The 72,089-nt window shown below is 38.6% G+C and overlaps 1 protein-coding gene and 1 pseudogene across 4 annotated transcripts; one reads left to right on the top strand and one right to left on the bottom strand.

Annotated features, from left to right (window-relative positions):
• The first annotated feature begins 15,680 nt into the window (after positions 1–15,680).
• On the top strand, positions 15,681–71,483 carry Septin7 (septin 7). Of its 4 annotated transcripts, none has more exons than XM_042695007.1 (14): positions 15,681–15,969; positions 34,211–34,215; positions 35,147–35,249; positions 44,046–44,152; positions 50,130–50,230; positions 51,106–51,240; positions 56,642–56,759; positions 58,778–58,870; positions 59,856–59,952; positions 61,991–62,042; positions 63,746–63,871; positions 67,790–67,925; positions 69,234–69,373; positions 70,432–71,483. In XM_042695007.1, the coding sequence occupies exons 1-14, from the start codon at positions 15,909–15,911 to the stop codon at positions 70,469–70,471; spliced, it is 1,314 nt and encodes a 437-aa protein (XP_042550941.1). In that variant the 5' UTR covers positions 15,681–15,908; the 3' UTR covers positions 70,472–71,483. The 4 variants fall into 4 exon arrangements, with proteins under 4 accessions (XP_042550941.1, XP_042550942.1, XP_042550943.1 ...); XM_042695008.1 differs by lacking the exon at positions 34,211–34,215 and adding an exon at positions 17,572–17,573 and having other exon boundaries at positions 15,783–15,969; XM_042695009.1 differs by having other exon boundaries at positions 15,815–15,969; positions 35,153–35,249.
• Positions 19,804–25,531, bottom strand: LOC122120784 (annotated as a pseudogene).
• Positions 71,484–72,089: the final 606 nt, after the last annotated feature.

Genomic DNA, 72,089 nt, shown 5'->3' with positions numbered 1-72,089 from the left:
TTCACTGATAAATATTCTTGAATGAAAGCTAATATTAATAAATTATAAATTGTTGAACAAATCATTGACTAAATGAGAAGACACAACCTCTGATGCTGAAGAATTATTTGTCTATCCCTTACCCATAGGCTGTACATAGTGGTGTGCTTTCCAAATAAAACACCATGGAAAGTAGGTGAAAAGAAGCACAAATGTGGGGCTAGGAAGCACTCAATAGAGTGCTTGCCTTGCATGCATGAAGCCCTGGGTTCAGTTCTTTAGCACCATATAAGCAAAAAAAGCCAGAAGTGGCGCTGTGCCTTAAGTGGTAGAGCGCTAGCCTTGAGCTGAAGAGCCCAGAGAGAGTGCCCAGGCCCAGAGTTCAGGCCCCACAACCAACCAAAAAAAAAAAAAAAGCACAAATGTGCTACTTCAGCCAAGTGGACAAGGTCAAAAATCATGTAAGTGATATGGATGAAGCCAAGATGTGTGTGTGTGTGTGTGTGTGTGTGTGTGTGTGTGTGTGTGTAAAATCTGCTTTACCACTGTGGTCTTAGTCTTCAGATCCTAGTACCCAGATGGATGATATAGTTAAGACAGTACAAAACTTCAATTGCACAACATTACAGACTATTGTACCTAAGGAGTATTTGTCAGAACTCTCAAGGTTATCAACAGTGAGAAAAATCTGAGAAATTGACACTTCCAAAGTTATTTTAAGAAGGACCTAACAACTAGTCACTAATAACTACAGCTAACTAACTAACTATAGCCTACTGTGGTATCCTAGATGTGGTACTAGAACAGAAAAAGAATAGTAATTAGGTATAAACTAAGATAATTTGAATATAGTGTGGATATTAGTTAATTCCTTCAAAAATTGTTCTAAAGGGGTCAGACTATCATAGCTATGAAGCAGGTAGAGATCAGGAGGATTGTGGTTTGAAGATAGCCGACAGCATGAACTTAAAGACCAGGAATGGGAATTCACATCCAAGCTGGCCTCAGATGGATGCAGAGACAACTTGTCACAACTTGCACGTCTGTGAAGAACACTGTTTTTGAAAGTGGCATAGAGCCTGCTGGAACACCTGGTCTGTAACACTTGCTGGAGAAGCAGTAACATTTTTGAAGAGGGTAAAGGAATCTAATACCCTTGCACACACACCCTCTCTAGTAGAAAACAGTGTAGAAATTTAATAAACACACAGAAGATGAAATAGCAGGTATGATTATTTTAAGATGAATCAGAGAAAGGTGAAGATAGGAGTGGCCAGAATCATGTTCCCAACCAAAGTGGATGGACCACATCTTAGAGGATCTAATCAGCCTGGTTAGTCCAGAAATGTTCAGATACTTAGACAAGAAAAAAGATAAAAGATGGATGCCTTATCTAGCACTGGAAACTGGCAGAACATGAATAACAGAGCTGAGTCATTAGAAGGCAGGTGAGAGCACAGTAGATCAAAATTGACCTCACCCAGCAAAGACACTGGGTGAGGAAAGAGCAAAGGGTCACCAGGCACCGGTGGCTCAGGCCTGCAATCCTACCTACTCAGGAGGCTGAGATCTGAGGATCACAGTTCAAAGCCAGCCCGGGCAGGGAAATCTGTGAGACTCTTATCTCCAATAAATGACCAGAAAACCGGAAGTGGTGCTGTGGCTCAAGTGGTAGAGCGCTAGCCTTGAGCTGAAGAGCTGAGGGACAATGCCCAGGCCCAGAGTTCAGAACTCACAACTACAAAAAAAAGAAAGAAAGAAAGAAAAGAAAGAAAGAAAGAAAGAAAGAAAGAAAGAAAGAAAGAAAGAAAGAAAGAAAGAAAGAAAGAAAGAAAGAAAGAAAGAAAGAAAGAAAGGAAGAAAGAAAGAAAGGAAGAAAGAAAGAAAGGAAGAAAGAAAGAAAGCAAAGGATCTGGACCTAAAAACAGTCAGGTATATGGAAGAATAAACTTCAAATTTTAATCTCCAATGTGAAGAATCTCCAGTGTGGGTGATGGTGAAAACTGAGATGCTTCTGGCTTTACTAACTAGGAAATAGGATGACATGAAAGTAACAAAGACTAGGCTAAGGAGCTTATAGAGTTAGAAAAATGATGATGATGAATTTTAAAACCCCAAGAATACTCTGATCATGGCTATTTTCTTTCTTTTCTCTCTTCCTTCTCTTCCTTCTTTCCTTCCGTTCTTCCTTCTTTCCTTTTTCTCCATTCTTCCTTCTTTTTCTTCCTTCTCTTTCTTTTCTTTCCCTTCCTGCCTTCTCGCCTTTCTCTTTTTTCTCTTTCTCTTTCCTTATTTCTTTCCCTCCCTCCCCTCCTTCCTTTCTCCTCTTTCTTCCTTTTTTCTTTTCTTTTGTTTGCTTTGTGGTACTGAACATTGAACCGTACGCCTCACACACGTTTGGCAAGTGCTCTACCACTTGAGCCACAGCCGTTTTTCCTTTGCATTTTGTTTTAGAGCTAGGGTATTCCCTAACTTTGCCCCTTGAACTTGCAATCTTCCTACCTCTGCCTCCAGAGTAACTGGGATTCTGAGATTGTACAGCCACACCTACGCTATAGCTATATCTTTTCAATATGACAAAAGCCACATTAATGTAGTGTTAAAACATAGGAGTAGCTAGAAAAGTATTTGGAAAGATACTCAACTTTGCTCTCTTGGTAAATACATACTGAGTATTCTGATGTGCTTACTGTGTAACTTCATTCAAGAAGCCCAGTGTGATGGTTTCTTTATAAATGATGCCTTAATTAGGATAGAGTTCCTACTGCCAGAGTACAAGTTAGCACCTGATGGTTGACCTTGCACTAAAAGTAGAAATTACAAATTGGTTTCTTTGAAGAAGACAGGAAAGCTAAACACAGTAATTATGAGACATCACCCTATAATGAAATAAAATGGTTGAACTAAGTAAATAATAGTAATTTCCAAGAAATTACTTGTATTCATTGGGAAACTGCTAATCATCCCCTAATGTTTTCCCTTAGAATATAAACTTTCACACTGGGAGATGTTTTCCTCATCAGCGGATCCAGAAATGCAGCCTGTCTCCTGGAGACCTCCTCTGGGTTATCGTAAGGCTAGCTTGGCAGCCACACATAGGAACCACTGAAGGCCAGAACCACAACAAACTAGGCTCACTGGTCCTTTGTACCCAAAATGGGGACACAGCCACAGTTTTCTAAAGTTTAAAAAATAAATGAGTTGTTTTTTTTAGAGACAAGTACAGTGACTCTATTATACACACTCATCAGGAGACTGTGCAGGGTTTGGAATGTGGTAATCATTCAACTCAAAGAGGAATTGTTAGCCAGATGTTGAAAAATAGATGTAAATAGGCTCTGGGAGTACGTGTTATCTCCAAATCGCCCCAAAGAATGTTGACCTGGTCTTAGAGCATCTATTTGCATTCTTTTCAAACCATCTTTAAAGTAAACTGAAGCCTTGTTTTGTGTTATGTAGGCTAGCCCTATAGAGATAAAATGTTGACAATTGCAGAAGGTTTATTACACTCTTTCATGTGTTCAAATTTTTCTATAATAAAATGTAATAAATAAGGACTGGTGGTGTGGCTCAAATGGTAGAATGCTTAACACGAGGCCCTCAGTTCAAACCCCAGTTCCGGTAAAATTAAAAAAAAAAAAAGAAGTAAATTTCTATTGTGCGTGTGTGACTGGAAGGAAGCCCTAATTCATTCTCATGCACTGAGATTTGGATGGTATAACAGAATTATTCCTCCTATTCCTTCATGCCTCATAAACTCCTTGCATGCACCCTCATTTCATTTATTCTGATGAAATTTCTACAGTCCAGTGTTCTTCCAAATGGATGCCCTTGCCAAACCCATCCTGAACAAAATAGGTTTTAATCATTCATGAATCAATCTCTATTGAACACCGAGTATTGAACATTATGTTATAAATGCCATGAGTTAATGTCTTTGTAAGAAAAACGAATAGCAATCAACAAAAAGCCTCTAGTCACCTGATAGTAATCCCTACAAAGTAGATACCAAAGTCTTGGTTATATGGCCTGCCCTAGTTGTGTGCTAGCAACTTCTGTAGGGAAGCAAGAATGAATGAAGTGTAGTAAGGTGTCCCTTCTAAGAGAGGACCGTAAAGCTTAATTAAAAATGCAGATTCCCAGGTTCCCCTCACAGAGAGATTTAAGAGTAAGGTGATGTTGGTCTGACAGCAACTGACACTCTTCCACTTGGAGTGAAGTAGGTTAAGTGTAAGGCAGGATATGGGTTTGAAACTGCATCCTGGTGCCAGGAAGACTATGAAAACAGGGTCAAGGTCTAGAGAAAGGCGTCAGTGAGATTTAGGCAAAGGGTGAGCACTCAGGGCTGATGGGGCTGAGATTCAAGGCTAGACTTTGGTTCTGGTGGAGTTCTATGCAGGGACTGAAAAGATCAATTGTGTATTTTGCCTTTTTTGTGTAAGGCTCTGTGAAAAAGCTCTGTGAAAAGCACTTTACTCACACAATCTCATTTCATCTTCATGACAGTCATGAAGAACATGAGAACTGTTAATTTGCCCAAAGTCAGATAGCCAGTGAGTGGGTGATATAAGAATTGAGCTTAGGGCTGGGAAGGTGGCTCAGTGGTAGAGCGCTTGCCTTGCATGCATGAGGCCCTGGGTTCAATTCCTCAGCACCACATAAGCAAAAAGAAAAAAGCCAGAAGTGGCACTATGGCTCAAGTGGTAGAGCGCTAGCCTTGCATGCATGAGGCCCTGGGTTCAATTCCTCAGCACCACATAAGCAGAAAAAAAAAGCCGGAAGTGGCTCTGTGGCTCAAGTGGTAGAGCGCTAGCCTTGAGCTGAAGAGCTGAGGGACAGCACCTAGGCCCAGAGTTCAGGCCCATGACTGGACCCCCCCTTCCAAAAAAAAAGAATTGAGCTTAATTCAATTCTCTCTGCATATGCTGTCATCTTTCCACTCCTCTATGATGCCTACAAAATTGGGGAAAAGGCTGCTCAACCTCCACCAGGCCCATACCCAGGGAGACCATTTAAATATGAGAGGTCCATCACCAGCATTGCCAGGCAGGTGGGGATGTCCACACCCCATTTATTAGGGGATTAAATAAACTCCCAGTGACTTCTATCTGTCAGAGTTCTCATGATTTCCAGCACTGTAGCCCAGCAAACACAGGGAAATGAGCAAGTTCGGTTTTTTGACCATAGCCTTCCTGATTTTACCTGTTTCTATCCCAGTCCCTGAGCAGGGGCCTGCTGTTCTCACAATTTTAACTATAGCACCATCAAACAATACATACATGTCTGAGGACAGATGAAGCATTCTGCTTCAGGGACCTTCTGCTTTGAACCTAATCACGTGCTTGGAGGAATGAAGGCAAAATCAGGAGCAGAGGATTGGAATGTTCTGCAAGATATGCTGATATTCCCTAAGGCACACTCTTGGAGAAGCTGGAGCTTGTTCAGAACCCAATCTAATTGCTATCTGAAGAGAGATGATAGATTTCAGGAGATGGGAGATCAAGAGTTCTGTTGCTTCTGAGATGCTCATAAAGTACTTTTCCTACCACTGTACAGTTCTATTTGTACAAAGTCCTCAATTTGCAGTAGGAACAATAAGTATGTGTGTGCATTGCCCGAAGATGGTCATGAGTGGTTATAACCCATCAAAGCTTCTTTCTTTCAGAAACTGAAGTTACAGGCCAGACACTGCCTCATTAGTATTTCAAATACCAGTACTATCTAATCCTACAATAAACAGAGGTCAGCAAGAGTGGCACTCCGCATCTGACCCTACTACCACACAATCCAATGGCAGCTCCAGATCTTGGGATTTTCCTTTATCAGTATGATTTGGGAGTTCAACGTTGTTCTGGCAAGTTCTTGTGACAAATGGCTATCAAATATATTTACACATATTATATATATGTATATATATATATATATATTTAGACTTGGAGTAATTTTGCTAAAGCAATAATATATAAAGATGAAGGACATTCTAAGATGTTAAGCTGGTGATAGTTTTCTTTATCCTACAATTATAGCAGGAGGAAGTAATTTTTACACAATAGCATATAAAGCTAACCAGACCTGGCTTTACTACTGTTTATTAACTGTGCAACTTTTACAAATTACTTGATTTCTGTGAATCTTGCTTTTTGACACAATAAAAATATTAATATTTGCCTTGAGAATTTTTTTGTAAGAATTCAGTACAATACCTGTGAAGAGGCTCAAAAACATTTGTTAATGAATATAGAGTTGATATACAAGAAAAAGTGGCTTTGAATATTTCTTATAGTGTTTGTCACACTTCAGAGGCTTTAAACGGCCTATCTTTTCATTTTCAGCTGCCATAAAACACCCAAAAAACCACATGTGCTACAAAAATTTAAATTACATAAGTAGACACAAAAAGGAGGAGGATCCATTCTAATTCCCATATCTGTCTTTTTCTTTCCTTTTTGGTAGTACTGAGTTTTGAATTCAAAACCCTGAACTAAGTAGGCAAAAGCTCTACCACTATGCCACACATTCAACAGAAATAACTTCTTGAAGATTGATATATATTCTTTTAAACCTTTCTCTAGGCAGGTACAAATATATGACATAATTTTTTTTTTTTGGGGTCCGGTCCTGGGCCTGAACTCTGGGCCTGAACGCTGTCCCTCAGCTCTTCAGCTCAAGGCTAGCGCTCTACCATTGAGCCACAGCACCACTTCCGGCTTTTTTCTTGTTGCTTATGTGGTGCTGAGGAATCGAACCCAGGGCCTCATGCATGCAAGGCAAGCACTCTACCACTGAGCCACCTTCCCAGCCCCTATGACAGAATTTTTAAACTTTATAGTAGCAATAGTTTCTTTTTTATTTTAATATACTTTAGGAAACAATATACAAAGCTGAGCTTCCCCACAATTTCCAGATAACAACAGGAAGCTCCAATTCCACAAATTTAGCGTTTTGTGATGGCTACAATAGCAGTTAGCACCAGACTTGCTACAACACAAACATCCTTCAAAATGAAATGACACGACATAAGTTTTAAATATGACTTTGGACTATACACAGCATTCTGAAAGTTCAGGTTTCAAGTTAACAGTCATTTATTTCATACCTAGTATCCTGTTTGCACATTTGGACTCTGTAATTAATGATATGAATCTCCTATTAATGGACAAGATTATTTACTACTTTTTTGCTGTTTCAACCACTGCTACAGTGAACATTCTTATGTAAATACCTTTTGATGCATGTACTAGTTGTTTTTTTAGGACAGATTTCTAGAAGAGGAATTGGGAAGTCAAAGAGAACACATATTTCTAGTTTACTAACTTGTAGAAAAAATGTTATAGGGTGAAATGTGTCCCTGGAGAATTTATACATTGAAGCCTTCAAACCCACAGTGCCTCAGAATGGGACTGAGTTTAAAACAGTGATTAAGTTAAGGGGAGGTAGCTAGAGTGGGCACCAACCAACCCCATTAGATTGACTTGTATCCCATTAAATTGAATCTTACGTGAAGAACCATACATGCAAATGAGTTGCACAAAGGGGTTTTATTGTGATACTCACATACATGCTTATAATGTACTTTGGTCAGATTCAGCCCAGAGAAGAAAATGGATGTACAAAGAGACACCAAAGATGTGGATGAAAATTAGGACATAGCAAGAAGATAGCATCTGCTAGCCAAGGAGAGAGGCCTCAGGAGAAATCAGTTACTAAGCCCTTCATCTTAGACTCTAGAACTGTGAGAAAATAATTTCTATGGTTTAAGTCATGTAGTCTGTGGTATCTTCTTATATTTAGCCCTTGCAAAGTAACACTGATGTTATTAAAGACTTGATGATCCTCCTTTGAGCTGAGACTCTTGTGCCTTCTAGTCACTTGCTCCTTCTATTGCTGCTCTAATTTCCCTTCCTTCATTGTCCTACTGTCTTTGCCTGTTCTGGTTTAAGTAGGTGTCCGTTATGGCCTTTGGGAAACATAAATGATCTTTAGAGATGTGTAAATGTCCATTTTTTGTTGCACCTCACTCTGGCATTAGAGTACAGAAGAAAAAAGTCACTAAGGTATTTTCCCATTGAGTTATATCGTTTTCATTATGTTCTCATGAAAAATAATAGGAAGAAGACCAAGAAAATATTTGCCACAAAACTTCTCCCACATTTCTTCCTTTGATTGATAGGAGAGAACAACTCACCATTGGGAGATTATGTTAACTTTATTAATAAGTGTTTTTATTCACATAATGGAAACAGCCTCATGGCTAAAGTTAATGCACTCCTAATACATTCTTTCCCTGACCACCCTTCCTTTTCCTGGCCCCCATTAAATCTGATGTGTGTGCTTCCTCAAGGAAGTAGGAAGGAAAATTACTGAGGATCTACATTTTCTGCAGTCATTCTCTGTAACCTATATATATTTGACATTGCTCTGATTTCCTAAAGAAGCGACTCAGCCGCAGTAGTTAGGATAATTGGTCTCAAGGTCTAATATTTTTTTCTTCAGCCATTTGTTCTTCATAAAGTGAAAGATTGTTTTTCTGGAGATGGTTGTGTATTAGTGACTAAAGGAAAGGAAGAGGGAGAACATCTGCCAGTGTTCAAAGGATGTTACTTTTGTGAACTTTTCCTTGCTTTTTCTCTTTTCAGAGTTCACATGGGTGCCTTATGCACCACAAGTCTGGGAAGGCTTCTGTTTACTTTTCTTCACAGTGTTCCTTGGGAAGATGAGTCAGGCCCACTTCTTATCTAGAACTCATCAGGAGAGAAAAGGGTAAGAAGCAGCAGGGATAGACCAAGGGAAGTGAAGACAGATTTTTTTTTTTCTCACTGGGCCCTGGCCTTGCCAATGCAATAACCTGAATCTTTCATTTGATTGTCACAGAGATATGAAAAAACAAATAAATAGACAAATACACAAAACTCAGGGAAATCTCTGCCATTTAAAATATGAGGGGAAGTTATGTAAGAAATTCTTTATGTTTTTGCTTCCCCCCCCCCCCGACTTTGTGTGAAACAGAAGATACGGATAAATTAAGGAGCAAATATGAAAGTAACAATCTCTACTTGGAATATTCAAGTTTGTCTTTTTTGTCCTTTTTATTTGGTGTTACTCTTTCTATTCTCTATTAACCTCTAAAATATATAGAATTCTCTCCAGTAAATATGAGTGTGTACTATTTGCCAAAAATCATGCCAAGTTCTGCATGAGTTGTGCAAGGCATTGTACTAGGTTCTGCATTAGACAGCTAAGATTGAGTCTACTGCAGGCTCTTTAGTCTGATAGCAAATGTAACTCGTGGTCACATTTGCACAGATTTGTAAAAACATCTAGACTTAAAAAAAAATTTAAGTTATCCAATTTTCTGTGATGACCTCTAAATCTCCACAGAAACAAGAATGTTTCAGAAGAGTCTGCTCACTTGTATACCATTAGTCATGAGAGAGTTACACCCATGCCATATGTGAGAACTATAGAGCTGTATGGTAATATGGTATCATCTGTAATACAGCTGCTTCATCTAAACTCAAGTTCTAACAGCTTATAACTTCAATAGCAGCTGCATATGTGATATGAAAAAAAATCACACTTGAGGAAGTTTTGGATTTGGTAGGTAGCCAATTTAGAGTCATAAAGTCTTTTCTAACTCTAAGATACTAGATTCTAGGACACAAATATCACCTTTTTCAAATAAGAACTTGAGGAGCAAATACATCTGAAGTTTAATATTGGTAGTGAGTGTTGTGTTGCTACTGTGTTGGTTATTATTCTGATTTCATGAAATCTGTTTATTGGTTGAGTGATTGGCATAATGTTAGGACTGTCAAGTTTCTGGAAGCAAATACAGAGGAAAAGGATATCAAACAAAAATTACAACTAAATCAGAATCATGATTCTTTCCATAGAATGCATTACATCATGGTTCATAATCACAAGGATCATCATTTGTCCTTTTAGATTTTATTGGTTAAGTACCTCCTTGAAATAGGATCCAATAATTATCAATTGATTTCAGGTATAATGTAAGAATCTCTGAGCTGCTCAAAGTCTCACAGAGGAAAATGTGCTACTTTAATGATTACTAAGCATTTGTCCTCTGCCAGTCAGTCTGCATGGTAATCCAGTCCAAATGTTCATTTGAGACAAGCAGATTAGTGTGGTACAAAGGCCAAGGCATTTACTTCCTCTTCAAATTTCCTGTTTTCCTGGATATAAGTTCTCTGAGCTACATCTTCAGAAAAGTCACTTAGCAAAGCTTGCGAGAGATAGACAATTTGGAGAGGACTGGTTCTGTTTGCTAAAATCTAAAATGATAGCTATGTTGTAACCTATTTAATCTACACAAACTTTTTAAAGTTCCATTTACTTTTATGTAGTGAGAGGTATTTAATCATTGCCAAAGTCAACATATTAAGTCTGGTTGTCAAGGCAGCTGCTTTCCTATGGAACCATGTGTCCCTATTTCCTATTTCAGTCAGTTTCTGATTCCATGTTAGGAAATGCCAAAGGGAGCTGGCAACCATGGCCTTCTCCATTTATAATAGCTTTTCTTATATATCCTTTAGTATTGTATTCAGTGGCATCTCTACTGTGGAATCAGATTGGGTAGCTCTAGACCAAGGTACAATGGCAAGGGAACTCTGAGGTAAGCAAGACTCTAGTTCCTGTGTGAACTCTATTTCTAGAGCCCTGGAACACGAAACTTCCTTGAGACTCCAGTGATGATAAATCTGGCCTTCTGGGCCAGTCTGGATTCAAGCATCCTATTTCTGGGCTGCATACTTCCTCATTCTCTTCTTGACTGGTGGGAAAAAGAAAAATTCCTACTGAAGGAAAGAATTTAAGAATGAAGCTATGCTTTTTATTTTTTCTTCTAGTTTGTTTAACTCTCTGGGGTCTAAGTTGCATGGTTTTCTCACATTATTTCTTGTTTGTTATTATGGCATTTTTCTTGTATTTCCTCTGTGAAGTTTGACTTCTAAGAAGATTCAGCATGAAGCCTTAAATTTTTCCTTACTTTTGTTCATGGCTTGTGTGGTCTTAAAAGTCTTATAATTAGCCTAAAAAGGAGCATGCCATATGTATTCCTTTCATTTGCAGATCATTAACAATATCAATTAGTCATTCTTGGATTATAACAGAAAACTATTTCTAATAATTATATTAATCATAACATTACACTGTAAGTTTTCAAATATTTAAAAGCTAAATATAAAAATATTGAAGCTGTGTTTACTTATTTTGTGTGTATGTGTGTGTGTGTGTGTGTGGTAAGAGAGAGAGAGAGAGAGACAGAGAGGGAGAGAGAGAGTGTACTGGAATTTGAAGTGAGGGCCTCAAGCTTGCTAGTCAGGTGTTCTACCACAGAACCATACCTCCAGCCTTTTTTGCTGGTTATTTTTGAGTTATGATCTCACTTCTTGCCTGGAAACATGCTTGGGCCTTGAAGTGCCTATTTTAGTCTTGTTGAAGTTCAGACAACAGTCTCATGTCACCACATCCAGTTCTCAGCTGAACGCTTACTAACTTTTCTGTCTGGTCTGGCCTCAAACTCCTATCCTGTCAATATCAGCCTCCCAAATAGCTTGGTTTCATAACATCTGTAAGGTATTTTACGGGCACTAGAATATTTCTCTTGTAACACTTACGTGTGTACACATGTACATGTATGCATGCATGTTCAGGATGGAACCTAGTCTTGTGCAAATTAAATATGTGCCCCACACTAATCTGTGCCCAGCCCATGCTATAATAGCTCAAATTATGAGTTTTTATGGGTTTAAATTTGACTTGAAAATATCTCCATAATTAAGCCATATGAAAATTAGTTTGGCTACTATCAATATGTATGTATGTATGTACGTATGTGTGTGTATGTATGCATAAACATATACATAAATATATGTTTTAACCACTCAGGATGTTTTGAAGGAAGTCAGATGTTTATTTCTAGAAGAGAGAACTGGTCTAGAAATTGAACCCAAGGATACCACAAAAGTAGTGTTAAAAGTGAGACAGTTTGTCCAGGACATAACTCTGAGCTATAGGGGCATTTAAGTGACAGGACGGGTTCTGGAAAGTAAAATAAGGCCAGAGATGTAGGAGAAAACTAGTTAAATGTGTTTTCATAAATCAAGGGATGCATATACAGAAGGATGCGGCTACTAGTATCCAACATGGCAGAGAGGTCCAGAAAAACAAGTTTCCAGTTAATTGAAAAACAGACTGCTGGTAAACACATTGAGAATTATAGTAGAGGCATATGGGCAAATCCCAGTGCTTAATGAGTAACTAATCTTTTGAGTGAAATTACTGGAGACAGAATCCAAAGAATAGGTAGAAATATGTGCTTCAATGATGGCTGGCGTGGACACCTCACCCACTGTGCCATGTAGGCACGTGTAGGCATGGAGATGGAGTCATTAAAGTTCCTCTTTAATGGTTTACTTTTTTTTTTTCTGAGTATAAGTGACAGAGGTTGTTTGGAGACAATGGAGAAAACTGGGTGAAAATGTGAAAGAGAGCTGACTGCAGAAACAAGCACTGCTTGGCAAAGCTGGAAGCTCTTTGGTACTGGATAATTAATATATAGTTGGGGGAAAAGTCTACACACACACCTGCTATTATACTTCCTTGTGAGAGTCTTCCCTAGACTATTATCATCTCATTGTATTGCTCTATGTAATTTTCAATGGGAAGTTGTGATGTTATCATTGTGTGGGGGTGGAGATCTTATGAGAACACAAATAAACCTCAGGCAAGGTATTTAATGATATCATTTGTAGTAAGAATTTATCCATTTCAGAGCACAAGATTTAACAATTCACTCACTTCATAAGATTCAGATTTCACTAAGAGCTCTTCCTGCTGGGTGAGGTGGCTCATGCCTGTAATAGTAGTTACAGGAGGCTGAGATTGGGAGGATCCAACTTCCAGGCCATTCCAAGCAAAAAGATGGATAGACTGTCACAACCAATAAAAAGCTGGGCATGGTAGTACATTGCTGCTATCCCAGTTATAAAGGAAGTATAAATAGGATCTTGGTCCAGGCTGGCCCTCATCAGAAAGTCAGACTATTACACACACACACACACACACACACACACACACACACACACAAAGGGCTTGGTATTGGCCCAAGTGGTAGTGTGCTTGGCTAGCAAGAGGAAGACTAAGAGTTCTGAGTTCAACACCAGAAAAAAAGGAGGGGGAAATAAAGAGCTTTCATATAATATATATATGAAATAACTTTATATATAATAAATACATACAGAAGCTTTTACTCCTTATAGATTAGATTATGTTAATAGTATTTGTTTTATATTCTAAATTGGTCTACATGTGTGCAATATCATCAAGCATTTACTGTACACTGGGCACATGATTGCTCACAAAACCTTCATTAGTTGAGTATTTATCTCCATTGATATACGAAGAAACCAGATCACAGAAGGTTAAGTATTCACAAATTTTTTTCTTTTTTTGGGGGGGGGGGTCCGGTCATGGGGCCGGAACTTTGGGCCTGGGTGCTGTCCCTCAGCTCTTCAGCTCAAGGCTAGCACTCTACCACTAGAGCCACAGCCCCACTTCCGGCTTTTTTCTTTTTGCTTATGTGGTGCTGAGGAATTGAACTCAGGGCCTCATGCATGCAAGACAAGCACTCTACCACTGAGCCACCTTCCCAGCCCCTAGTATTCACATACTTAGGAAATTGTGAGCTGGGATTTGAATCCAGGCAACTGACTCCAGATACTATGTGTTTATCTTCCACATTACCTCTTCCTCAAAATAGAAATTTAATAAAATTTCCCCAAAGTAGAATACTCATTTAAAGTTTCAGTATTTTAACACAATGATTTTTGTGTGGGTACTGGTGTTTGAACACAGGGTCTGGGCACTGTCCTTTAGCTTTTTCTCTCAAGGCTGGTGCTCTACCACTTGAGCCACAGCTTGACTTCAGTTTTTTAGTGGTTGTAGATATGAGTCCCACTAATTCTGTTGGCCAGGCTGAATTAGAACTAAAATCTTCAGCTCTCAGCCTTCTGAGCAGCTAAAATTAGAGGCATGAGCCACCAGCACTTGGCACAATGATTGGATTTAACAGATTTAAAGAACAATAGTAAAACTGTAGACCATATGGACACCATAAATCAAGATACAAAAATATTGAATCCTTGAATAAAATCACCTCCCTTAAAATTACTTGGAAATATTTCAAGCACATATGATTATAAAAAGTAATTAGAATCAAAATGCCCCTGTACTCTCTGATTTTGAACATGTCTCAAAGTTGTGCCTGCAACATTTTTGGCAGATTACTTTTGGTAGAAAATAAAACATTATTGATACAATTAAACTTGTCCTATCACAGTCCCTCCGCTTCCTGTCTGGAAGTAACTATTATACTAAACTTGATATGTGTTGTTTCTTTATGTGACTTTTGGGCTTAGATCTCACCTTCTATTTATGATATACCAAATGCATCTTTGGGCAACTTGTTTTTCTGTCGATATTATATGAATGCGTACTATCCATACAATCCTAGTAACTTTGGTTCGTTGACTTTTAGCTTTTAAAAATGTTCTGTGTATGTCCATTGTCTTTCAACGATGTAAGTTACCCATCGAGTTTCCTTATTGGGGGCACTGTTTCACTAACATAGACTGTGTTGCTATGAATATTCTTGGGTTGTGCTCACGGTACTTTTGTATACGAGCGTTATGTACAGAAAATTCTTTCCCTTGCAGCTGGGTAGGGCAGACAGATATCGACCCGTGAACCCTGCCTCGAAGACAGCCTCTGGCCTCAAGAAAGGTCTGACTTCTGTGGAAGGGTCTGGGGTGCGCCCATGCAAGGCCCCTCCTCCAGCAAGCATCGGGGAGCGTTTCCAACGACAGCTATTCTAACCGCGGTGGCTCAGGAGGACACCCCCGGCCCTTCCTCGTTCTCTTATCTGTTACCCATTCATTTCCTCAATACGGACGAGCTTAGCGGGGCCTCCACCCGGCCTCAGCAGGCCGAGTCACCCCGAGTGTGGCCGTCTAGGGGACCCCAGAAAGTGACAGCCGGAACAGCGCATTAGGGCCATTGGGGCCTAACCTCACTTTCCACCCCCGAAGACGAAGAAGCCGAGGAAACAGGGACGTGTGGGACACCTGCCTCGATGGGCCCCTCTTCCCTCGGATTCACAAAACGCCAGGTCGATGGCTTACGGCCGAGGGCCTTGCGCGGCCCTGGCCCGACCCAACCCGGGACCGGTTGGGCCCGCGGCGTCGCTAGGCTTACGCCAGCTTCGTAAAGAGACGCCGCGGCTCTACCGGGTTCTTCCAGAGGCGCCGCCTCGCCTCACGCCAGCTCCGTAAGGCTACGCCTCCGCCAGTCCCGCCAGTCCCGCAGCGCCCAGATCTGACGCGGAATCGCGCGGGACCACACTGGCGGCGGCCATCTTTGATTTGGGCAGGACCCCACCCTCGCAACCCACCGACCACTCCCTCTCAGCCTCCCCACGGCTTGCCCCCCTCCCCACCACGGTAACACGGTTTAACCTCGGAGGCAGTGTTGGAGAAACCCACGAAGAGACCCAACCGTCCACGACCACGGAAGTGACAAAAGCGGCCACTCCAAACATGGCGGCTAAACCCATGCAGCAAACCACCACCGACACCAATGAAGTCATGCTCCAAATGGAGCAGGCGGCCGGTCAGGGGGAGGATGTAGTCTCGCGAGATCCTAGTCCGGCGCGGCCGAGCCCGGAAGCCTCGTGGAAGGGGCGGGGGCGGCGTAAGGAGCGGAGTCGGCGAGAGCCAGTGGGGAGCGCGCCTGCGGCCGCGTGCGTAAGCAACCCTGCGACGCCGGGCGGCTACGCCGCGGAATCGGCGTAGGCGGCTTTGGAGAATCGGCGGGCTGCGGCGCGCCCGGGCTGGTCGCGGCGGGGGGAGGGGATGTCGGTCAGTGCGAGATCCGCTGCTGCCGAGGAGAGGAGCGTCAACAGCGGCACCATGGGTGAGTCTCAGCCCCGGGCCGCGGCGGCTCGGGGTGGGCGGCGGCGGGTGCGCGGGGGCCCGGGGCCGCGGGGGCCGAGCCGGGGAACGCCCTGAGCGCGGCCGGGAGACCGCGGCGAGGGAGGGAGGGAGCCGGGGCGCCGGTGGGCCCGGGGCGGCGGCGGAGGGGGGGGAGGGGAGGCGGCGGCGGTGACAGTTTGAATTGAACGTGAGCGGAGCCCTGGCGGCGGCGGAGCCCGGGCGGCGGTATTTCCTGGGCGGCGGCGGCGGCGGGCCCGGGGCGCGGGGCGTCCGGAGCCGAGGCCTCCGCGGCCGCAGCAGCCCGAGCCGGGTAGGAGTCTTGGCTCAGCCGTTGCCTCCCGGTGTCGGGCGCCTTCGCCCCGCCGCCGCCCCGGGCCGCGGGGCCCTGCGTTACCCCCCCGCCGACGGCCCGAGCTTGGGGCCGAGGTTGGCTTAGGCGGACCGGGCCCGGGGAGGCCGGCGGGGGCGAGCGTGCGACGGCGGGAGGGCGCAGGAAGGATGCGCCGGGCCGGGCCGGGCCGGGCCAGGCTGCGGTGCGGGCGGCGGCCCCGATGCCCGCGACGTCCGCCCGCCCGCCCGCCTGCTTCTCCATCCCCGCCTCTCAGGCCGGCCTCTCCCCGGACGCTGCCCCGGAGGCCGGCGGAGGCCGGGCCGGTCTGGAGGATGGAGAATCAGAGGCTCGGTTTGGGGCTTCGGGCTTGATTTTTGGAGAAAAGGAAGAGATCGCCTGGAAAAGGGCGCCCTCCCAAGGAGGTGGAGAGGGGAGGGAGGAGAGAGGTGGATTGGTGAAGTGGAAGGAAATTTAAGTTTTGAAAATAATTTCAGTTATTCTCATTAGAAAAAAAAAAGCCTTTTCCTTTCCTCCCCCACGTACTGGAAAAAGAACAAGCCATTTCATTCACATTTTCCACTTCATACTGTGTGTAGTCTGAAACGAGCCACTGAGATTTTTTTCTTTTTTCAATATATTTCCATTTGCTGTTTTTGTGTTGTTTTTTTTTCTATTGAGTGTAACACTTTCAACTCTAGGTTTTCAAATAACCTGTGATGCTAAGGTGTTTGCTTAGTTACTTAATAACTAAGGAAATTCTTGTGAGTTTATTGCTACATTTAGCAATAACTTTAAGACCTTGAGTTATTTCTTTTGGCCTTGTTACTTCGAGAAATGAAAGACTGTCTTACCAGAGAATCCAGATGAACAGATAATCTAGATTCTCAAGTATTTTCATTTATTTTGTATATTCATACAAGTGATGAATATTGTTAGCCCCACCCCAAAGTTATACAGACGTTTTTTGGGGACTTGGATTGATGCTGGTAATTGAACCCAGGGCTTTACAGATTCTAGGCAAGCCGCTGAACTACATCTCCAGCTCAGGCTGAAGTTTACACTTTGAGGAGAAAATCCTTTGTCTTTAAACATACAGGTAGGGGTGAAATTTATAGAATCCTGGTAGGGATGGATGGAAACTATTACTAAGCCAGTTGGCTGTCTGGATTCTTTATTCCTCCAAATAGCAAGGGACGGAGTGAGGGGTAGCCCTGGCTGGGGGGAGACAGGAAAGTTTTTCATCCCATCCAGCTGTTCAGTGGGTGGAACTGATAGAGTTGGCTGGAATTGTGAAAAAAACAAAAACAAAAACATGGAAGCCACGTAGATGTTTGCTTGACAGCGGTGTCATTCTGTGATGAAGTGGGGTCCTCAATACAGTTAATGACAGTATTATATGTTACAGGCTTACAAGATTGAAAACAATGTATTTTGTCTGTATTTTGTGTGTTTGGCTGGTTTATAGAAAGGATATCATGCTTTCTAATTGAGTTTAGCAGTTTTTAGTTTCTGGGTTTTGTTTAGGGATGTTCATACATAATTATATGAAAGACAATACTGTCAATAGATTGTACGTTGGAAGTTTATTATAAAATTGGCTGTTTGGGTCTGTTTTTTTTTTCTCCTTGTAGAAAAATCTAAACGTTTAAGGTAGCCTGAAATAAAGTAGGACTCTTGACAGAGCAAAAAGGGTTATGCTTTAACAACAAGAACAAGGCTTGGACAGGAAGGGAGGAAGAAAAGTTAGATCTGTGGCTGTATTGGCTGGTTGATCAGCCAGATGAAGGTAGGAGTAGAGCTATGTAGTTTCAGACTGAATTTCATGTATACATACTGCTGTAAATGATGGCCTAGAAATGGCCAGTATACACTGTCGATACTTGACTGGATTGCCAGCAGAAAAACTGTATTTCATATTTTGACTTAAAAAGCATCTTCAGTTTTTTATTAGACATTGAAATTTTTTATTCTAACTTGATGCATTTGTTTCTGTATTTTACTCTTTGTATACATTTAAATCTTCTGTAAATTTCATTTTCGTTTCAAGCGTAGGTTGCAGGTAACAAAGTTTATGATGTGATGGAAACTAGTGTAGAAAAACTGAGTTAAGGAAAATTCTTAAGGTACTGTGATGGGGTTAGATTGCCAGTTGAGCTCATATTGTTAAATGTTGACAGTGGGACTCTACAGCAGGTCGACTGCAGGTTTCTACCAGTTAGTGGATCTTGAAATCAGTTTGTGAAATTCTGCTGATACGCTTTTAAAGAAATAGAGAATAACATGACATTTCAGACATTTCACTTAGTAGGGAGGTTTTTAATTGGAGGGGAGATAAATTTTGTTTTCTAACTGTTGTGCTTTTTTTTTTTTTTAATTTTTTGGTCAGTCTTGGGGCTTGACCTCTGGGCGTGCACACTGTCCCTGAGCTCTTCAGCTCAAGGCTAGCTAGTGCTTACCACTTGAGCCATAGCACCGCTCCTGGTTTTCAGGTGGTTAATTGGAGATAAGAGTCTCATGGACTTTCCTGCCCAGACTGGCTTTGAACTGGGATCCTCAGATCTCAGCCTTCTTAGTAGCTAGGATTACAGGCGTGAGCCACCAGCCCATGGCAATTAGAATCTCATAGAGTTTTCTTTTCTTTTTTTTTTTTTGCCAGGCCAGTTCTGGGTATTGAACTCAGGGCCTGGGCACTGTACCTGGGCTTCTTTGGCTCACTAGCACTCTACCTCTTGAACCAGCACCACTTCTAGCCTTTTCTGTTTATGTGGTACTGAATCGAACCCGGGCTTCAGGCAAGCACTCTACCATGAAGCCACATTCCCAACCCTGTATTTTTTTTTTTTTCTTCCTTTAAGGACTGTGATAAAAGTGCAAGATAGGTGGGTAATATCTAAGGTCTTTGAACTCATAAGGTGGTAGTTTTTGGTGTGAGGGAGATTTCAGAAAGTCCATGTAGCTTTTTCTTGTACTCATGTAGTCTGTACACGGTGTTAGAGAAGTGTAGGAACTATTTCTACCTGAGAGGCAGTCATCTCCCAAGTTCTGGTTGAAAGCAGAGTGGTGGAACTCAACAAAAAACTGCTAGTAGTCACTAACTCTGCTCTAGGCTTCAGGAAAATACACTTTTTGTCTTTTCTTGTCCTTTCCATCATCAAACACGTAGAGACTAAGCTTTGAGCATGCGTTTGGAAAAGAAGGACCAAAGAGGTAGCTTGGCTTGTGCTTTAGATCAGACATACTGAAAGGCTTTGTGACTCATACCAATGCTTTCCAGCTCTCCAGAGGTAGAGATTAAACAGAGGAGTTTGAGAGTTCAAAATCTTAATAGAAGTAGACCCTGTAATGATTGAGAACATGGGCTTTGATGTCAGACATGGGTTCAGTTCTTCACCAGGCCACCTCCTAGCTTCCAGTCAGGATAGGTTTGTGCTTCTCAAACTGGTCAAGACACCTTCCTCTCCTCCTTTCTCCTCTCTCCTTCTCCCATCTTTTTCTCTTTCTTCAATCATAATTATTATAAAAATAAGAAAAGTACTATAGAAATTTTAAATGAAGATGATATAATAAAGACAATTTTTTATTGTTAGGTTCTGCATCCATAAAGTTGTTCTACTATAAAAATACTATTTGGGGGACTGGGAGCATAGCTTAGGGGTAGAGCATTTGCCAAGTGTGTGAGGCCCTGTATTTGCTCATCATCATGTCCCCCTACCCCCAAAAAAGCCCAGGTTTGCGTTTACAGATTCTATTCCAACTTGATATAAACTGACATAAAATTAGTACACTGGTTCGTCATACACTGGTTTGTCATGCTTTCAGAATAGTCTTAATCTTGTAACCAATAGTGTTAAATATCTCAGTGATTTAAAAAAAAATGATTCTTGATCTGTTAAGTTAAAGCTTATGTAAAATAACCCAGTGTTTCTTAATTTCCAACATGCCTTGAAGGCTGAGAAGATGAAGCAAGTGTACCTGGTATTTTTGAGTGTACCACGAGGCTGCTCTTACTTGAATTGTTTTGAAGTGTTAAGTTGGGGACACTCAAATGCATATCAATATGATGTTCTTCTTCTTTACTAATCCATAAATAAAAGTGGACTGTCCTGAGGATATTGTATGTTGTTTCTATTGTTTAAGTCCGGATAGTCTTGTAGATTCTTTTGAAGTAAGGCTCTAGCTTAGTTTGTCAATCTCAGCAGTGTTGACATGTCATATTTCATAATTGTTTGTTGGAGGTGGGCTGCTGTCCTGTACATGGTGGGATACCTATTAGCATACTTAGTTTCTCCTTAAAAGATGCCAATAATAACACATGCTCTCTTCAGTTATGACAATGAAAAAAATGGATGGTGCATGTGTGTGTGTGTGTATGTATGTATTTTGCATGCACATGTGTGATATATCACTGGGACACACTGTACTAGGTAATGGGAACCATTGGAGGATTGTAGGAGATTGGAAAGATGTGTTTCTTAACCAGTTTAGCTATATTATTCTTCCTCATGGAACTCCTATCATATAGTACTAGTATTTCCCAAACTTGGTAAGCAGAATCATCTAGGTAGCTCCAAAATATAACTGATAATCCCTCTGCAGAAAGGGTGGTCATTCATGGCTTTATGTTAAAAAAGACTAACACATTCTCACTACATATCCAGTAGTTCACAGTTTCTGGGATGGACTCAGGAATCTACATTTCTGAATGCTTCCCAAAACTGTGCGTGCGTGCGTGCGTGCGTGCGTGCGTGCGTGCGTGCGTGTGTTTGTGGAGGGGGTACTAGGAATGGAACTCACTAAGGGTGCCTTTCACATGTGCTAGACAAACTGCTTTGCATTTGAGCTGTGGTCCCTAGCTAAAGAACCTTTATTTTGAGGAATTGTTTTTATATAATAAAATGCGTAGACTTTTAAGTATTTCAGTGAATTTTCACACAAGTAGACAAACATTTCTGCCATCCTGGTGTTTTCTTTGTACTCCTTTGCAGTTTGCCTTCTGCCCCAGCTTATGTAACCACTACTCTCATTTCAAGTGTTTTTCTGGGTAACCTTAATTATTTTTCCCCTTTCCTAACTTGTTTATAGGATTTCAGATGTACAGAAAATTTGACAAGTTAAAATGGTCATCTTGGTACTTTTAAGAAATATAGATTCTTTTTTTCTTTTGATCGGTCATGGGGCTTGAACTCTGGGCTTGGGTGCTGACCCTGCGCTCTTCAGCTCAAGGCAAGCGCTCTACTACATGTAACATTGGTAGTATAAGGTATTTCCTTAAAAAAAATTTCTCCAGTAGCTAGTATGATTTCAAGGGTCAACATTTTAAATAATCGTTAATAGTTTTTACATTTTTATAAATATACTTACCTATATGATTAAACAAATTAGACAACAGGAGGGAACACAATTATATTGTTCCAACCATTGCAGGTTAATTTGTATTCTTTCTTAATTACATATTTTTTTTTCACGGTTGTAATATATTTGTGGTTAATGGCTCTAAACATAGCTGGACTTTGCAAACATTTCCAGTGCTTAACATACTTGGTATCTTATTAGTTCAGTAGGTAGGAAGTGGGTTCAGAAATTTCTGTTTTAAGTATTATAGGTGATTTGGATGAGCAGAATAGTGAACCTCTTCTGTGTATTGTTTTGAGATAATGTATGTGAAAGCATTCTATAAACTTAATTTCTTACAAAAGCCAGCTTTTACTAACAATATAGTTTTGGTATAAATTTATGTGCAGGCTGTTGCAAATGTGTATATGGTATTACAGTGTTATAATTTTTTAGCCATAGTAGTTGTAGATACTTAATAGTTTCAATATTTTAGAATTATAAGTAGGCTAACATATGTAAGAGAATCTTTTAACAACCCCCTTCTACCTTCACTTTCATGGGGGGTGTTTGTTAGTTTATCTTTGAGCCTGTTTCAGCATTTCCTGTATTATTGGAAAGAGGTGTCTGTTATGTATAAACTAATTAGCTTCTCTGTGATCAGAAGAATATACTGGCCTTATTTTTTATTTTTGCCAGTCCTGGGCTTGAATTTAGGGTCTAGTCACTGTCCCTAAGCTTCTTTTTGTTCAAGGCCAGCACTGTACCACTTAAGCCACAGCACCACATCTGGCTTTTTCTGTTTATGTAGTGCTAAGGAATTGAACCCAGGGCTTCATGCATGCTAGGCAAGTATTCTACCATTAAGCCACATTCCCAGACTATACTGGTCTTTTAATAGCTACCATCAGGATCATTTGGTTTTAGGCTTTGACATACATGAGATTACATGTTTTGTTTTTGTTTTTGTTTTTAAATGGTGTGGCTTTTCACATTTAAAATTTTTAGTTTGCAATCGGGCACTGGTGGCTCACTCCTGTAATCCTAGTTACTCAGGAGGCTGAGATCTGAGGATCACGGTTCAAAGCCAGCACGGGCAGGAAAGTCTGTGAGACTTACCTCTAATAAACCATTTGAAAACCGGAAGTGGTGCTGTGGCTCACTTGGTAGAGTGCTCACCTTGAGCTGAAGAGCCCAGGGACAGTGCCCAGGCCCAGAGTTCAAGCTCCACCACCGACCAAAAAAAAAAAAAATTAGTTTGCTATTGCAGTTGTACCAGCCTTCTCATCTTAAAAGTTTGTAGCTATCCAATTTGCTCTTACACATCTGTGTTTTAGTTGCTCTGATTTATTTATTGATGTAGCTTAGTGTTTAGTTAGATTTGTATGTTTGGTTTTTAGCTATGTCCTACACAATTGGGTTGCTGATTGATAGGGAGATGAATTTAAATGGGAAGTTTTCTATTCTATGGCTATGTAGACTAATATAGAAATAAGTTACCAAAAATATTTGAGCAGTTGTATTGTTTGCATTGGCTTCAGTGTACAGTGTGTAGTATGGTAACTATCTCATTACTGAGTAGGATGAATTGAGTACTTTGGTTATGATTTCTCTGGTTTAAATGTTGAGAAATGAAAATGGCACAAATGGGTGAAATTTGTGATAATATGTAGAACTTGTCAATCTTGCCATGGGGTTTGTATTAGAATATAAAGTTGGCCAAATACAGAACAACTAGAGGTTACTTTAGGGAAATTAGTGCAGCTGTGACTCAAAAAGATAACTAGAATGACATTCTCTAAGTAGACCCACAAAACACTTAAATTTGTGTTGGAGCATTGTGTTTTGTTGTTAGATAATTACATAATCATAGCTTCTCTGGACATTTTGGAATAATTTTAGGTTTGTTGAAAAGTTGTAGCCTCCATGAAAATTAAATAGTTAACAGGTGGAAATGCAGAAGCAGTCCTATGAACATGCAAATTGTACTCTACAGTAACCTCAGAAGGATGGTTTTCCATGGAGGACCCAGAAAGGTGTTTAATGTACCTATCTGAGCAGTTATTAACATTCAGATTTCCAACTATACTTATACCACTGTCTTATGATTGATTCTTTTACATATTCTTTAATTCTTTTATCCATTTAGGCAAGTCATTTTACGGCCTTCCCTTGAACTCAGATCAAATAGCATTTACTATTCTTGCCTCTTCTGTTTGTTGTCTAACAACTTCTATAAGACTACTCCCACAGCAAGTTAACTGCATAGATGTACAGTTTTTTAGGTATTATGAGTTGTTGCCTATGGTTAATGCTTCAGATATTCTTGTTGGGGTAGTATTGCTATGTGTGATCTGTGGCAGGCTGTTTGGAGCATCTATTGGCCTCTAACTTCATTGTCTTGTCCACTAGTCTTGGATAGAATATTCTTTTCTTTCTTGTCATTGATTATTTTTGGAGTTGAAAAAAGCATTTTAAAAACTTTTGGGGCTGGGAAGGTGGCTCAGTGGTAGAGTGCTTGCCTCTCATGCATGAGGCCCTGGGTTCAATTCCTCAGCACCACATAAGCAGGAAAAGCCAGAAGTGGCACTGAGGCTCAACTGGTAGAGTGCTAGCTTTGAGCTGAAGAGCTGAGGGACAGCCCTCAGGCCCAGAGTTCAGGCCCCACGATCAACAAACAAAAAAAACTTTTGTATTAGTGTATATAGAATGTCATTTTATAATGAAGTAAAAATTTGAAGACCTAAGCTATTTATCTTTTTCTGGCTTGAAATATCAAATTACTATTTCAGTAACTTAAGCAGAATTTTCAAATCTTTGCTTTTGTGTGTGTGTGTGTAGATATATATGTATACACATAATATAAAGATTTTCTTGTTTTGTCTTAAAAATTTAATCAGTTAACTAATGTATTTTGAGTTAAAGACTTGCTGGTTTCCAACTCTATAAATTCTTAGCCTTTGTCTCCCAAGTGCTAGGATTATAGGTATGTGCCACCATATAGCTCTTGGATACTGAACCTGTAAATATGTAACCAAGAAGAACCATAGAACTGGAAGCCACTAGAGAGGATAAAGCATAAGGAACTTTTCATCACTCATCCTAGAGCATTTCACTCTTTTTTCCCCTTTACTTTGCCTTTGTATCTTCTATGGTTCCAGTTCCAGCAGAACTTGAGACAATCCCAAATTGTTCCTTCCTCTTTTTCAATTTCTCATCATCTTTAGACTTTCTAGGGATAGAAGAGACAAACCAAATCATTGTACTCTTTCCTTTAGCTGGCCCATTTTAACCACAGGCTTGTTGTCAGATGACAGATCTTTTGTTGAAACAGAAGAAATTCCAAACCTATCTGCCTAAGCACCTTTCTTACTCTCCAAGACCACAGGTATATTGAACTGTTCAGGTCTCTTCTTGGTCTGTAGTGTTTCAGATCTAATTTTTACCATTTTTTTCTCTGCTGCCATAGCACTATCCCTTATCATCATTTTGCTGAAGGCTAGGGCTCTACCACTTTGAGACACAGCTCCCATTTTGGTTTTTGAATGTTAATTGGAGCTAAGGGTCTCTTGGACTTTCCTTCCCAGGCTGACTTTGATCCACAATCCTCAGATCTCAGCATCCTGAGTAACTAGTATTCCAGGCATGAGCCACTGGTGCCTGGCAGCAACAGTTTTTCAGTGGATTCATCCTCTCACAGGCAGTGCTTGGGCTTTGGTTCTTCTTCCTGTTCCATCCCTCACTATATATTCATTGATTCATTTTCAGCTGGCTCTTCAATATATGTCTGGAGTCTCTTGTTGAAATCTAGTGTTGTTATTCCTTTGGTCTCCAAACCACCTGCATGACATTCTTGCTTTATAACAATCTTCAGTGCCATCTTATTACTTCTCCACCTCCAGTCTTTTTTTTTCTTTTTTGTTGGTCGTGGGGCTTGAACTCTAGGCCTGGGCGCTGTCCCTCAGCTCTTCAGCCCAAGGTGAGCGCTCTACCAAGTGAGCCACAGTGCCATTTCCAGTTTTCTGAGTGGCTTAATGGAGATAAGAGTCTCACGGACTTTCCTGCCCAGGCTGGCTTTGCACCTCAAGCCTCAGATCTTAGCCTTCTGAGTAGCTAGGATTACAGGTGTGAGCCACCGGCGCCCAGCTCCACCTCCACTCTTGAGTTTCATCATTTTAGTATTTATTGGTCATTTTTTTCTACATGATGTCATAGAGTTAAGCTTCCTCTGCTCATGAGAGTAGTTATGTACTTGTCATTTCAGTGTACATTAGGATATTTCACATTGGCTTTCTTTTTCCCTTCGACCTCTTTTTCATGTTTCTTTTTCTTTCCTTCTGTCTCTCCCTTTCCTTATGTTTGCAGTGCACTTACTCTACGATGGAGCTATATCCCTTGCTCAAACCATTATATTAATGGCCTCAAAGGGTCTTGGTTCTTAAACTTGAGTCGGATGGCTTATTCTTTTTGTTACCTTATTTCACATTCTTTCAGCTATCTCACTACCTTCCATCTTTATTCCTGTCCCTGTGTGTTTACAGAATGAGTTCAGTTATATTTGTGTGCTTTCTCAATCTCTTTTTGTATACTCTTCATGAAAAATAACTTCTTGTGTTTTATAAATTTCTTAAAATCTTCTAGTCCTCCCCTCCCTTCTTAAGATTGGAAGGTGGTTTTATCTCAGGTGTTAGAATTTTCTTTTTCTTTGTATTTCCTTCTATTCCATTTTCCTTTTTGGTTGCTCTCCCTCTTGAGCCATACCCTCAGCCTTTTTTACTTTAATTATTTTCAGATTCATAGGATGTTATTATTTAGCTGGGGACTGGCCTTGGGTCTTTCTCCCTACTGGCTGGAATTACAGGCCTTTGCCACCACTTTGCCCCAGACCCTACTTAATCTTTCTTTCATATTAGCATTTAAACAAATGTTAACTATCTACCTTTTTTTCTTCTTATACCTTCTTTTTCACCCTCCTTCCATCCTTTCCTTTCTTCTTTATATAATTAAAGACCTCTCTCTTTCCTTTATCCTTCTACCTTTTATCTTATTGCTCTTTACTTCCCAGGCAGCATTCAAAGAATAATTGTTTACACTCACTTCCTGTCATTCTTCTCCGCTTTCCTTGCTTACTTACTTCTAGTAGGTTGCATCCACTGTTTTGCCACTGGTAGAACCTTGATAAGAATACCCATTAATAGTAAGAGTTTTCTGCCTTATACTTACCACTTCACAGCATTTAGCAGGTAAACACTTAAACCCACTTCAGTTGGTCTTCTTTCACGGCTCTTCCTCCTCCTGCTCTTTCTCCGTCTCCTTTTTTGTGATATTAGGCTTTGAACTCAGCACCTTAAGTTTGCTAGGCAAGAGGAACTCTACCATTTGAGCCAGTTTGTCTCTGATTCTTCCTTTTTTCCACCTTTTTGTAGTTTTGTTTAGATGGTAATTATGGGATGCTGGTATTGGGTCCTTGCCTGCTTCCCACTCTACCCATGACCCTTAACCACTTAAATGTTGGTGATGGAAAATACTAGTATCTGTTTAGCCTAGATGTATATAGCATATATGCCACTGCCTCCTACTGGACATGTGTTTTCCCTAAATTCAGATAACTGTTTTAGTTGATTCTAATGTTCATCTACTTAAAACTAAATCCAGAAATCTGAACCTCCTTATAATTTAGTTACAGAAGCTCATCATCAGTTGATCTCTCTCATCAGACTAAAACCTAGTTCCTCTTGATCTGATGGCACTGGTCCCAGAACAGAATGAAACACTCACCCTCTCCCCATCCCTCCTTCCCTCACTTCTCTCTTTCTCTCTTTTCTTTTATTTTGTTCTAGCATTCTTCTTTCTGTGCATTGTTACATAATGGTATTTATCATTGCTATTCTAATTGCCCTCTGACTTACCTGACATTTCCCCTTTAGACTCTTAACTTCATAAACTAGGACCTTGTTTTTATTCTAATTGCTAGCATCCACATGGAAACCTGGCATGTTTAAGGGTCCATTGCTTAATGAATGAATGGGAGAGTGAGGCTATGAATGTAAAGATCTGAATCCTAGTTTCAGAGCAAAGGGATTTTTAAAATTTCATTCTTACATATATTCATAGAAATAAATATTAAGATCTTTTCAATGTATTAAGAATCCAGAATAAGATTAAACAGAATGAAAATTGGTTCATCCGTATACAGTTGTCTTCAATAAAAAGAGTATTTGTAAGCAACTATGTAAGAAGATAACTTTTAAAACAATTAGAACGTTGAAGACTTAAAAACTGATGTGCCCAATGTAACCTGGAACTATTTTAAAGTTTGTGTTATGTTAAGTTTAAATTTTATTTTATTTTATTTTTTTAAATTTTATTTTATTTGAGAACATACTGTACAGAGGGGTTACAATTACATGGGCAGGATAATGCATACATTTCTTACCAAGCATTGCAGCCTCCTCCTTTGTTTACCCTTCACCTCCCTTCCCAGCCTCCCCCATCCCCCCTAAATTTTATTTTTAAGACAAAGCTTATTTAATCTGACATTTAACTGGTAGATGAAGTTCAGCTTTTCCCTTGGGCTATGTGAGAGGAGGTAGGAATTTGATTGCATCATATCTATCTATAAAATCTAAAGCCTTTCTTAGGAATACTAAGGAATAGACAAAGTTCTGCCAGGATCTTCCTTTCGCAGTCTGTATTCACATTTTATTATTATCATTACTATTACTGTTATTATTATTATTTTGATTTGGGTCTTAGGCTGCCCTTGAACTCTTGTTTAAGCGGTCTTCCTGCCCCTGCCTCCCTAAGGAGTACTTTTGTATATCCATGTGCTTGGCTTGTTTTTTGTGTTTTGAATTACTGAAACTTTAGAAGAGATTCAATTGTTTTTATTAGTATGTATAACAATATGCAATATAAATACACTTTAAGATTCAGAGGAGGCACATTGAGCTAAAAGTATAACTTCTCTGGGGCACTGTTGCTTATGCCTGGAATCCTAGCTATTGAGGAGGCTGAGATCTGAGGATCATGGTTCACAGCCATGAGGCAGAAAAGCCCATGAGACTTATCCCCAATTAGCTACCAAAAAAAGCCGGAAGTGGAGCTGTGGCTTCAAGTGGTAGAGCACTAGCCTTGAGTAAAAAAGCTCAAGGACAGGATCCAGGCCCTGAGTTCAAGCCCCAGCATCAACACACATTCTCTGTCTCTCTGTCTCTCTGTCTCTCTCTGTCTCTCTCTGCCTCTCTGTCTCTCTCTCTGTCTCTCTTATAGACCAAATGGAACAGACCAAATGTTTATGCAATTCCCAAGAGAAGAAATAGATTTCTGGACATATTAATTTGAAGATGTGCATTATTATTGGTTACCGTTTTAGTTTTCCAGTGATCTCAATTTGTGGAGATGGGGGGAGTTGAAGGGTTGAGGTGAATCCTTCCAGGATCATGTTAAATTTCTTCAACTTCGTATTTTTCTCCTCCCCTCCCCTCTCTCTCCCTTCTCTTCTTTCCTCTTCTTCTCTCTTCATGGTAGTATTGAATTTGAACTCAGCCTCTGTATGCTAGGCCATCACTCAAGCCCCACCCCATCTCTTTTTACTTTAATGTGGCAGAGATTACATTCTGTGCTACCATTTGCTTGGTCCATGTGAGGCTCCAGTCTATTTGGTCATCACCCCTTCGATAACCTTTTGTCCTTATCAAAAAGCACATTTAACAGATTTCAAAAATAAGGTATTTTTTTCCTAATGGAAATCTCATTATAGCAAATACTAATATTCCTGCCTTTAAAAATGACAATGATCTTTCATATACCAAGATTTTGGTAACAGTTCTCTAGAATAGGAAAAGATAGTAAGAAACAAAGAATTCTGGTTCTTGAAGTGTTTCTAATTTCTACAATGTAGTTAATTTCCATCAAGCAACAGAGTTGTAGCTTTCTTAAATATTAATTTTGATGTAGAAATGGGGCATATTAACAAGACTGTAAGTAATTTGCTTTTAGGAAAGGTGATTAATGTTTCTCCCGATATAACTGGCTTGCCATGAAAGAATACTTTAAAGATCTAAGACTCCTGTGTGAACATATATTTACTCAGAAGAATACTTGTACATGCCATGGTTCTATTACCCACATGTATGTTTCCTTATCCAGAGATTATATTTCACCTGGGAACTGTGAATATTTAGCACAGAATAAGAATCTGTGAATAGTTAAATCTTCAGAATTACAGACTATACTTTTTTTTTTAATTGGAGAGGTTAGGAAAGATTCTTATGAGATGAAAAAGTCTATATGTCTTAGTCAACCAGTATTATACTATTAGTATATTCTGTAAGTAGTATTTTAGTGCCAGACTATCTTTGGAAATTACATTTTTCTGTTTTATGGGACACTTTCATGCAAATTCTGGGATAATTTGTTTTGCAGTTGTAGCTGAACCCATTTATCTTTTGCTTTTGAACAAATTGCTCCATTAGAAACTTGTCTTGAATAACCATATGGTATTCACCTGTTTGGGTTATCTATTGGGTTTCCACATACACTTTTTCTAGGATTATAGAGATAAATTCACATCATTAGCTCCTGGAAAATCAGTCCTATGGGGAGCTGAAAGGCTGTTTTAAATAACCTAGAATGTTGTAATAATTATATGCAAAAAGTTTACTCTGAATCAACCTACTCTCTTCTTAAGTGACTTATCATTCCTTGAGATGTTTTTTTTTATTTTCTTCCTTCCTTACTGGCTGATCTTTTTCTACCTAAACTGCCAGTGCTTTTAGTATTCCAAGGTGCTGTCTGAGGGACCCTTTCTCCTTTAAAAAAAAAAAATTCAAGTCTTTCTTGAGGAATCTAATCCTTTCTGGATAGTATAGTGCAGATGACTCCTCAGTGGTGTTTCCAGCACCATCCAACCCTGGAATTTCTAGCATTGCCTCCTGGACTCCCTCCCTCCCTCCCTCTCTCCCTCTGTCCGTCCGTCCGTCCGTCTGTCTGTCATGGGGCTTGAACTCTGGGCCTGGGCGCTGTCCTTCAACTCAAGGTGAGCACTCTACCACTTGAGCCACAGTGCTGCTTCTGGTTTTCTGGTGTTTCCCTCCCTCCCTCCCTCCCTCCCTCCCCCCCTCTTTCTTTCGCTCTCTTTCTTTTGAGATAAGAGTCTCACAAACTTTCCTGCCTGGGCTGGCTTTGAACCACAATCCTCAGATCTTAGCCTCCTGAGTAGCTAGGATTACAGGCATGAGCCCTGATGTCCAGCCATTTCTTCTTGAATATATGGTAGAAATATCAAACTATATCAGAGCTGGCTCTTAATACAAGATCTTTTCCTCCCCTACTCCTCTCTAAAATCAATCACTAGCCATTGAGTTGCTCAAGCCTGAAATGCAAGAGTTATCCTTGCTATCTTTTTTCATTAAATGACCACATCTAAATATTGTGGTGACTGTACCTTCATATTTTGAATCCTTTTATAGTCTCTCATTGCTTCCTACTGTCTTAGTTCAGTATACCATCTTTTCTGTACTGTTGCAAGTAGCTTCCTTACTAGTTTTCTTCCACTCCTTCACTTGGCAGTGAGAGCTATCTTTAAAACACTAATCAGGTCACTTGCCTGTGAAAAACCCTCCAGTGGTTTCCCATCATGCCTAAAATAACATCCAAACTTTGTACTTTGGCTGAGTCTCATATGATCTGACCTCTGCCTGCTTCCCTGACCTCCTTTCCTGTCCCTCATCTCTTTGTCTACTGTTTCCTTATGTTATATATCACATACTTTCTCTTTTCTTCCTGGAAGTAACAAATTTGTCTCCAATGTAGGGTCCATCCTTTGCCAAGAATGCTTTCTGGGAAATCAGTCATATGGGAAGCTAACAAACTAAGTGTTTTTGTTTATTCCAGACTGTATGAGCCAAGTCAAAGACTGTACTGAGGCTAAGGCAGTGAATAGATACAGGAACAGACTTTCTGGTGCTTTTTTATTTGTTTTGTTTGTTGCCTGTTCTAGGGCTTGAACATAGAGCCTGAGCTTTCCATTGGCTTACTTGCTTTAGCTGATACTCTACCACTTGAGGCCTTGCTCCAGTCTGACATTTTACTGTTTAATTGGAGATAAAGTCTCAGTGACTGTTCTGCCTGGGCTGGCTTTTGAACCTCTGTCCTCCAGATCTCAGCCTTCTGAGCAGCTAAGCTAAGATTGCTGGCCTTAGGTGTTGATACTATTATCTTTTGTCTGGTGGACTCCTTATAGTTACAAATGAAAAACACCATATTCTCTGAAGCTTTTTCAACTCTCCCAGATGGCTTCATTGTTTTTTAATTTTATTTTATTTTTTGTCGGTCGTGGGGCTTGAACTCTGGGCCTGGGCGCTGTCCCTCAGCTCTTCAGCTCAAGGCGAGCTCTCTACCACTTGAGCTACAGCGCCACTTCCGGTTTTCTGGTGGTTTATTGGAGATAGGAGTCTCACGGTCTCTCCTGCCCGGGCTGGCTTTGAACCTCGATCCTTAGATCTCAGCCTCCTGAGTAGCTAGGATTACAGGCGTGAGCCACCAGCGCCCGGCGGCTTCATTGTTTTTAATGCCACATTATATGAATTCATTTTCTAGTTGGAGGCAAGTTGAGAGTGGATGGGTTGGTTCCCAATTAAAAATCGCTGAGCAATGTATGTAAAGTGGTGGTAAGATCTAAGGAGAGCTAGGTAGGCGCTTGTGACTTGTGCCTGTAATCCTAGCTACTCAGGAGGTTCAGATACAACGATCACAGTTCAAAGCCAGCCAGGGCATTACAGTGGCAGAAAACTGAAGTGGCTCAAAGTGGTTGAGTGCTAGTCTTGAGCAAAAGAGTTCAGGGACAGCTGAGTCAAGCTCCATGACCGCTATCACCACACCACCACCACCACCACCACCATCAACCACAACAACAAAGCTAAGGAGAAACAGCTAGCATCCTAGCACCCAGGTGCTTGGAGATGTGTGGAAACATTTTATTTTTTATATGTTTTTTTTTGTGAAAATACTGTACAGAGGGGTTACAGTTACATGAGCAAGGTAATGAGTACATTTCTTATCAAGCATTGTTGCCTCCTCCTTTGTTTTTCCCCTGCCATCCCTTCCACTTCCACAACTACACTCACTCCACCCCCAAATTGTAAAGTTCGTTTTCAACATAGTGTCTTGTACTTCTCATACCTGTATTCCTATTTAAACATTTTGTTTTTTTTATCTTCCCTCCCCAAATTATACTGACATCAAACACAGTGAAAACAAGGGTTATACTGTGGGGGAGGAACATACAAAGCAACAAAAAAATCATGTGGTACCTTATAAATATGTTAGAAACAGTAGCAAGAAAGAAAAAAAAACCACACGTGTCCCTATCTTGGGGTTCATTTTGCTTAACTTCATCTTATCTGGTCATATGTACATAGCTTTTGACCTTTACTACTTGTCCCAGACATATACTAGTTATTGCAAATAAGGGAAACCATGGGACCTATGTTTCTTTGGGCCTGGCTTACTTCACTTAATATAATTTTTTCCTTCTTTCCATTTCCTAACAAATGGGTGATGTCATTCTTTCTGATGGAGGCCTAGAATTCCATTGTGTGTGTGTGTGTGTGTGTCGCACACACACACACACACACACCACATTTTCTTGATCCATTCATCTACTGAGGGGCAACTGGGTTGGTTCCATATCTTAGCTATGGTTAATAATACTGCAATGAACATAGTTGTGCTGGTAGCTTTAGTATGGTCTTGTTTGTGATCATTTGGGTAAATGCCCAAAAGTGGGATTGCTGGGTCATAGGGGAGCTCTATGTAGAGTCTTTTGAGGAACCTCCATACTGCTTTCCAAAAAATGAGTGGACAGGCAGGTCTCTCTGTGAAGGTGACATTTGAGTAATAATGAGGACAATCTGAGGTCTGTTTTCTGTGTGCTTTATTAGTTGCCTTAAGTTTTCAGTCCATAGTTTACTTCACCTTTCCTTATGCTACTATTTATTGTCTTTAGCTTCTTTCCCTTTTCTGTATTGGGAATATTGGGAAAAGGTTTTTTAACTAATACATGTTTTTTCTGATCTGGACTGTCTTATTAATAACAACAAAATTATATGAAATTTGTGACATACTCTCCTGAAATTTTATGCTTATACATCTTCTTCACCATTTACTAGTAAGACTTCAGGGAGAAGGGGTAGTGACTGGTCTTTCTAGATAGAGGCAATCTTTGTTTTATATTTTATATTTTTGTTTTATATTTTACCAGGAACACTGCTCAAAATGAATTTCAACTCACTGGGTCTTGTTGTTTACATACGCAGACACAAAATATTATTTCAACACTCATAAAATAGAGTCTGTCACCAACTTTTTTGTTTTATGTCATAATTTGTTGAGTTACATGTTAAGTAACTTTCATTTTCTATCTTTTGTTATGTTCCAATGGATTTCCACTCCTATATCATTACAATTCTTCGAATTCCTCATTTACTATTCTTCTGTGAATTTGTTCTGTTGGAATCTGGAACACTGGGATGATGGAAATTTATCCTCTACAAAGTAGCTGTAAGTATACTACATAATTTATAGACACCATTTTTAGTCTAAGTTAAATTTAACTTACAACTGGATGAGTATTAGGCAAGGAACTGTTTTATATGTGTGTGTGTGTGTGTGTTTATATTCAAATATTTGACTTTCAAAATACTATATTCTGATTAGTCTCCTAATTCTGTTTAAAATGAGTTCTTCTATTTAACTGCATAATAGAGTTATGAACATTTGACTTAAATAAGTTTAAATGAATAAAAAGGATAACATTATGAATAGAGTATCTACATATATATTAAGAATGTAGACCTGTTTTTGCTAAATTCAAATGTGGTGAATTGATACTTTGATCTTATAATTAAAAAAAAAAAAAAAGAGCCAGGCGCCAGTGGCTCATACCTGTAATCCTAGCTACTTAGAAGGCAATCTGAAGATTGTGGTTCAGAGCAATATGGGGGAGGAAAATCCTTGAGACTCTTATTTCCTATTAACCACCAGAAAACCAGAAGTGGCATTGTAGCTCAGGTGGTAGAGTGCTCACCTGAGCTGTGAAGAGGTGAGGGACAAAGCTCAGGCCCAAAGTTCAAGCCCCATAACTGACCTCCCCCCCCAAAAAATTTCAGGGGACTTGGCTATTTTTGTTGCTCTTTTGTTATTTTAGTTATTAGAATCTTTTTACTAACTAATGTCAATTGAAATCTTTCCTTTGAGGCAGTTTCTTAAAAATACTTTGTTCTTGGGTTTTAATAACGAAACATATTGTAGGCCAATTTATGCATGATTCATTTATTCATTCTGTAATATCAATTGCATAGGTAACAATATAAAAGCAATCTGATTTGCTGTGAGTAATAGTTTTATGATTTTCTAAAATAGGTTAATGAAGGAAATTTGAAAGGTGGACAGGATAATATTATTGATAGTTGTTTTTCTTTTTCTTTCTCAGCAACAGAAGAACCTTGAAGGCTATGTGGGATTTGCCAATCTCCCAAATCAAGTATACAGAAAATCAGTGAAAAGAGGGTTTGAATTCACACTTATGGTAGTAGGTAAGAGATAGTTTCTCATTAATATGGAATTTTGGTCTAAGTTTTAAACTGTAATCAGCTTTGTATAAATTTAAGAAAATAGTGCAAATAACTGCAGTGAATGCTTATTGTATTTTATGCAAAGAATTTTTATGGATATTATTTTTAGTGCTTTCCTACTTCATTTGAGAGTGTCACTGATTGCATTGTATTTAAGTAATATACTCATTTTTGAAACAGGGTCTTATGAGAGTATCTGAGCTGGCCTCAAATTTCTGGGCACAAGAAATCTTCCTGCCTATACCTCTTCAATAGTTGGGACTATAGGCTTGTACCATTGTATCACGCTGCGCTTTATATTGTAATTTTTTTTGAGCTGGTCCTTGTGTTTGAACTCACAGCCTTCCTGCCCCCCTCCCATTCCCCCCACAAGGCTAGTGTTCTACCATATGACCTACAGCTCCACTTTTGGCTTTTCTGGAAGTCATAGAGACTTTCCTGCCCAAGTGGGCTTTGAATTGTGATCCTGTGATCCTCAGATCTCAGCCTTCTGAGTAGCTAGGATTATAGGCATAAACCACCCAATGTCCTGGCTATTGTGAAATCTTAAATCCACTTTTTTTGAGGGGGGGGGGTTGTAAGTTGTGAGGAAACAATGCAATAATACAATGCTATTGTTACTTAATTTTTTTAAAGTAATCTTCCTAAAACCATATATTACAAACTTGACATTTAAAAATGTGCTTGATCTGGGCACTGGTGGCTCACGTCTGTAAATCCTAGTAATTCAGGAGACTGAGATCTGAGGATCGGAATTGAAGCCAGCCCAGGCAGGAAATTCTATGAGACGCTTATCTTGAATGAACTACTCAGAGGGTTGGGAAGGTGGCTCCATGGTGGGGTGCTTGCCTTGTATGCATGAGGCCCTGAGTTCGATTCCTCAGCACCCACACAAGCAGAAAAAGCTGGAAGTGGCGTTGTAGCTCAAGTAGTAGAGCACTAGCCTGGAGCTGAAGAGCTGAAGGACAGCACCCAGGCCCACAGTTCAGGTCCCACGACTGACCCTAAACAAACAAACAAACAGAATGCTGGAAGTGGCTCTGTGGCTCCACTGGTAGAGCAAAACAAGCTCAGAGACAGAGCCTTGGCTCTGAGTTCACCCTCGGACTGACACCAAAAAAAAAAAAAAGAAAAACAAACGTGTGCTCGACTTTGTTCTCTTCCTCACACTATATAACTACTATATTATTAAAGTTACATATACTATATATTAGAGTTACATATATACTGTATTAACTAAAGTTGTAAATTAGTAATTTTATTGTTATTTGTGGAGGAGCGTTATTGGTAATTTAAAGAAATAGGCAAAAAAGTAAACTGAAAAGTAAACTACAGATTATAGTATTTTTAGAAGGAAATACACAATGGACTTTACTTAGGGACTGCCTCTAAAAAGGAAATTCTTTTCATGATACTGCTCAAATTACATGGAAATTGGGAAGTACTTTTAAAAACTTACAGTGAATAAAAATTATTTACTATTTAATAAATGCTATAGTCATACATATTTTACAGAATGTTGTAAACAGTAGTTACTTGGACTTAAGGTGTTAATATCTAGTCAGTAGTTACTATTTGGATTTAAGGTAGTAATGTCTTACTAGTCTAGTAGGAGAGATGTGAATTCTGAAGCCAATAACTTATTAAGTTTAAATTTTAAATGTACAATTTATTTTGGCAATTTTGTAAGGAGCTCATACCCCTGCTCCTTTTTACATTGGTTATTTTCAAGGTAGAGTCTTGCTATATGCTTGTGCTGACCTGGGCTGTGATCCTCCTGTTTTTGCTTCTCTGTGTTGCTGGGCAAGATAGCACTACCCAGTCATTGGTTGATATGGAGTCTCACTTTTATAAGGCCTGGACTAGCTTCAAACCTCAGTTCCTGATAATCGCCACTCTAGTAGCTAGGATAATAGGCTTATGCCATAATGTGCAGTTACTTCTTACTGATTTAAATATAGTTTGATTCTTTTTCTCTTGTTTGATTTCTGGAAGTGGATGTTAGGATATCTAAGAATATGCACTGAACGTGTCATACCAACTGATACAAACATTTATACACAGGTTTTCATCCTGGCCAGTGCTGAGCAGAGATCAATGTCAAATAAAGTAAAATGATGTTGCTAATTAGGTTTTATACACAGATAGCCACATTCAAAATGACATGTTTTCAATTACTCATTGGAATTTTTTTTACCTTTCTATTAAGTATATTCATAACACTAATGATAATTTCATTGTTTCATTTATTGTTAATACTGTACTATCCATACTCATGTATTTAAAAAATCATGACAGATGCACATATTTAGATTTTTTTTTTCCATGCCAATATAGTTCACTTACTTAAACTAGGCAGTACAAAGAGTACTTTTATCTGAGGGTAGTAAGAAAGATGTAGCAAGTAGAAGCCATTTGACCCAGCCAACAGGGAGGGTAGTTACTGAGTGGCTGTTTGGAATGTTTGCTACTGGCTACAAAGCAGAATTGTTACTTGGCTCTTAGTCCTGGTGCTCAATTACTATAACTAGAGTAAGTGAACTTACTCTAGATAATTGTAGAGCCATCTCCTAGAGAACCTGTTTAACTTGTATTTTAGGATTAGCATGTCAGAGAAAACTCTTAATAGATATTAAGGAGGAATGATAGTCTTTTAGCAAATCCCAGATTGTGTATTTGTGGTGTGCTTTAAAAATAATCAGAATCTAACTGTAGTCTGTTCTTGATAGATCAAATCTTCACCAGATAAACATACTGAAAACAAAACAAAGACTTGCACCCTCCCCTGGCAGCCCATCTTGAAGGATCTCATGGGTTGTATCTTGTGTTCACTTACAGCTAGGTAAAAGGAAGGGTAGAGTCTGCTTTTAAATACCTCTCTGTTTGACTTCTTGACCTTTGTGTTTCATTCACTTTTTTAAAACCTCTTATTTGTCAGTGTTACCTAATTTTTTCCCTTAAAATTCTTTCTCAGTTTTTACTGCTTCCAGGTTAACTGGTTGTTTTGAAGCCTGCTTTATTAGGCTCCATTCCTGTTGGCTCTCTTCAGATATTGGTATAATCATGCATACTGCTCAGTGTCATCGTCTTTTTTTTTTACTATAATTTCGTTGACATTTTAAGTAATTTTAAAGTTTTTTTTTCAAAATATACCTCAAAAACAAAATACAAAAAGTGCTTAGATATTCTGAGATTTTAAGGCCTGAGGGATAAGGGTAATAGGTAATAGTCATTTATTTTGAAGGATAGCTTGGCTATCCTTTTAGTTAACACCTCTCTTAGTTAATGTTTGAGACACTATTGTCGTTGAAGTCATATACTTGTATTATGACTAAAACTGTTTTCAAAACCCAGAGTAAATGTGGGGAAGAATTTGAAATAGAAGATAGACTTCTTATCAAGAATTGTCTTATCTTCTATCTCAAATTCCTCCTTTATCTTGCTCATTTAACTGTAACCCCTGTGTACAGTATTTTCACAATAAAAAAAACATTAAAAATAAACAAGATAGAAAGCCTCCACACTGGTCACAAGCACCCTCACTTTGGTCCTGCACAGCCAGACATTCTGAAAGGATTAAACTCTTGAATCTATAAGGTAGCCCAAAGATCTCCTGAAAGTCAAGCTCCTCCTGCCTCAGCCTCTCCTGAGTGCTGGAATTGTAGGAGTCCCCATTCTCCAGGTGAAGACTCTATTTTTAAGCATTCTCTGCCTTTTTCATACAGTCACAAAAGTTGGTAAAAGTGACCTTTTCTAGCTGTAGTATTACAGAAAGCTGAAATGTATACTGAAATGGCATACTATCTTTCAAAGCAGTTCTCTCATTTTTGGGTGTCTTTCATGATCTTTGTTTCCATAGTGTACCTCTTTTATTAAAAACAGATTGTTTTTAATGTATTTGGTTTTGGTGGTACTGTGTGGCATTAGAACTCAGGGCCTAACACTTGCTAGGCTGATAATGTGCTACTTGATCCACACCTCCAGCTCTAGTATTCATGTTTTTTGTTTTTTGTTTTTTTTGGTGGGTCATGGAGCCTGAACTCTGGGCCTGAGGGCTGTCCCTCAGCTCTTCAGCTCAAGGCTAGCGCTCTACCATTTGAGCCACAGTGCCATTTCTGGCTTTTTCTGCTTTGTGGTGATGAGGAATTGAACCCAGGGCCTCATGCATGCGAGGCAAACACTCTACCACTGAGCCATCTTCCCAGCTCCTTTATGGGTCTCACTTCCCACCCACACTCCTTCAGTACACTTTGCCTACTTAGTCTCCCTTGACTCTGGGATCACTGGCTCACACCACTTCCAGCTCCCTTTGAGGTGGAATCCCTAAACTTTCCTAGTTAGGCTGTCCTGGAACTGCAGTCCTCCCACATTGCTTGAGATGACCAGTACTTACTGTTGGACTCAGCCGTGGTCTGTGAGTGGTCTAGTAAACCATTCTGAGCTGTTGGAACCACAGTTCTCCCATGTAACTTACATTACAGTGTGAGCCACTGGTACCCAGCTCAAGCTTAAATTTTTTTTTTTTTTTTTTGGTCATGGGGCCTGAACTCAGCCTACTCAGCCTAGGCACTGTCCCTTACCTCTTCAGCTCAAGGCTAGTGCTCTACCACTAGAGCCACAGCGCCACTTCTGGCTTTTTCTGTTTATGTGGTGCTGAGGAATCGAACCGAGGGCCTCATTCCTGCAAGGCAAGCACTCTACCACTGAGCCACCTTCCCAGCCCCTCAAGCTTAACATTTTTTTGAGAACAGGGACAATATCTTGTATTTGCATTCCCTGTTCTTTCATATATAAAAATTTAGTGATCACCTATAAAACACCAAATATTTTTCTAGTCTTTGAAAATCTGTAGATTAGGAAAACACGGCTTTTTTGAGTTAAATATTACTTTAATTACAGGAACTTTCAGAAGTTTTTTTGTGTTTGTTTTTTGTCAGTCGTGGGGCTTGAACTTTGGGCCTTGGTGTCGTTCCTCAGCTCTTCAACTCAAGGCTAGAGCTCTGCCACTTGAGCCACAGTGTCACTTCCTACTTTCAGAAGTTTTGATTTTATAATCTTACAGGATCCTAAAAGGATCCCAGCCTCCAGGACCTAAGGGAAGCTTACCTTAACAATTTTAAATAAATAATGATTGTAACATTTTTTAAAATGTCATGGATAAAACATTTTGGGACTTTTATTCTTAGGCTGTAAATTTAATATTTTTAAGTAATGATAAAATGTACTTAGCTTTTATGTTTTAGCCTCAAAGATAAAAAATTAGACTGATGTCACTCCATCTTATTTCATAATTTTCATAAAGCATTTTAACATCACAAATTGAATTATATTTTGTTTGAAAAGGACAAAATTCAGTTATTTTGCCTTGAAGTTAGATATAGGGGAAAGATAAATGAAATTGGTTAAATAATGTATGTATTGTATGTGTGTAGTACATTTCATAGTCCCAGTAAATGTAAAATAGACATTAATTTGAATCAGCCAATAAATTATCCAAAACTTAAAATATTTATAAAGTAAAACAAAATGTTGAGAGTATTAGAACAAGGCTGTTATATTTTGTCTTACAAATATGGCAAGCACATTTTGGTATGGAAGTAAATATTGCTCAACTAAGTTGTAGTGGAAATTAATAAATCAGTTTCCAGACTTGAGCATGGCCTTGCGCTTACAGTGTTTCTTTTATTTATTTTGAAACCACTTTCCTTGAGTGCCATGTTGTCAACTTACCCTTGTACTCTATCCTCCTGTTGTAAATGTTTGTTCCCCTTATGAGGCTACCTACTTCATTTTTAAATTTTATTCTTAACAATTGTGCTGGAGTCTTTTTTTCCCACCTCTCCCTCCATTCACTGTTAATTCATGTAATACTCCAATACACTTGGTTCCAAGGTATACTTCTAATAAGATCACTGATCCTTCAAAGCCGCTCTTACACTGTGGGTATCACTGTTACTTGAATTTTATTTATAAGACATGGGAGTTAAGGTCACAAAACCAGTTTGTAGTGGAAATAGATGGATAAGAAATTTCACAGACATGGGGTTGGGAAGGTGGCTCAGTGGTAGAGCTCTTGCCTTGCATGTATGAGGCTCTGGGTTCAATTCCCAAACACCACATAAGCAAAAAGAAAAAAAGCTGGAAATGGCACTGTGGCTCAAGTGGTAGAGCGCTAACCTTGAGCTGAAGAGCTGAGGGACAGAGCCCAGGCCGAGTTCAGGCCCCAGGACCGGACCTCTCCCCCCGCACCCCCCCCCCCCCAAAAAAAAAAATTCAAAGACATTTTAAGCTCTAGTAGACAACTTTTAACATTTGGTCCTCCTGGACTTTAGTTTTCCAACTACTTTCTTAAAATGAGATGTACTTTTGGGGTTTAGGGGAATAAAGTCTGAGATGGAACTGGATCAAGAGTGATGGTACTAAAGGAATGTACCCACCTATTGAGTAGGGATGCACTGTGTCTTTGGATACCTCTTAGGAACAATTTCTGAGGAATAGTAGTTGTGTTATCAAACTATTTCACTAGATCTCAGGTGTTGTGCTTTATAACTTATCAAAGTGAAATGAATATTCATTACAAATAGTTTGCCTTTTCAGAGTTCCTTATCAATCATATTGGTCACAGTGATTTGAGTAAAGTGACTTTGGATATAGAAAATAAATTTTAAAAGGCATATTTTTAAGGATATATTCTGTAAGTGCTAAAAGAATCATTAAAACAACATAGTAGTCTATTAATATAATTTGATGGGGCTTAATGTGTGCCTTCTTGTCCCACCCCCAGAACCCCAGAAGAAAGTTCAGGAAACCAGAATGTTGTCTACATGGAAGAGTATTATATGTTAAAAAGGTACTTTTGCCAGGCAGGCATAGTGGCTTATAGCAGTAATTGCAGTACTCAGAAAATGAAGGCAGGAGTCATCCTGGGCTACATAGTAAGTTCAGGTTAACCTGAATTATATAGCAGCACTCTGCCTCAAAATAAAATGAAGGGCTAGAGATGTAGCCCAGCATATGCACAGCCCTGAGTTCTTTCTTAGCACCATAGTACCACCTCTGCTACCAGATAACTGTAACTACATTTTCAAAAAGAGATTTTCCTTTTCTTCCTCCTCAACCTGCTTAAAGAAGTTCTAATTTGGGTACAGGATAGATGTGGAATTTGTTGTGGTTAGAGAGTGAACACTCAGCCTGAAGAGATTTAAAAGCTGTTGCACTTAGGTGTTTTCTCTCCCACTCTTTCTAAATATGGAACTGCTTTGTTATTTTTCTCATTTGGTGCTCTTGGTAATGGTACAGTAGATGTAGTGGACCTGTTCTTAGTATTAAGAATAAGTAGGTCTGGGAAAGAAACTGATCCACTCAGAATTTGTTCAGTATACCAAGGTAGGGGCATGCGAGTTGCATCCAGGTTGAGCTTGGTGTTTTGATAGAGGTGTTTGTGCTTGAGAAATTAACTTCTTGAGAGTTTTGTGTACTCATATGTAAAATTGAGTAAACAGTTTATATAGTTTTGTAGTGATTAAGGTGGGGGAACACATGTAAGGTGCCATTTTTATAGTTGTACCATAAAATTATTAAATATGATCGTTATAAAGATATTGGTAGAATATCCATTCAGATAGAGTCCGTTCTAGTTTGCCAGGTTGGGAATGTATTTGGGAATATTGGGATAGGGTCACAGCAAGGATGAGAAAGGATTTGTACCAAAGTGGCAGAACATGAACTCCAGGGACTAGACTGCTTGGTACCAACTGATGTTATAACTTTTTAGCTGTGTGATGTCAGGGAAGTTATTTCACTTTATGCTGACATTTTTCACTTTTTTTTTTTTTTTTGCCAGAACTGGGGGCTTGAACTCAAGGTTGAGCTGTTTTTGCTCAACTACTCTACCACTTGAGCCACAGTGCCACTTCTGGCTTTTTCTGTTTATGTGGTACTGAGGAATCGAACCCAGGGCTTCATGCATGCTAGGCAAGCACTCTACCACTAAACCACATTCCCAGCCCATATTTTTCATTTTTATCTATTAAAGTAATAGCATCAAGGGAGGGCAGGAGAATAATAGAGGGGCAGAGATTGATTGTAATTTATTGTAAGTGCGTGAATATGTCTCAGTGAAGTCCCGCTTTATAATTAATTAAGGTAAAGAAAAAATAGAAAAAGTAATTATCAAAGTTGTTTGGTTGTGGATTATGGAGAGGTATACTTAAACTGATTCCTATGAGTGAGTAAGTTAGAAAGTATTTTGTGTGTGTGTGTGTGTGTGTGTGTGTGTGTGAGTGAGAGAGAGAGAGAGAGAGAGAGAGGGAGGGATTTAGAATTTTAAAGTGAGGTGCAGTGTGTTTGATTTCTACTTTGCATGCTTCTTTTGGCTTTAATTATTCATTATGTTCTATATTAAAGATTTATCAGTTTACTTATTTTACTGAAACAGCAATATATAATCCAGTGTATACAGTTTTTGTGACTGGTTTCTAAGGAATACATTACTGCTAAAAAGTGTAGGTTATAGTATTGGGTATTCTTCTATTAAAGACCATAGATGGCAGTAATTTAAAGTCCTTGGAAATGTGAACTTTACTTGGTATGAAACTGAGGGCAAAAATATTCTAATCCAGAGTCTTTGTAGTATTTTCTGATGTCACTTGTCCCATCAAGAAATATTTGCAAAAAACAAAAGTATTTGTACAAAACAAAGTTGATTCCTTGAGTAAAATGACCTCAGTTTGACAGATTTCCCCCTCTTTCTTCTAGGTGAATCTGGACTGGGAAAGTCAACATTAATCAACTCATTATTTCTCACAGATTTGTATTCTCCAGAGTACCCAGGGCCTTCCCATAGAATAAAAAAGACTGTACAGGTGTGTATATCACTGTTGTTCATTGACAGTTTAACTGGAATGCAGCACACAAAACTTCTGCTGAACCTTTAATTTCCTTGCCTAGAGGTAGGATGCAAAATAAAGTGGTAAATATAACTTTATAAAACTAAAAACAATAACATGGATAATTAGAGGGATTATTCTTGATTAGAGCCTTCCAGAGTTTTCCTGGGTGGGATGGGGTCTTCTAGAGATTACTCTGTGATGCAGTCACATTTTAGAGTTGTGTTCCAATACAATAGCCACTTGCCATGTGACTATCTTAAGTTCAAATCAATCAAGCCAAAAAATGCAGTTTATTAGTTGCACCAGACCCATTAATAGTCACATGTGGCAAGTAGCTATCATTTTGGGCAGCACAATCACCATTGCAGTAGGACAGATATCTATCTATCTATCTATCTATCTATCTATCTATCTATCTATCTATATCTACCCATCTATCTATATCTATATATCAGAGAGAGAGACAGAAACAGAGAGAGACAGATAGTTTAATGTCAGTATGCAGCACTCTCAGGCTACATGTAGTCTGATTTACTGCTTCTCGGTCTTTGTGAATACAGATCCTTGGTCTGGAATGGGGGTGATCAGCTCTGCCTTTCTAACAAGTTCAAAGAATACACTGTGCCTCATGGCTAGATCACATTTTATGTAGTATAAGATTCTGTACTCTAGATTCTGTATTCTAGATCTCTACTTTTTTTTTTTTTTCAGAGTTGCCTACAACTACATGTGGCTATTGAGCTTTTGAAAAGAGGGTAGTTTACAAGAGGACCAGTTGTGGTTCATGTCTGTAATCCCAGCATCTATTTTAAATGTCTGCCAAAAAAATGTAAAATTAGTTATTTGGTTCAAATTGTCTTTTTGTTTGGTATCACCACTCCAAAAGATTGATTGAAGAAAGCGTTTGTGGGCTGCCAGGGAAGTGCACAGCCTACGCATAGAGAGGATAACAGTGCGTAGTTCTGAGGGGCAGCGTTATTTGAGGCCGGGATTGGCTCAGCTGCATTGGAAGGCATGTAATGATTACTAGTGTACAAGATGAAAGGACAGTCTGTAGATTTGGCACAAAAATACATATGCCACCATACGCTGTCAGTCTAGTCCCTGAGGAATAATTTTGTGACGTAAACATCTCTTTTCATTTAGTTTTTTCTCTGTTTTAGGGTGTGTGTGTGTGTGTGTGTGTGTGTGTGTGTGTGTGTGTAGGTGTGTAACTTTCATAGGAATAATTTTGTGACGTAAACATCTCTTTTCATTTAGTTTTTTCTCTGTTTTAGGGTGTGTGTGTGTGTGTGTGTGTGTGTGTGTGTGTGTGTGTGTGTGTGTGTGTGTGTGTAGGTGTGTAACTTTCATAGGACTTTAAAACTTTAAAATTACTCACCAAAAAATGTGCTCTTAAGAATTTGATCTTGTTGGGCTGGGAAGGTGGCTCAGTGGTAGAGTGTTTGCCTTGCATGCGTGAGGCCCTGGGTTCGATTCCTCAGCACCACATAAGCACAAAGAAAAAAGCTGGAAGTGGCGCTGTGGCTCAAGTGGCAGAGCGCTAGCCTTGAGCTGAAGAGCCGAGGGACAGCGTTCAGGCCCAGAGTTCAGGCCCCATGACCGGACCCCCCCCCCCCCCCCCCAAAAAAAAAAGAAGACGAAGAATTTGATCTTGCATGGCTAGTTTGTAGTTAGTATTGGAAATTTAAATTCTAATCAAGAAGATAGCTTTTGTAGCTTCCTTAATTTAGGAATTTAAATAGTCCTTGGAAAGTAAATGAATTCTACAGCACAGAGTCCTGAATTTAAAAGTATTTTATGGGTCATTGTTTCTGGCAAGGGAATTTTCTGCATTCATATTCTAACCTGTAGAGAACATAAAATTCTACAATAATAATAAAACATTCAGTGAGTTGCTATTGTGTCTTCCAGATATTCTTTGTGTGTGGGGGTGATAGTAGGTTCTAAACTCAGGTCCTTGCACTTGCTAGACAAGTGATCTATCACTTGAGCTGTTTCCCAAGTAAGAACTTTTAGTGCATCAGCTTTTTGAATCTTACAACTTTATATGGTAGGTAGTAGTACTTTATTTTACCAGTGAGGAAATGGAAGCAAAGAGGTGTTAATATACCTGTTGTCATGTATCTGGTAACTGGCAGGGATAGGATTCAAATCCAGGCAGACTGGTGCGGTCTGTACTAAGCTGATTGGCTTTTCTTTACTACTTCTCCCCTTATAGGCAATGGTTTACAAATCGGTACACTAGTGGTCTCACAAATTACCTCTTTTGCATATTTAAAAAATTGTGACCTTTGGGCATTTACCCAAATGTTTACAAACAAGACCACACTAAAGCTACCAGCACAACTATGTTTATTGCAGCATTATTTACTATAGCTAAGATATGGAACCAACCCAGATGCCTCTCAGTAGATGAATGGATCAAGAATGGAATTCTATGCCTCCATCAGAAAGAATGACATTGCCCCATTTGTTAGGAAATGGAAAGACTTGGAAAAAATTCTATTAAGTGAAGTAAGCCAGGCCCAAAGAAACATAGATCCCATGGTTTCCCTTATTTACAATATCTAGTATATGTATGAGTCAAGCAGAAAAGGTCAGATAAGGTGATGTTAGGAAAATGAACCCTAAGATATGTATTTAAATTTTTTTTTTCTTTCATGCAATTGTTTCTAACGCATTTATAAGATTATTTCTTTGTTGCTTTGTATGTCCCACAGTATAACTCCTGCTTTCACTGTTAAAAAAAAAATTGTGACTTCTTCAGAATAAATTTAATAGTGGTTTGTAATCCACTCTAATAAATGGCTTATAAATATTAGGTAAGAAAAGTATAATTTACTTGAATTACCAGTCTTTAGGTTATGAAATTGTATAAGAAACATTGAACATTTGACTTCAGACTGAAAAACTGAGTATCAAAAAAAAAGGGTTACCCTGTATACCTAGTATCTAGGAATCCACATGAGACTTCAGCAAGTTAATTATACATAAACAATATAATAACTAATTTAATTACTTTCCACAGAAAAACAATAGAAATGCCTTGCTTCATTCTTTGGGTATTAAGTTATGCATTTAATTTTAGAGAACTCTGAGTGATGCCATAAAATATTCTGATGTGACCTGCTTAAGGAAAGTGCATGGGAAAGTGGCCATTTGGAATAGGTTTGTTAAGAAAAGTTTGAAATTCCTGAACTTGAACTAATTTGTTTTCCATGGATCCCATGAGGGTACTTGCAAAACCAGATGATAGGATATAGTTGGATTCTGTGAATATCATTAGTTTACAGTTAGGCTTTCTGGATCTCTTCCATATGACTTCTTTTTATTTGACCATGTATGGATAACAGAATTCATAAGCCAGAGGTAAAAAAGAAGCTTTATTAAAAGATTCTTTAAAGTACATAAAATCTTCATTTTTCTTGCCAAGTCAATAAGTCATTTAGTTGTTAAATTAATAGATACATATATAAATCCAGCTTAGAAAGTTGAATAACACGTAAACAGCATTTCAGAACACCATTTGTAAAAGTCTTTTATTAGCGTACACTAATAGTGTAAAGGGGGGGAGGTCATTGTGGTAATTCCAGAATAATTTTTTTTTTTTAAATAATCTAACACTGGGTCTGGGAATGTGGGTTAGTGGTAGAGTGCTTGCCTAGCATACATGAAGCCCTGGGTTCGATTCCTCAGTACCACACAAACAGAAAAAGCCAGAAGTGGCACTGTGGCTCAAGTGGTAGAGTTCTAGCCTTGAGCACAGAGAGGCTTTGGGACAGAGCCCAGGACCTGCAAAAAAAAAAAAAATTATATGTACACATACATACATACATATGTGTGTGTGTGTATATATATATATATATATATATATAAAACACTAATGAATACTACAACTCTTGTTTATTGATTGATACTTTATTAATCTATAGCTAAATGAGTACCTCTTAACATTTGATATTAAGATTGCCAAGAATGCCTGTTTGGTAGATAAACATAGTATGAAGAACACTGATTTGAAAGATAAGATGCTAACTTTTATTTGTCTAAAAGACATGAAAACTTTCCATAGACATGCCAGTCTAGATCATTGGTGTGTTTTTTTTCTCTCTAATAATTTTGCTCTTAATAATAGTCTTTTGTTAAAAAGTTCTTGATTCTTATAGTCCTGCATGTTGGTAGTTATGCAAGTGTGCTATTTCAATTTGAGGTTAAGTGACATGAAACTAAACATGCAGCTCAACAGTTGTATTAGTCAGCACTTGAAGAGCTAAGTAGCCACATGACCAAGTGGTTGCATATGGCATAGCACAGAAGCAGACCAGTTCTACTGTGTTGGAAGTGCTGTCTTGATTAACAGTCTCAACATACCTTGTTTGGAATATCTGTAAGAAATGCCAAAGAGAAGTGAAAATGTATCGCCATTTCCATAATCTCTGAAGTATACCAAACCTTTTTATGCAGCAGTCACTTTTCTTGTTCAACCCATTAGTCACTGTAAACAGTGGAGCTGGCTTTTCACATGCCAACAAATAACCTCTTACCCATAAATGTAGTAGTCTTTGATGTATGCCATTTAATGGTTTTAAGTTTTAATAAACACTGGGGAAATGCTTCTTTCTAGGGAAATCATCCTATCTCCTTTTCTGCTTGAATCAGCATTTGTGTTTTCTCTGGGTCCTGAAAACAGATTGTATTTTACAGCAGTATGTGCCTAGGAAGTGTGATATACTTGGAATTGTACAAAATGTGAAATTGGGCTGGGTACGCAAATACCATTTAAGTATAAGGCTCTTCAAACAGAATGTTTTTAAGAATTATAAAGACAAGATTTTCAGCTGGGCTTTGGTGGCTCGTGCCTATAATCCTAGGTACTCAGATCTGAGGATCGTGGTTCAAAGCCAGCCTGGGCAGAAAAGTCCCTGTGAGACTTTTTTTGGGGGGCTCAGTTGTGGGGCTTGAACTTTAGTCCTGGGTACTGTCCCTAAGCTCTTCAGCTCAAGTCTAACACGCTACCACTTGAGCCACAGTGCCACTTCTGGCCTTTTTTCCTGTTTATGTGGTGCTGAGGAATTGAACCCAGGGCCTCATTCATTCAAGGCAAGCACTCTACCACTGAGTTACCTTGCCTGCCAGCCAGCCTTCCCCCCCCCCCCCCCCCCCCCATTGAGACTCTTATCTCCAACTAACCACTCAAAAACCAAAAGTGGAGCTGTGGCTTAAAGTGGTAGAGCATTAGCCTTGAGCAAAAGAGCTGAAGAACAGCATCCAGGCCCTGGGTTCAAGTCCCACAACCAACAAAAAAAAGGTTCATCTGTAGGATTTCATTCTAGCAGAATACTTCCTGCCCCCGATCCCCCACCCCCCGCCCCCAGCATTGTTTGGCCCTTCCTTAATAGCATTGTCCAGAAAGGCAGAGTATCACATTTGAGAAAAGAGTAGGATATTAGTTGTAACATAAATATAACTAAGGCCAGACTGAGAAAAATCTGGGAATGATAATATAAGGTCAATTGAGTAATTAGTTTGCACAAAGACTAGGTGGAGATAGTCTTGAGTGAAATTGTAAATGGTAGATTAGATTTGCTTGTCTGATTAATCACATTTGAACTTCATAAAATTACTAAATGGTTCAAATTCTTTTTTTGTATTGTTAGATGTGTATATAGTTATATGGCTTTAGCAACTACTGCTACTTTATCAGTTTCCCTTTCTTTCTTTATACCAGAAGGCATTTGCTGGGAGTTTGGTAGACCATTTACATAGGTGCTTTTTCTGCAGTGTCCATGGTCATTGATTGAATCTAAAGAAAATGTAGGCATGAGTAATTTAACTTGAAAACAGCTTCCAAACTGGTTTTTATAAACTTGTGTGTCCTGCTTCTTGTCCTTTTTAGGAAGTCACTGTTGTAATATATAATTAACATCTGCTCCAATAAATGTTACAGGTGGAACAATCCAAAGTTTTAATCAAGGAAGGTGGTGTTCAGTTGTTGCTCACAATAGTTGATACTCCAGGCTTTGGCGATGCAGTGGATAATAGTAATTGGTAAGAAGAATTTGTCCTTTTGTTTTCTGGGACATTTGACTGGGGTGGGTACACTTTCTCTGTTGAACATTTTGAAGTTCTTATCCTAGCAAAGAGCATTGAACTTTTAAGTGATACAATTTAGGTTTACATCTCACCTTTGCTGGAAAATGTTGCTTTACAAATTTATTTGATGCTTTTTTTACTTTTAATATAATGGGCTTGTTGTAAAATTATTAAGATGGGTTCTAAAACAACACTGCTAGATATAAGAATTTTGATTTTTTTTATAAAGAATTAAAATTTTTTTACTACAGTTTTATCTGTATAAATTACTGTCTTTCACATTCTAAGCCTCCAGTTTAGGCCTTCAGTTTTTCCATAAGACAAGTAAATTAAGCACCCATAAAATTCTAGCCCTGTGTAATTATCTTAGTATTTTATATACAGTGTTTTTTCTTTGATTTGTAAATTATTTTTGAGATTATTTTCTTTCAGCTCTTGTGACATCTAAATAAATTAGTCAGAACTTTTGTGTGTGTATGTGGTTGAAAGTAATCTCATTTGAAATTTAAAACTGCCAGTATAGTTGTTTTCATATTGAGAAGTATTTTAGCTTTGATATAGTTACCATTACAAATAATATGCTCGTTACTTAGCTGTGGTTTGACATTAAACAGTTCATTTTCTTTGATTTTGAAAGTTCTGTAACAATGAGACTTCCATTAACATACTTTTTTTACACCTATTTTCCCACTTAATGTTTTTACCAAATTAAAGTATTTAAGTATTAGTATTTGTTATGATAACTGAATATTAGCAATGTTCTCTAATTGTCATCAGTTGTTTATTTGTAGAATTACAGTTTAATTGTTGTATTTCTCTTGGTTTTGTAGCTGGCAGCCTGTTATCGACTACATTGATAGTAAATTTGAGGATTATCTAAATGCGGAATCCCGGGTGAACAGGCGTCAGATGCCTGATAACAGGGTGCAGTGCTGCCTATACTTCATCGCTCCCTCAGGACATGGGTCAGTGCCCTGATGCCACCACTGTTGTTTTGTTTTGTGGGTTAATATTACTCACCTGTATGTACATATTTAGAATCCTTATGTCTGTGGAGTGTACGTACCACATACACCAATGATAGAGTACCAAATTCTACGTAGAAATGGTTTAGCAAACCTTTAAGGCCTGTAGTAAGTCAGCAACAGTTTCAGTCCTTAGTTGTTCATGCGTATGAAAGACTCCACCATGGTTTGAGGGCTTGGAGTTGACTAGGTTTTCTTTTTTTTTTTTTTGTCAATCGTGAGTCTTGAACTCTAGGCCTGGGCACTATCCATCAGCTCTTCAGTTCAAGGCAAGCACTCTACCACTTGCGTCACTTCTGGTTTTCTAGTGGTTAATTGGAGATAAGAATCTCATGGACTTTCCTGCCCAGAGTGGCTTTGAACCGTGATCCTCAGATCTCAGGTTCCTGAGTAGCTAGGATTACAGGCGTGAGCCACCAGCACCTGGCTGTGACTAGTTTTTCCTTTGATTATACTTTGTCACTAATTGAACTATCTACCCAATAGGGGGCAACTATAATATTTGGGTTTAGACATATTCTAAGAAAGATGTTATTTATTAAAGGTTTGAGAGTGAAAGTAACCAAAAAAACTCAAGTACCATGTTCCGTTGTGCATTTTCTTTATTCAGGAAGTCTTTTTGGCTTGTTTCACCTTAGCTGTCACAGTCACATTGTTTAGGTTTTCTTTTCATTAGGAACTTAAGCCTAAATATGTAGACATTCATGTGATCAGCTTATTGGTGATTAGTCTGAAATACCTCTCCACACATCCTCTTCCTTTTTATAAATACTGGGGTTTGAACTCAAGGAATTGTGCTTGCTAGGCAGAGTTTGCACACACTTGAGCCACACCCTCAGCCCATTTTTACTTTAATATTTTTTAGATAAGATTGTACATTTTTGCCCAGAACTGGCTCAGGCCACATCCTCCTACCTAAGGCCTCCCTAGAAGCTAGACTCTCAGGTGCATGCTACCTGATCTGTTCATTGCGGTGAGGTCTCACTAACTTTTCTCCAGCCTCTTGAACCAGTCTTCCAAATAGCTGGGATTATAGGGCAGAACCACCTTGCCTGATAGTACTCTTTTTAAAAAATTCTTTTTACTTTTCTATCATTTTGAGTAGCTGTGTGTCATGGGGCTTAAACTCTGGGCCTGGATGCTGTCCCTCAGTTCTTCAGCCCAAGGCTAGCATTCTACCACTTGAGCCACAGCACACTTCTGGTTTTCTGGTGGTTAATTGGAGATATGTATCTCACAGATATTCCTGTCCAGGCCAGCTTTGAACCTCGATCCTCAGATCTCAGCTTCCTGAGAATCTGGGATTATATGCATGAGCCACCAGCGCCAAGCTTGCAGATGTTTGTAATTCTTCCACTTTGACTATTTTCTTTGAGAAAATGAGTGAGCATAATGTATTGTAATTCTGCTATTGCATCACTAAAAGGAACTAAAGAATGCTGTAACATTAAAATAGTTCTGCAGGGGCTGGGGAGGTGGCTCAGTGGTAGAGCGCTTGCCTTGCATGCATGAGGCCCTTGGTTCGATTCCTCAGCACCACATAAGCAGAAAAAAAAGCCAGAAGTGGCACTGTGGCTGAAGTGGTAGAGCGCTAGCCTTGAGCTGAAGAGCTGAGGGACAGCGCCCCCCCCCCCCAAAAAAAAATAAAAAAAGTTCTGCTATTCAAAACCCAAGATACTTTAGATAATGAAACTTGTCCCCTTGAAGCCCTCCTTTCTCCTTTATTTTTGGTTTTCCTTGCTGCATTTTTTGCTAGATAGTATGATTCTATTTTCATTCATGGTGGAGCAGAGAGCCTTAATTATGTGCTTACCATTTTTACCCTCTTAGTTTGGAGTGGTGAAAATGTTTTTCTGTGCCCAGTACTTTGCATTATTCCATTTATATATTTGTATCACTTTACTGAATCAGCTACTTAAGTGGCTCAAAAAGATTAATCACTTTTTAGGAGTACCTGCTGACGTCTGTATAAATTTATATTGCATTTGGGGGGACTGGACTGAATTTGAACTCAAGGCTTCACATTTGCTAGGCAACTACACTACCACTTCACCCATGCCTCCTGTCCTGAATTTCTATTTTTCATTGTTATGGTTTGACTTAGTAGGACTTTTTCCTGGAAATCAGCCCAGTGAAATTTTAATCTGCAGTAATTCAGTAGAAATTAGTCAGTTTATAACCAGTTTCATTATTTTAGATCTTTTGGGTTTTCTCCAAGTTTAAATAATTCTCATGAAATTATATTTCTTCTGTTCCCCTGGGAGAAATTTTATTTCTTAAAATTGTATGAGAAATAAGATTGTTTTTTCTTTTTAAGAAAAAAAATTTCATATAATTCAAATGAGATGCAGTAAGTTGGATCCAATTCTTGTTACAAGAGATGGTAGTTTATTTATTTCCTATGTGTGAAAATGTGCTTAAGTTTTTTAGCGGAAATATTTTTGAGAGTTCAAATACTTTGCTCACTGCAGACTGAAATTGCATGCATTCTAATGGATTAGGGCCTTTCTGTCTTGGTCAGAAGTCCTTAGATTCCCTTTGTAAAAGAAACCTGGTTTTAAAGTAATAATCTATTGACCCAGTGCCTTCACCCACACCAACTGTCATTTCTGGGTGTGAGGAGAATGATTCTTTCAGCCATTATTGCTTTATTTGCCTTGTTCATTATTTGGTAGATACTGTTAAGCAACCATTTTTCCTTTTAAAATCAGTCGCCACTTGAAAAGTGTCACATTTGTGCAGGTTTTTCCATACATCTAGATACTTGTCATCTGTCCTGTAGTCATTTGTTTTGCTGTAGGCTTAGTGGTCCAGTTCTCTTTTCTTTTGATAGTGGGTTTGTCTTCTAAAATTTTTAAAAAGGTTATTCTGTAATTTAATACAATACTTAAAACTGAATTTGTTGCTGAAAAGACAAATCTCTATAAGTAGAAACCAGTATAATCAACGTGAACTAAATGTTTTCTGCTGTTGACATTTTGTAAGCTTCTTAAATTTGTATAGTAATTTAGAAGAGCAAAAGAGTTTCTTGGAAGTTGACAAGATTTTTCTTTTTCTCTTACTGTTTAATTTCTAAACCGAGGTGTTCTTTGGCTCCTCCTTTGTTACTTTTATATGTTTAGTAATCTACATAGGTAGCTAGCTTTTTGAGACAGACTCTCACGGTGCAGCATAGGCCAACCTGGAACTTCCTATGAAACCCTCACTGACCCTGTACAGGGAATTTTGCCTCCACCTCTTAAGTGTCAGGATTCCAAACATGAGCTACTATACCTCGAAACTTTATTCTATTTTTCATACTTTATTTTTAATCAAGTTAAGGAATACCACTTTGGGGTGATATTTCTGTGCAGAATGTTTTCATTATCTTCATTTGTTCTTGTGGAACATTAATTTTTAGTTCACGGTATAGTCTACATATGAAGACATTGCTCTTTCAGTTTCTTATGAGCATAGAGAAATTCATAGTAGTCTTTTTTTTTTTTGGTCACCAAGTATTTGAGCCCTTTCAGAAGTGTTCAGTGGTAGGGGCTAAGAACACAAATGAATGAGCCCAAGCCCCACTTTAGAGGTTCTTAACAGTGATAGCATGAGAAAATGAATATGCAGGCAGTTACTATACATGCATCAGGTATGGACCACTTGGATGCCTAGTGGTAGGTAAGGCTAGAAGAAGGATCCCAGAGGAAATTGGACTATAAACCGAGCCTAAAAGGATGAAGAGGAATTTGGCAAGGGAAATAGAATGGAGAATGTTCCAGGCAGAGGTAGCAGTCTGTGGCCAGAAGTTCAAGTATGGCACTTTCAAGGAATTATGAGATGTTTAAAAAATAGCCTGGCACAGTAGAAGGAAGAGGTGATTTTTTTTTTTTTTTAAAAAGGGACAGAGAGCAAGAAATGAGGCAGCCAGAGAATCTTTTGTCCTCATTACCTCGTAATCAACTAGCTAAGGAATCTGGCCTTTATTGAGGTTTTCAGTCAGGCTGCAGTACAGATGATTTGGAGGGAAACCAGAAAGGCTCATGTAGTTATCCATGAATGGGTCTTGGTTGCCTAAAGGGAGGGTGGGAGGGTGGGAGGGTGTGTGTGTGTGTGTGTGTGTGTGTGTGTGTGTGTGTGTGTGTGTGTGTGTGTGTGTGTGTGTGTGTGTGTGTGTGTGTGTGTGTGTGTGTGTGTGTGTGTGTGTGTGTGTGTGTGTGTGTGTCAAGTCAGTATTGATGAATCAGATGTGAGGAGTAAAGGAATGGGGAATTCCAAGTTTCAAGATTATCCACTCAGATTGTAGTATCTATCATTCGCTGAGATAGGAAGCATAGAGACAAGGAGAACATGGAGATTCAGATCAGGAGTCCATGGGATATTCTAATTGTATGTCCACTAGTAAACAGTGTCTGGATCTTCAGAGTAAGATTTGGAAGTACTTCGCTCACAGGGGATAATTGAAATCTTTTGTAGGGATAATAATCATAATCGTAAAAAATGTAGAAAAAAGAGAAGAGGGGCTGGGAAGGTGGCTCAGTGGTAGAGCGCTTGCCTTGCATGCTCAAGGCCCTGGGTTCGATTCCTCAGCACCACATAAGCAGAAAGAAAAAAGCCGGAAGTAGCGCTGGGGCTCAAGTGGTAGAACGCTAGCCTTGAGCTGAAGAGCTGAGGGACAGCATCCAGGCTCAGAGTTCAGGCTCACAACTGGACGGACCCCCCCCCCCCCCCCAAAAAAAAAAAAAAAAAGAGAAGAGGGACTAAGAATTCTGAATTATGTACCTCTAAAGGGACTCACTTTGTAAAGAATTCCTGAGAGATGAGGTTCTGTGAGAATTCTAGGAGAATTTTGAGGAGTAGTGTCAGGAATACATAATGGGCAAAGTAGTGATGATAAATGCCACTGTAACCTTGAAAGCACAATGGCTAAGGGGTGGTAGCCAGCCAAATTGTAATGGATAGAGAGGCAAGTTGACGATACTCTTGAGAGCATCTTGGATTTGAACAGGACTACTATTTTTCATTAAAAAAAAAACCTCAAAACTAGCAAAGTTTGAGTAATACAGAGCTGATTGTAGGAAATTCTATTAGGAGCCTTTCTGGTTTTTCCAATTCCTCTTTAGGGTCAAAATCCTATGACCAGGGTGTTTCAAGGGCGGGAAGCAAAATGCCTTCTTAGCCACTCCAATGCTTCTTGAAGTCTTGTTCTACCTAACTGTTGACTGGCCCAATACATCTTCACAGAGAGTGTTTCTTATAAGTAAGTAAAGGAGTTCATTGTACTAAATTGATCATTGGGATGTGAATAATCTGTTCCCCCAAACTGACCAGTTTCAGTTATATTAAATACTATGTATTTCAGACTTAAACCATTGGACATTGAGTTTATGAAACGTTTGCATGAAAAAGTGAATATCATCCCACTAATTGCCAAAGCAGATACACTCACACCAGAGGAATGCCAGCAGTTTAAAAAACAGGTGAGCAGAATGATTTGACTCCTGGGTTGCTCCTACATTCACATAATTTGCAGCTTTTCTATGGTCTTAGTATAGTGTGTTGTAATACAGTTGTCTCCACTCTACTGAATTGTTGTTTGTTTTTGCAAATAATTATTAAAAATAATCTGTCTTAAGTTTTTCCTTGAAGATCCCATCTTTTTTTTTTTTTTTTTTTTTGCCAGACCTGGGGCTTGAACTCAGGGTCTGGGCACTGTCCCTGAGCTTCTTTTACTCAAGGCTAGCCCTGTACCACTTGAACCACAGCACTATTTCTGGCCTTTTCTGTTTATGTGTTACTGAAGAATTGAACCCAGGGCTTCATGCATGCTAGACAAGTATTCTACCACTAAGCTACATTCCCAGCCTTCCCTGTCCCTTCCCATCCTTATCTCTTTTGGTTTTCTTGAGCTTGAAATTGAATAGTGCCTATGGTGCTTCTGAACTACACTTCTGGCCCTTACCTGTTTTTGTATACTTAGAGTAATGGTTCTTCATATGCCTAACATAATTATCCAGCTAACTTGTTCAAAATGAGTTGATGGGCCTTATCCATGCTAGTTAGTTATATAGATGAAGATGGGACTTTAGCCCCATATCATTTAAAAATGTACCTTCATGTTTTAATATACAAAGAGCCACTGTTATTTGAACTGTTGTTTCTTTGCTTTTATTGCTTAAGTATTTGTTACCTGACATTTATTTCTGTTTTTTCCATGTGTGTCTATGTTCCAGTTGTGAAAGAGATGTGATCCTGATTTTTCCTTGTAGTGATTTTCTGTTTAATTCTGTCCATTCATTTATTTGTAACAAGTCTTGCTGGGTATCGCAGGCTAGCTTTCAGTGCACCATCTTCCTGCCTTACCCTCTGAGTGCTGGGGTTACAGGCCAGGGCATCCATGCCTTACCTACTTCTGTTAAGTTCTATGTAGTAGTCATTTGTTTATGGCCGCTTTACTTGGGCTTGGACCCCTGCCATGAAAGCAGCACCAAAATACAAGTATAGGCAAGAAGCTATTGCTAGGATTTATTAGCATTCTGTATTATGTAGAGTTGGCTATTATTTGAATGTCTTTATTCCCTTTGGAATTTGGAGTGATTTTGGACAAGATAGTTTAAATTGAGCTAGGTATTTTCTGATGTCATTAGTAAGTTATCTCTTGATTTTCTGTCTTCTTACTATTGAGCTTAATTTCTAGGGTGTGTTTTTTTGTTTCATCTGTGTATGTGTCCAGTCTTACCTCTGTTCCTCGCCTCGGTGATTGTGTATACGCACTCGTACACATAAGGATATTGTCTGATCACAGCATAACATCTTTTCCAGGGTTGTGCTTAGTTTTGCTTACCCTCCCACCTTCTACTAAAAGTTGTAGGTGAGTTTGAAAGCCTTATTGGTTTAGCTGAGTAAGACAGTTTGGTAAGCTGTGTCTAGAGAAAGAATCCTAGTCATTGCAGATAAGTGACTTAAAGCCATTATATTGAAAACTCCCTGAATAAATCCTTTCTGGAATGTTAACTTTAGAACTCTTTTGGGCTGATAACCATATGATGGACACTTCTGAAGTAATTGGGTCTTGGTACTTATATATCAGCATTGTAGTTTAAAAACAAGATCTTTGGCATAGTTCTTTAGTTGAGATGATGATTGGTTTTGTGTGTGTTGGTCCTTGGGCTTGAACTCTGGACCTGAGTACTGTTCCTGAGTTTTTAGTTCAAGGCTAGCGCCCTTATCATTTGAGCTACTGTTGCTCTTTTGGCCTTTGGTGGTTATTTGGAGATGAGAGTCTCATGAACTTTCCTACCTGGGCTGGCTTCAAACTTTGATCTTCAGATCTTCAGATCTCCTGTGTAGCTAGAATTATGGGTGTGAACCATCGATGCCTGGCTAGATTATAGTTTACATAATTGAAAAACAAGGACCAGAAACAGTTCTCATATAAGAATCCAAAAAGTATACTAATTATGTGTGGCGTTTTTGCTGATTACTTCTTTTATTTTAGATAATGAAAGAAATCCAAGAACATAAAATTAAAATATATGAATTTCCAGAAACAGATGATGAAGAAGAAAATAAGCTGGTTAAAAAGATAAAGGTAGGTTTATTTCTCGACATATACTGTAGTATTTGGACACTTAAATCATACTATAATATCCACAAGAAAGACCAAAAGTATCTTTCCTTTATGTAGTTTGTTTGCTTACATAATAAAAACTATTTAGTGGTGAATTCCACATTGTAGTTAACTTTGCTGGTAGTTATATGTAAGTAGGAATGCATTGCATAGTGAGGTGAATAATACAATCCTTAACTCACATGGTTTTCAGTGGATTGCTTTTATATCTCATATAGTTTTTTTTTCTTAAGTGAAGGGTGAGAAGGGAGAGGATTTGTTATGTTTTAATTTTTTAAGAGCCACACAAAATACTTTTTCATTTATAAAAGCTAGCTCAAAATCTCTACCAGCATAATTTTCTGTATTTTAGTTTGTAATGATTTTCTTAATAATTTGGATCTAGAATTGGTAGGGTAAATTATGGCATTATGTAATTAGTGAAATACTTATATCTGATTAATTTCTAAGGTTTTATAAAAATAGCTACTTTTGTAATTCTGACAATCACAAATATTTTAAAAAGGTTGTTGAGTTTTAGTATGAGTGGACACTAGTGCAGTCACCTGCATCCGAGGCTCTGATGATAGTTTACAGACTCAACATTCCCTATTCCATTGTTAAGATTGGTTTATGATTACGTTAGTAGGCTAATCACAAGCCTCAATTTTCCCTTATAAATGCCAATATTCTTGTTACTCTATCTTGCCCAGTATGAGATAACAATTTGACTAGAATATGCTCTAGTATTCATTAATTCTCAGAGAAAATACTACTATATTCATTATTTACCTTGTTGGTAATTCCATATACTGGCGATTTACTGAGTATTTATTGATTGGCCTATAATAATGTCAAAGCTTTCAAAATAATTTGCTTTTTAATCTGTTGAGTAATGTAAGTTCTTCATCCTTGAGCTTGTGAGGACTACAAAGATGTATTTGAATGTGAGCGCTTTATTTTCTAGGACCGTTTACCTCTCGCTGTAGTAGGTAGTAACACGATCATTGAAGTTAATGGCAAGAGGGTCAGAGGAAGGCAGTATCCTTGGGGTGTGGCTGAAGGTAAGGCTTTCTGTAGTGAATGGCTTTCTATCTATCAAGTCTCACAATCATAAAATTTTATAAGTAGTATAAAATGCACACTATGTTGATACACTCCAGATTTTCAAGGCTGGTTTGGATTTTATTTCCCTGTAATTTCATTTTCCTCTTAAGTACAATTCTGACTTCCAGACCCTGATTTTCAGTCAAGAAAGTATGTATTAATTCCTGAAGTTGAGATGTCAATTGTTGGTACTCTGCCGCTCTTCCTCTTCTTTTCCCCATCATTAAGCCAGTGTTTGTTTTCTTCCTTGAAAATATGCTTGTAATTTAGGACTTCTTGACTAAGATCCTTGCCAAGGATCTAATGAATCTTCTGAAAAATGGAACAATTTGGAGAGAAGGTTCTTCATTTAATCTGAGCCAGAATCCTCAAAGACCTTTAATAATGGTTTAAAAGTATTTATGAACTTAGTTCACTATTTCTTTTCTTTTTCTCTTTCCTTCTCTTTCTTTCTCTTTTCTTCTCTCTCTCTCTCTCTCTCTTTTTTTTTTACATCATATCTTCAGAGTAAAACTTTTTTTTTTTTTTGGTTATGGGGCCTGGACTCTGGGCCTGGGCACTGTCCCTCAGCTCTTCAGCTCAAGGCTAGTGTTCTATCACTTGAGCCACAGCCCATTTCTGGTCTTTTCTGCTTATCTGGTGCTGAGGAATCGAAACCAGGGCCTCATGCATGCAAGGCAGGCACTCTTCCACTGAGCCACCTTCCCAGCCCTAGAGTGAATTTTTTTTTTTTTTTTGTCTTGTTTGTTTATTTATCCATATTTTTTTTCCTTTTTTTTTTGGGTCTGGTCGTGGGCCTGAACTCTAGGCCTGGGTGCTGTCCCTCAGCAATTCAGCTCAAGGCTAGCACTCTACCACTTGAGCCACAGTGCCACTTCCAACTTTTTTCTGCTTATGTGGTGCTGAGGAATCGAACTCAGAGCCTAATGCATGCAAGGCAAGTGCTCTACCATTGAGCCATCTTCCCAGTCCCTAGAGTGAATTTTTTTAATTTTAAATTTTTCTTAAATATAAAAACTTTGAAAATTTATTTTTGTTAACTTTATTTCTTTTTTGCTGATGTGGTACTGAGGAATTGAACCCAAAGCCTCCTCATGCATACTAGGCAAGCACTCTACCAACTAAGCCATAATCCCTACCAAGTTTAAATACCAATATAATCCTAGAAGAACAATCCTTAGAATCTTCTTAGCTATGTTATATTTATTATATTTATTTACCCTAATACTTAATCTTCTGTGTTATATAAGCTAGAGTAATGAATATTTTATCTACTTGTTGGCCACTTACATAAGTTTGGAGATACTCTTTGAAATTGCTCTGATTAGCAGTGATTTTTCTTTCCAGTAATCCTGTGCTTTCTTACGAGCTCTGTGATACCCAGGCAAGTCACTGCCTCAAGATTTTAGAATTTAGATATTCCTTAGAACTGTACACTGCAGAGATGCCTTTGTATTTCTAGTTTAATCTCCTGTACCCAGAGTGATATGTTTTTAAAAAATAAGTAACCTTGAAATTCTCAGCCACCTTTTCATTTGGTTTCATCTTAAGGAAGTTTTTTTTTTCTTCTTCTGTACAGAGGAGTTAACAATTACATGGGCAAGATAATGAGTACATTTCTTATCAAGCATTGTTGCCTCCTCTTTAGTTCCCCTTCCTATCCTTAAGGAAGTTTTAATAAAGCAGTTCTCCTCTTTACCATTAAATTTACAAAATGTATTTTATTATAGAATAAATACACTTTCTGAGATATATGAGAAAATGTACGTTTTCTTGTCTGTTTTCAAATTTTCAGTGTTGTTTCCAGCTTTCATATTTATCATGAGGATTAAACAAATAAAGTAGTATTATTGTACACTTGTCTGTCATTCCTTTGGGAACTGTTAGTATTAAAACTTTCTGAGAAATTGATTGAATCTCTTGTACAGTCTCATTTGAAATTTCTTAGAAAAGACCAGATTTTGTGAAAATAATATGTCATCTATTTTTTTATAGTTGAAAATGGTGAACATTGTGATTTTACAATTCTAAGGAATATGTTGATAAGGTAAGTATGAACAGTGATAAGAATTGTGAAGTTTTTTGGTCCTAAATTGAACAGAATTGGGCAGACTGACTTCTTGCTTCCATAGAAATAAAGACTTGTATATCTGCAAGTCAGAATTCAGCAGTTGTAGAAGGTTGTGTTAGAAGCAACATAATTTCTGACGTGTTAGATGTTTCTATACTACTTGCATTATTTACTGCAGTCATGTTTCTTAGATTTTTCAGTATACAGTGATGATGTAATTCATAATAGTACAAAATTCAATTCTGTGTTCTAGTACAGGGACTTGTTTCTATTCTCTGGAGAAACTGGTAACTAGTTCCAAAATTCAATAACATTTATCATACTTTAACTTCAGTCTTTAGTTATTAATTTTTTAAAGTTCCTATTATCTGCTCTCTTTATTGAGTACAAAAGAAATTGTACATTTCTGGTAAAGGGGAATGCAAAATACAGATAAAGAAGTAACATGCATGGTGTTGCCTGTGGCAATACTGGTAACCAGAAAGATGTGACAGTCAAGGGTTATGTGTTGTGATTTCAGGAGGAAATAAAGAGGGCTCCTAAGAAGATACAAAATGAAACTGAGGGGACTATCACAGATTATTGGGAGCTGCTCTGTTTGACCACCAGATGCACTAGGGATTAGGAATGTCCTGACTTCACTGGAGTAGAATATTAACAGCTTTAAATGTAACCACTGTGGCCATAAGAGAGAATAAATATGTATCAAGGGACAGAGTGTAATAGGAGACGACTTAGGACTAAGTCCAAATTTAGGACTAGGGGGAATAAACTATCAGAGAACTGCATGGAAATGTTAGGCAGAAGGAGAACAACCACAGTAGTTAATACGTTACATGCTCTTCACAAGGACTTTGAAGAAGGCATTCCATCAAGTTGGATAAGAAGTAACAGTGTTTTCTGGCCATAAGGAAGAATGAAATCAGTATTATCTTGATTCTGTTTGTCTCTCCAAAGGGAGTTGTGGTAAAGCAGTGAAGATGGAATATGATGAGCACAGGAAGTTCAGGATGCAGTGGGTGATAAGAAAAGGGAGGGTGGAATGGGTAAGGACTGCTGGACCATTTCCACCTACGAATACTGCATATTGCATTGGCAAAGGGGATCCATAGAGCAGCTCTCATGATTAAAGAATCGTAACCATTCATGAATTTTCAAGGTTTATTTCCCATGTGTTGATTGATTCTGTCTGTTGGAAATACCTCAAGCCAAAGTAGCACATGCACTGGACAGCCTGAATAAACAGAAATTAAGCTGCCCTAGTGTGAAAATAAGTTGAAATGTGATCTCAGGTGTCCTTATTTAAGTATTAACATAGTGAAAATTCAGTATTACTTTAAAAATTACTTTACCTAAAGAAAAGCAGTTTGATTTAGATTTTGTAAATAAATAGAAGCTAATCTACTCTTGTAAAATTACATAAATACTGTGAAGAGAAGATGAACATTCTATTGTAGAAAGTTTATTTTAAAGTTGCTGCTTTAAGAGATTTTGGAATCTAAATTCTGTTGGTCGAGTTACGGTTCTTCATTTTGATCTTCTTGAAGCCTAAAGGTGAAGACAGGAATGTGTCTTTCTTAAGAATAATCTTTTGCCCATTTTAAGTCTGAAATTTTGGTAAATAGTTTGCATCAGAGCTTTTCTTAATAGAGTCAACTCATGCTCTTTATTTATGACAGAACACACATGCAAGACTTAAAAGATGTCACTAATAATGTACACTATGAGAACTACCGAAGCAGAAAACTGGCAGCTGTGACTTACAACGGCGTGGATAATAACAAGAGTAAAGGACAGCTTACCAAGTAAGCTCCAGCGTTGTTTTCCAGGGTTATTTTCATCTAGTGCCTCCTAACACTGGAAATTCTAGAGGGTGTAAATTCTAGAGAGGGTGTTTGCTATGTGATGGTAGATAGCCTGATGTTTCTTATAGTGGAATAGAAAAATGTGCTTTTTATATTTATATGTTTCAGTGCATGACTCTTTATCTCATTGTTCCTAGAAAACTTTCTTTCTGTAGCCACTTCCATCTGTTCACTTAGGAGAACCTTGTTACGTGACTGAGTTCCTAGAAATGACTTAAAATACAGGTTCATTTAGATAGACAGTGGAAGGCAGTTTATTTACTTTTCTAAGACATAAGTAATATTTAGTACTTTGAATTTAAAGGCAGGAGTTATTTAGATAAAAGTTGAGAGGACAGGGCTAAAGGTAGAGAGTTGGCTGATCAAGCAAGCCAGAAGCTAGCCTGAGACCCTGCATTTAAGTCCTAGTGCTAAATAAATAAATACATGATACAATAAAATGACAAAGTTTACTACTGCAAGATAAACTGGTAGTTTTTCATGTGCAAAGTACTGTTTTGTATATTCCTTATTCTCCCAAGGATAAAGTAACAAAATTTATCTGCATTTTATAGATAGGTAAAAATAAGAATGTGTAACTTCACGGGCTGGAAAGGTGGCTCAGAGGTAGAGCGCTTGCCTTGCATGCATGAGGCCCTGGGTTCGATTCCTCAGCACCTCATAAGCAAAAAGAAAAAAGCCAGAAGTGACGCTGTGGCTCAAGTAGTAGAGCACTAGCCTTGAGCTGAAGAGCTGAGGGACAGCGCCCAGGCCCAGAGTTCAGGCCCCATGACCGAACCCCCCCCTCCCCCCCCAAAAAAAAAGAATGTAACTTCAACATTTATATATCTAATAACTTCATGTAGTTCTCTCCCTTTTTGGTTGTTATATTTTGATTTTGGCTTTGCATTTTTTGTTTGAATGCATTAGAGATTGAACTCAGGATCTCACGCTTGCTAGGCACACTTTGCCACCTGAGCCATGCCTCCTGCCCCTTTTTGCTTTGGTTATTTTTGAGGTTGGACCTTGCCTTGTCCCCAGGCTGGCCTGGGATGCCTGTGGATACCCCTGCTTGTGTTTCACCATGTTTCTGACTACTTGTTGAGATAGTCTTAATAACTTCTTTTGCCTGTGCGAATTTCCCAATCTCTGCTTCCTAAAAGTACTTAGAATCACAAGGTTGAGCCACTACACCAGTCTTGTTTTGTTTTGAGACAGGACCTCTCTTTGTAGCTGAACCTTCAGATTCTTACTCTGCTTCCCTCAGTCTACACAGACACACACACAACAACTACCAAACTACTGGTTTTTGAATTACAACTATATTGTTGCATAATCTTTAATTGCTTTAAATACATATATTCCAATTACTGAAGACTATCAGTTAAAAAGTAGTTATTCTCTAGAGTCTAGAAGGTTTGGGGTAGTTGAGGGAGCAGTAGGGTTAGAGACCCTTTGAAAGTAATAAAACCTCAGGTCATCTCCCTGAAAAATGACAGTTACCCTCTATGGCATGCTTTTTCAGGGCACCTACAGCGTTGCCCAAGAGACAAGGGCCCATATATGTTAAAAAACTGGATCTTAACAACTTTAATGAAATATAGTAATAGTGCTTTTAAAAATTTATCAACGGACCTTACCTTTTTAAAAAAGGCAGTCTCATTCTAAGTTAATGTCTTATTTAGTTGCATTTTCAGAATTTCTGGTTATTTGATTACTTGGCAAAATATTGCAGGTCTGTGCGTATAGTTTTTTCTTTTTTGATGGTGCTAGGGTTTGAACCCAGAGCTACATTAGGCAATATTTTACCACTTGAGCCTGGGTTATTTGTTTTCTTGGTTTTGTTGAGGTAGGATCTCCAGAACTTTTCAGCCTATGTTGGTTGGTCTTGAGCCACAATTTCTCTCAGCCCCCTAATAGCTAGGTTTGAACCACTAGTACTCAGTTTTAGAAGTAAGTTTTCTTTTTTGAGCAATTATCAGAGTTTGAATTCAGGGCCATGTTTTTTCTCATTTTTTCATTCAGAGCTTTCCTTCTACAACTTGAGTTAAACCTCCAGTCTAGCACTTTGCTGGCTAGAGTCTCTGATTTCTCTCTACCTGAACTGGAATTAAACTGCAGTCCTCAGATCTCAGCCTATTGTGTAGCTAGGATTACAAGTGTGAGCCACTGGTTTTCTTATGTGAAAAAAAATATTCTTCAGTTAAATAATGTTTTGTTTTAACTTACAGTAATCATAAAAAAATCTTTTTAATCATAGGAGCATAACACATGTTTTTTTTTTTTTCTTTTTACTAAGAAAAGTTGGTAGCCTTTTGGAGTGTTTTCTGTTGCAATCTATGCCCCCGACTTACTTACTCAGGAAGAAGAGTGCTGAGTCAGTGAGAGAGGTCACCATGCCGGCACTTCCCTCTGGGGACCAGAAAGAAGTGGCCGAAACTCAAGGCCTGGCTTTTGCTTTTAAGTCATAACTTAATTTAAAAACAAAACAAAACACTATTGAGATCAAAGCTATTCACTTAAAATGTATAACTTTGTGTTTGGTTAAAGCCTATTTTTACGGAGTCCTCAGAGTATATGTGTTTTATCTTCAGAGTCAGAGAAAGATGTTACTCTCATGTTTGAGCTAAACCATAGAACGCTCCCCATGGTTGTGGTAGTTAAGAGCACCTTGCTTTTTCTTGTGTGTTTAAATATAGCAGCGTTGACATAAAAGCCACCTATACATGTTTTTCAGCATGAAAGTTTGGAACATAATTATACCAAGATACTTAAGCCCATAAGCTAATGTCAGTGGTATAATAGATTACTTGACTGTGCTTAATGTCTGTTTTCTGGCACTTATATGTCTGTGTATGTGCTTGCTTGCGTGTCTTTGTGTGTGTGTGTGTGTAAATCTCTGAACATGTCAAATTTAAGACATTGGAATCTGCAAGTATAGTGAATTCTTGAAAATATTACAGGTAATAAAAAGGGTCTGCAGACATTCTGCCTTTCTATGCAGTGTACTACTACTGACTAGTAGTTATTTCCAGCAAGCAGATTGAATTTCAAATTTTTGTAATTAAATATAGTTGTGACATCAGAGGTTATCTTAAATTTTGATACTTGAAACATAAGAAAACTCAAAATGTTCTCATACATTAATTAACTATGTCAACTTGCTTTGTTTTTCACACTTGAGCTTTTTCCTTGCATGTTATTTCATAGAGGATGTGCACAAGGTTTGGTGATGGTGCCCTCGCTGATTTAGATCTTTGTGGGAGACACAGCATTGGGGTTTGAGCCTAATGCATTCCATTTGCTAGGCAGGTGCTCCATTACTTGAGCCATGCCCCAAACAGCCCCCCCCCCTTTTTTTTTTTTTTGCTTTACTTACCCAACAGGATTTTGAGGTTTTTCCAGGGCTGGCTTCAGGCCATTATGTTCCTACTTAATATACCCACCTTCATAGCTGGGATCACAGCCGTATACCAATAGCCTGACTTACTGATTTAAGATGAAGGTTTCAATACACCTTTTTCGCTGAGCTGGCCTTATACTTACTACATTCCTTTGAATTCTACTTCTTCAGCAGCTGAGCTTAGATCTTTGTCTTATCATTATTCACTAGAAATTGAAGTTTATATACGAAACCTTATGGAGGGAAGTTCCTAGGTTACAAGTATACTTATAAATAAGCTTCTGAAGCATTGGTTCATAATTGATTTGTACATAAAACTTAGAATTTCTATGTTATCACTTAAAATGCTGTAAATAAAAGCTTTCAAAAGTTATTTTTATGCATCTAAATTATGCATGTGTAATATTGGCTGTCTCAGAGTTTTGTGTTACAGTTTCCATTCACACACTGAGTGATTGTCTTAATGTTCATGACAGAAGCCCTCTGGCACAAATGGAGGAAGAAAGAAGGGAACATGTAGCCAAGATGAAGAAAATGGAGATGGAGATGGAGCAGGTGTTTGAGATGAAGGTCAAAGAGAAGGTCCAGAAACTGAAGGACTCTGAGGCTGAGGTAACCAGTTTGCTTCTGTCTGTATTCCTTCTTAAATAGTACCTGTCAGAAAGGGACTGTGTCCACACACACACGCACACGCACACACAATATGTGTGTATGATGTATGTATATATCTATGTTACAAGCACCTACATAGTATAGTGTGTGCGTGTGTGTGAGAGAGAGAGAGAGAGTGAGTGTAAAAAGACTGGAGACATGGCTCACATGGTATAAACACTTACTTAGCATGTGTGAGGTCCTGGATTTAATTCCTAGTGCTGGAAAAATGAAGCACTTGATCAGTCTTAGGAATAAATGAGAAGGAATGAAGTAATCTTAATTGCACTTAAAACCTGCCTGGGTAAGTTATAGACAGCATAAGGGGAGACAATGAAGGGATGTGATATCCTGTGAATGTGCAGTGTTAGTAATTCCCAGTGCTGAGCAGCAGTGACTGGCACTCCAGCCAGGTCACTCCAGGTGTTGATGCAGGCACCATTTAATTTTTTTTTCTTTTTTTGGTTGGTCATAGGGCTTGAATTCTGGGCCTGGGCACTGTCCCTGAGCTCTTCAGTTCAAGGCTAGTGCTCTACAACTTGAGCCACAGTACCACTTTCAGTTTTCTGGTGGTTTACTGGAGATAAGAGTTTCATCGACTTTCCTGCCCTGACTAGCTTTGAACTGTGATCCTCAGTTCTCAGCCTCCTGAGTAGCTAGGATTATAGGTGTGAGCCACCAGCGCCTGGCTGCTGGCATTTAATTTCTGCTATTTTTAAAAGCAGAAAACCATGGAGGTATTTCCTTCAGTAGGCAAAAGGAAAGAGAATGAGAGACACTGGAGGTGAAAGGCTTGATTCATGTCTGAGTATAGGAGAAGACTGTTGTGAGGTGATTTCACTGTGAAGTTTTGTTACCATGTTACCAACTTTTGTTACTGTTATAATTAAAAGCACAAACTCTTTAAACATGTGGGATGACAGTATTAGAAAATACACCTTCTGTGCTATCTCATGCAAATATAATTAAGCACGTTTTTTGCCATTTTTTTCAGCAAAACATGTAAATATTTACAATAATTTGTATGAATTTCTAGTTTTGGTTCCTTTTTTTTAGGAGGCTTTTTTGTCCTCCTGTTTTCAAGATGATTCTGTTGAGTTGCTGGCTTCTGGGAGGCAGATGGGTCCTGCAGTACAGCGCCCTCCCTGCTACTCTCCAGGCTGAATTTTGGATTTATGTGGCCAATACCTTCAAAATAAGATGCCTGCATGAAACATGCTTCTGTCTCAGGTTTAGCAGTTATACTTTGTGTGTTATGCTGTCATTTAGCTCCAACGGCGCCATGAGCAGATGAAAAAGAATTTGGAAGCCCAGCACAAAGAATTAGAGGAAAAACGGCGTCAGTTTGAGGAGGAGAAAGCCAACTGGGAAGCTCAGCAACGCATTTTAGAACAACAGAACTCTTCGCGGTAAGTAGCACCAGTCCTGAGGTGTGTGCATGTAGTGATGTTTAAGGAATTTCTTCTTGTGTTTATTTTTAAAACACTGGAGTGGCACTTAAAAAGCCACCACCATTGTTGTGTGTCCCCAAGCACAGTTATTTAGTGGATCACTATGTTTATATGCATGGATGCAAATACTGTTAACTGTATTTTTTTCCCATGTAAACATTTCCAGGACTTAATCTTTACAAATTTTCAGCTTCCTAACATTCCAGTTGACACATTGTAATTAATTTCTTACCTTTCTTCCAGTTACTCCAAGTAGTAATGATTGTTTCAGTTTTTGGCATACTTAGAGAACAAACTGCTACAAATATCTTTTATACATACAAGGGTATATTTTAATTGTGTGAGATTACTTGTTTAGTTAAATTCTTGAAGATGAACTCTGATACATTATTTCTAACACATGCAAAGTCAATTCCTCCTTGATTGATATGGAACTCAATCCTGTTCCTACCTTGATTTTCTTCTTTTGTTTATTGCTCATTGGTCTCCAATTTTTTAAAATTAATTTTTTAAAATTAAGTCAGATTATGAGTACAATGCTTCTTGGTCAATGTCACTATGATTGATCTCATTTTAAACTGACAGTCTGCATATCCCTGAGAGTTCCACGCTGTCGAGATTAGGTAGTTTTATGATACCCACATATGAAGAGGACAGTAGATTTGCAAGGCATAAGATGTCCTCAAGAACACAGTGGCAGTGAGTCAAGTGGAACCCTTTGTTGGTCTTCCTCAGTTTGTGATGTTTCATTTGAAAAAATGTTTTTGTATGTTAAAATGATTTAGAGGAAGTTTTACTGCTCATCTTGGAATTTTGTCAAATGTGATTGTTTACAAAAATACTGTTATAGACTCATTGTCCTCATAATGTACTTCTAAATCTTGTGATCTTTTTCATGAAAAAATAGTGCCTAAAAATCATGCACACTGGTATCTGTGTTAGCCAGCTCTGCCACATGTTGTCTTCATGGTTATAATGTGCTCACTCATCCTAATTATTTTCCTTCAATTGTTTAGAACCTTGGAAAAGAACAAGAAGAAAGGGAAGATCTTTTAAACTCTCCATTGACCACCAGTTACGTATTAGTTGCCAATATGCCAGCTTGGACATCAGTGTTTGTTGGATCCGTTTGACCAATTTGCACCAATTTTATCCATAATGATGGATTTAACAGCATGACAAATACTATTTTTTTTGTTGTTGTTCTCGATGGAGATTAAGATGCCTTGAATTGTCTAGGGTGTTCTGTACTTAGAAAGTAACAGCTCTAAGTACCTTTCTACATTTTCTTTTTTATTATTATTATTAAACAGATGTCTTCAATTTAATGCAAGAGAACATTTAACTGTTGTACAATCATGTTCTGGTGGTTTGATTGTTTACAGGATATTCCAAAATAAAGGACTCTGGAAGGTTTTCATTGAGGATAAATTGCCATACTATGATGCAGACTATGCTTCTCTATGATAATTATAATACAGAGGTTCCATTCAGTGCAGCCTATACAATAATGTAATTTAGTCTAACACAGTTGACCCTATTTTTGACACTTCCATTGTTTGAAAATACACATGGAAAAAAGAACGTATATGCTTACAGTGCACCTAGAGCTTTTTATAACAACCTTTTGTTTGTTTGTTTTGGATTCTTTACGTATATGTTATTCTCATTTAGTACCCTCTTTAGCCAGAATCTCATTACTGCTTCATTTTTGTAATAACATTTAATTTAGATATTTTCCATATATTGGCCCTGCTAAAATAGAATAATAGCATCTTTCATATGGTAGGAACCAACAAGGAAACTTTCCTTTAACTCCCTTTTTACACTTTATGGTAAGTAGCAGGGAGAAAATGCATTTATAGGTCATTTCTAGGCAAATTGTGAAGCGAACAACAAGCCTGTTTCTACCTATATGCAGTCTCTTATTTTACTAGAAATGGGAATCATGGCCTCTTGAAGAGAGAAAAAGTCACCATTCTGCATTTAGCTGTATCCATATATTGCATTTCTGTATTTTTTGTTTGTATTGTAAAAAATTCACATAATAAACAATGTTGTGATGTAACAGAGTGTGGTGTCTTGCATATTCCCCCATCACAATAATGGAGTCTATCCACAAGGCATCCCAGATTTGTTTAATGTAGAAGCATGTGTGCTCATCTTCCAGTGCAAACACAACAGCTCCTCTCTCCATCACTGAGAAACCACATCCAGTGTAGACACACAGTGCATCTCTTCGTCGCTGAGAAACCACATCCAGTGTAGACACACGATGCATCTCTCCATTGCTGAGAAACTACATCCAACTAATTTGAATTAAATATAGTTCTGGAAACTTTAATTTTTAAACTTTCTGTTCACCAAGGTCAGATTATTGTGCTTACTATGTCTTTTTTTTTAGGTTAATGACCTAAGCAGAGCATATGAATGATTGGTCTAATTAGCAACTATTTTTAATTCAAGGCTGACATTTAAATAAATCAGTGTTCTTGAAAGAATGTTTACTGCTTTTAAAAAAAAAAAACTTTTAAAACACTAACTAGTAAGATTAGTCTTGACTTTACATAAAAATTCACCACGAGGGCTGGGAAGGTGGCTCAGTGGTAGAGCGCTTGCCTTGCATGCCTGAGGCCCTGGGCTCGATTCCTCAGCACCACATAAGCAAAAAGAA

The sequence above is a fragment of the Dipodomys spectabilis genome, unplaced genomic scaffold (assembly GCF_019054845.1).
Source record: "Dipodomys spectabilis isolate Male_0828 unplaced genomic scaffold, ASM1905484v1 ptg000178l, whole genome shotgun sequence".
Taxonomy (NCBI): domain Eukaryota; kingdom Metazoa; phylum Chordata; class Mammalia; order Rodentia; family Heteromyidae; genus Dipodomys; species Dipodomys spectabilis.
The sequence above is the reverse complement of the archived record's forward strand: the minus strand, read 5'-3'. Positions and strand labels throughout refer to the sequence as shown.

Excerpts from the sequence above, each read along its gene's own strand:
- Septin7 (XM_042695007.1), top strand. The coding sequence starts at position 15,909 with ATGTCGGTCAGTGCGAGATCCGCTGCTGCCGAGGAGAGGAGCGTCAAC. Across the intron at positions 35,250-44,045 it reads ATTCACACTTATGGTAGTAG|GTGAATCTGGACTGGGAAAG; the intron begins GTAAGAGATAGT and ends TCTTTCTTCTAG. Across the intron at positions 58,871-59,855 it reads AGCTGGTTAAAAAGATAAAG|GACCGTTTACCTCTCGCTGT; the intron begins GTAGGTTTATTT and ends TTTATTTTCTAG.